The sequence below is a fragment of the Humulus lupulus genome, chromosome X (genome assembly GCF_963169125.1).
Source record: "Humulus lupulus chromosome X, drHumLupu1.1, whole genome shotgun sequence".
Classification (NCBI taxonomy): Eukaryota; Viridiplantae; Streptophyta; class Magnoliopsida; order Rosales; family Cannabaceae; genus Humulus; species Humulus lupulus.
In genome coordinates, this window is record NC_084802.1 from 203,297,121 (window position 1) to 203,369,209 (window position 72,089).

General features: G+C 36.9%; 1 protein-coding gene across 5 annotated transcripts; it reads right to left on the reverse strand.

Annotated features, from left to right (window-relative positions):
* Positions 1 to 28,535: 28,535 nt before the first annotated feature.
* On the reverse strand, positions 28,536 to 32,947 carry LOC133807044 (putative E3 ubiquitin-protein ligase RF298). 5 transcript variants are annotated; one of them, XM_062245178.1, is made up of 5 exons: positions 32,694 to 32,825; positions 32,414 to 32,570; positions 32,232 to 32,284; positions 29,670 to 31,831; positions 28,536 to 29,425 (listed from the first exon to the last, which is right to left on the reverse strand). In XM_062245178.1, exons 3-5 carry the CDS (start codon positions 32,245 to 32,247, stop codon positions 28,883 to 28,885), a joined length of 2,721 nt encoding a protein of 906 aa, XP_062101162.1. In that variant the 5' UTR covers positions 32,248 to 32,284; positions 32,414 to 32,570; positions 32,694 to 32,825; the 3' UTR covers positions 28,536 to 28,882. The 5 variants fall into 5 exon arrangements, with proteins under 5 accessions (XP_062101162.1, XP_062101164.1, XP_062101163.1 ...); XM_062245180.1 differs by lacking the exon at positions 32,232 to 32,284 and having other exon boundaries at positions 32,285 to 32,570; XM_062245179.1 differs by lacking the exon at positions 32,414 to 32,570 and having other exon boundaries at positions 32,694 to 32,820.
* Positions 32,948 to 72,089: the final 39,142 nt, after the last annotated feature.

Below are 72,089 nucleotides of genomic sequence, written 5' to 3' on the forward strand. Positions count from 1 at the left end.
CAGCATGTCATCAACGTACACTTCCATGTTCTTCCCAATCTTGTTGGCAAACATCCTGTTTACCAATCTCTGGTATGTAGCTCCGGCATTCTTCAGCTCGAACGGCATGACCTTGTAACAATAAACGTTAGTTGGGGTCATGAAGCTAGTGTGCTCCTGGTCTGCTGGATTCATGGCGATCTGATTATAGCCCGAGTACGCATCCATAAAGGACATGAGCTCGTGCCCCGCCGTGGCGTCTACCAATTGGTCGATCCTTGGCAAGGGGAAACAGTCTTTCGGACAAGCTTTGTTCAGGTCGGAGAAGTCGATGCAGGTCCGCCATTTCCCGTTGGGCTTTGTGACCAACACAGGATTGGCGACCCAGATCGAGAACTTAGCTTCGCGGATAAAGCCGCACTTTAATAGCCGGGCTACTTCCTCTTCTAGGGCTTCAGCTCGGGTTGTTCCTAGGCGCTTCTGCCTCTGGGATTTCGCAGGCACACTTTTATCCAAATGGAGGGTGTGCATGATGACGCTCGGACTGATCCCCACCATGTCCTCATGAGACCATGCGAACACATCCAGGTTTTCCTGCAGGAACTTAATCAGCTCCGCCTTCCTCTTGCCACATAGATTTTTCCCGAGCCTTAACATCCGCGAGGGATTCTGTGGATCAATATTTACCTCCTTGAGCTCTTCAATAGCTTGGAGCTCGGATTTATCCTTGCCTATTCTGGGGTCGATATCATCCCCTAAGATGATATTTTCCCCTTCGGCGCTCTGAGGTTTTTCACTCTCAGGACTAGGCACGAGTTCCTGAGATTCCTCATTTCCACCTTGGACGGTCATCGTTAAATGCCCGGGTTTTAATTTTCCCTTCATATAAATGTTGTAGCATTCCCTGGCAGCAAGTTGATTGCCACGGACCGTGCATATTCCCGTGGAAGAGGGGAATTTTAGTGCGAGGTGGCGGATGGAGGTAATGGCTTCAAACACTATTAGTGTAGGTCGACCCAAAATGGCATTGTACGCGGCGGGACAATCGATGACCACAAACTCGAGGAGTTTTGAGACTGTCCGAGGTCCCTCTCCCAAGGTGATCACTAGCTCAATCGTTCCTATTGCAGCCGATCCTTCTCCAAAGAATCTGTAAAGCATCATGGAGGTGGCTTTCAGCTCGGTGACAGACAAACCCATCTTTTCCAGCGTGGACCAGAACAGTAGGTTTACCAAGCTCCCATTGTCGACTAGCACTCTCCTAACCCTCCGATTAGCGAGCTGCACGGCTACGACCAGAGGGTCATTATGAGGGAACTGGACATGGCTTGCATCTTCTTCAGTAAATATGATTGGTTTCCTCTCCAATCGTTGCTGCTTTGGGAGATGCTGCTCAGGGACGAACTCCACTCCATTATGAGCCTTAAGTTCGTTGACGTATCTCTTTTGGGCACCTCTGCTCGTGCCAGCCAGATGGGGACCTCCAAAGATCGTGGAGATCTCTCCTCCTATCACGGGAGGAGGGACGTCCTAATCTATCCGAGACCCGGGCTGACTGATCGGGACTTCTAGAGCTGGATGGCCTGCGGGAACTCTATTCCGCGCATACTGAGCCAAGGGTCCGGCTCTGATGAGAGTTTCAATCTCATCCTTTAGGGGTCTACAATCATCGGTATTGTGGCCAATGTCGTTGTGGATCCGAAAAAACTTGGAAGGGTCTCGCTTACCCTTCTGGTGCTTTAACGGTTCCGGCTTCTTCCAGGGGAGGCGAGCAGAATTTTCTAGGAAGATGTTCTCCCTAGAGTGGGTGAGCTCGGTATAAGTCGCATAGACCGGCTTAAATTTTTCTACGGACTTGTTCTTCTTTGGGCCGTGCTGGTTGCCCTCGCTGCTCCCCTTTCTCTTGCCTCCACCAAACTGGTTATTTTGTGTAACGGTCTGGGTCGCCGTCACGACTTCCATTCCCACTCCAGCGGGCTGTTTAGGGGCCTGGTTGGTTCCTGCGGCTGAGGCTTGCGCCTCCTCCAGGTTGATCCACCCCTGGGCCCTATTTAGGAATTCATTTACGGTGCTGACTCCCTTCCTTTGTATCTCTTTCCAGAGTCCCCCTCCGATGAGGATCCCAGTTCTCAAAGCCATAAGCTTGGAGCTGTCATCTGCATCTCTGGCCTGAGCAGTGATGTTTGCGAACCTGCTCAGGTAAGCCTTCAGAGGCTCGTCGGGTTGCTGCCTAACGTTTGCCAGGGTGTCGGCCTTGACGCGGGCAGCTTGGGAAGCTCGGAATGCTCTCTTGAAGTCGGCAGAGAAGGTTTTCCACGAGCTGATTGACTGCTTCTTATTCTGTTTGAACCACTGTCTGGCCGGCCCAGTCAAGGTGGAAGGAAATATTAAACACCTCAGCTCGAGGCCAATGTTGTGGGCCATCATCAAGGTATTGAACATGCCCAGATGATCTGACGGGTCCCCGTCTCCGTTGAACTTGGACAAGTGAGGCATACGGAAACTAGGTGGGTACGCCGTTGCTGCTATGCTGGGGGCGAAGAGCTCGAGTTCGTCCCCTGAATCATATTCATCTTTCTCTTTTTCTGATAGGAGCTTCCTCATCAGCTCCTCCATCTGAGCCAAACGCTCAAGGGTTTTGTCCTGATTTCCTTGGTTGTTCCGGGGCTGTTCAACAGCTTCGGATCCATTGTACGCATTTGGTGGGTTATTGTCCCACCTATCTTGAGATAGGTTATACGGGACGTTCCCACTGTCGCGTACTTCGGACAAGTCTTCCCTTTGGCGAGCATGGCTGCCGTTTCCAACTGGGTCTCCCCTTCGAGAGTTTAGGCAATCTTGGAGGTCGTCCCTAGGGGCGGCCTGGGGACTTTGTGCCGAGCTCAAGCGCTGGAGCAGGTCTCCGCCGGATAAATCACTTCGGCAGCTTCCATTTGAGAAGCTCGGGGCTCACCGCTGAGGACGAGGATCCGGGACTTCTCTAGGCGCCCGGCTACGATGGGAAGGTCCGGCGGAGGGTGGATTTCTCCTACTGCTCCCATGAGTCGGAATGTCTCGGACTGGCCGGGGAGGAGACGGGTATCTTATCGGTGAAGGAGGATGCTTGACCAGGGATGCAATCCTAGTCCCGTCAGGGCGAATCAAGTTAGGTCGGGGCCGCTCCGCTCTACCATCCTCCGAGTCCTGTGCTCGGCGGTCTGAGCGGGGTGCAGGATGGCTGGCCAGGGCGGGCTGTCACTGTGAGCCCTCCCCGGATCTCCTTCGCGAACTCCCTTGAGCTCTCCTGGGCACGCTCGAGGGTGGAAGTGAGCTGGGAGTTAAGGTCCGGACCGATCGGCTGTATTGCTTGGCCCTAGGTGGTTCCTCAAAAGTGGTTTCCCGGTGGTGCGATGTGGGAGTAGAGTTTGATGTCGGGGGTCTGACCGACCGGCTGGGCCTGGACCGATTACCCCGGCGGGACTTATGAGTCTCGCCTTGCCTCTTTTCGACGTTAGCGTCGATTGTAAGAGGGGGTAGTCGGGCCAAAACCTCTTGAATCAGCTGGTTAGCTTTCACCAGTTGACTTCTCAGCTGAGCATTTTCCATTTCTACAGCCGTGTAGAAATTTGGGTTCAGATTAGCTGGCCGAGGGGCCGAACTTCCAGTGTCGTCTTGGCCTATTGGCTGCTTGCCCGGCCGCTGTTGAACCTCAGGGTTCTGATCATCAGAAATGGCAGCATGATGGGCCTCCTGCCCATCACGTTGGTCCGCCTCGTTACCATGTCTTGAGCGAGTGACTACCATGGTTGGGTATTTGCGATAGCACCAATATGACAACCTCTCAATGAAAGCACCAAACTATTGACGCGGTTCTTCGGCAACAGATAATTAATAGAATAAAGAGTGGGATTAGTGCTAAATAATGAACCGTAACAGATGAATGATCTCAAAGTGAAATGGTGACACGAATACTTTTTTAGGTGGTTCAAAGGTTAAAATCCTTCTAGTCCACCAGCCAATATTATTGCTATCTTTCTAATATTCTTTTACAGGGTCTTTCTTTACAAAATAGAATCCAACCCTTTGCAACTCCTAGGGTCTCCATATTTATAGGGAGAGGGCACCTGGGGGTTGGCAAGGGGGGTCATCCCGTGACCTTCTTATCCATCATGTCACTTCTGTGACGTTCATGATTAATTCCTAAAACCTGACACTGAAGTGTGGTCTAATCAATAGGTAAGAGGGATAATGGGTCGCACGGCCCAACCCAGTCGTGGGTGCCTGAACACGCACGTTTATGCTGCGTGTCCGAGAATTCAGAGATGGATCAGACACGTGATGTCTGATATATGCACGTTTACATTGCATGGTTGACTTTATAAGGGGTCAGAGGAGCCAACCCAGGCTCGCATCTCGAGCTGGATGTACTCTTCAGATCGCGATGTCCATACTTCGGACCTGACTCAGTAATCTCATTAAGCCTTTGGCTACCTCGAGATAAAGAGGTAGGACCTGGTAACGGCAGCTCCGGGCACGTGGCATCCGCGTGGCTGATATAATTATGCCATTTCTCAGCTCGCTAATAGCCCGTGGATATTTAGGGCGTACAGATCCCATTGTGACTTTCCCACTAGCTTGCTTCCTAGGAATGTCTCGTGTTGAGCAACCCCAGCATAACTAAATAATAATGAAGTACTACACCCATACCACATATATGCCAAATATACCCAAAACGGGCCAAATTATGAAAATTGCCCAATTAAACAGAAATGGGCTCACATGCATATTTAATACACCTAAACATGCATATCAAGTCATATTATAATATAACTCGCATAATGATACACATAAATATCATATAATCACATTATTCCATAATTTTCCATCCTGGCCCCCTAATCAAGGCCCTAAGCCTTATTAGGAAATTTGGGTCGTTACAACCACGACAAAAGTTTCTCAGAGGAACTAGGATGAAACCCTATTTTTGCCGCTTAGATTGGAGGATTGTAACTTTTGAGTTGTAATTAACCTTTTGGAAGTATAAAAAACTTTGTAAACATTTATTATGGGATCCTATGTACAACTTAACGTTTTGACGAAATAACCATTCCTTGTGAGCGAAATTTTTAACCCTGCACCATTAATTACATTTTGTTGCACGTTTATGGAAAAATGACTCGTTTAACGAGTTTGGCACTATTTAAAATACATAGTGTAATGGTCTGGGCTAACCAAAGTGTAATGACCCAACTATTTCTAAAACCTTGGACCATTAAAACTACTACACATAGCTACTATTTTGGGAAACATACATAAGAAATAACATAACTTTATTTAAAACTCCAAAATAAATATTGTGCAAAATACAAGGTAAAATATGAAATATAAAATATGGTATGGGTACCCATTGTTTAATACATAAAAACAAACTTAAATTAATTAAATATTAATTGCGGAAATACATCAAAACATAATTCAAAAGACCTAAAAATAACGTCATCCTCAATCGTTCACGCAGTCCATCCAATCCATTCATCCTTAACACACAAGCCAAGATACCATGAATCTTTCCGCCTTCCTTATTCATTTCCTGCATCAAGCTAAAAATAAAGGAATGAGCCTAATGCCCAGCAAGGAAAATCTACTAACATATATCATAAATCATAAACATAAAATTATATCATATACATATATTATAAAACATATGACTATAAAAACATATAACATATAGGACTACAATATTAATGGCCATTAACTCATTAACATGACATGTGATAAAAAAACCTAGGTCCTCTGTCTACTAATCAAGGTAGGTTAGATCGCATGGTAGTATATGATAACCCATCTAGGTCCTCTGTCTACTAATCGAGGTAGGGTAAATCATAACTCTAAACCATGAGAATGATAAAAATTCTTGGGGCTTGCTATCTAAGCAAGTCATATGCCCAAGGACTACAAAGCATAATTATGCATATACATATTATATCATAAAACATATCATAACATAAACATATAAACACATATAATCTATCATATTTTCCTTACCAAAAACCAGGATATGGAGGTAAGAACGGGATTTGGAACACTCCTAAAACCAACAGTAAGAATGGTGAGTTTCTAAATAAAAGAAAACTAAACCATCCAAGAAGAAACTTACCGAAAAGAACCTTAAGTTTCGAGAAACTTAAATACATAATCAAGAATCATAAACAAGAGTTAGGATCTGAAAGAAAATAAAAGAAACTAAAGAACTATGAAAATCTGAACTTAAGGATAATAATACCTTGAATGATCTTATGAATTGATCTAAACCTCGATACCGAAATCTCACTATATCTCACTTCCCAAGTGTTTAGAAAAACTTAGAATGATAAAGCTTTTAACCCAAAAACCCAAGTGTTTCTCTCTATAGTAACCTTAGCAACTTGGAGTCTTTGAAGACTGCTTGAAGAATGAAGAAAATGGCTGAGTATTAGGTCCGATTTATAGATTTCAAGGAGTGAAACTAACCCCTTTTAATTTGAATAAATAAATGAATATAAAATGAAAAAGATTTGAATTTTCGTTCAACAGACACCCAGAACTCGGTCAAAATCGTTCAAAGACAGGTCTAAGTGGTTAAGACTGTTTTTAAATTTAAAAATCCTCAAGATTAAAAAATGATGCACTAGGGGCGATATATCACCTAGACCATTTTCCCAAGCCCCGTTCAATCGTTCGAGCGAAGTCAACGTGTCTTCCGTATCTCCCGTAGGTGATATATCGGCCCCTATAGCTGCGATATATCGACATACGTTAATATATGAAACACGTATTTACACTTTTTTAGCATATTTTGAATTGAATAAACAACTTTGACTGAGTCAAAATGTGATCCTAATAGCTGTTGGAAGGTTCTAGAGCTTCTAGATCTTTCTTTTAATTAAACTATTCATCAAAAATACTTAAATCCTTAATAAACATGATTATGACAAGTGTCACATTCTTAATAGTTCTATCTAAACCTTAGGTTATAATAAATAATATTTCTAGGACCAGTAATATTAATCAAACCTTATGTTATAATTAATATTTCTAAACTATAGGTTAAACTTATAAAATCCATAACTGCTGTTATGAGTTTCCGACTAAGTCCCGGCTTGAACCAAAATCCATGGAAACTAACCTACTACAAACTATGCTAGCTACTACTACTATCTAGCTAAGTAAATTTTAGGGATACTACACAGAGCGTTACATGTATGTTCGTGTAGAAGATGGGAATTGACCAGCATTCCTTATAATCATGTTGTGGCTGCGATTTGGCAAAAAAGGCAAGATCCAGAGATCTATGTCAACAAATGGTATACAAAAGAGTACTACATGAAGGCTTGCTCAGTGCAGATTTTTCCAATTAGGAATTAAGATGAGTGGCCTATAAGTGGAAAGCTTGGAATGGTCGGTCCAATTAACAAAAAATAGCCTGGTAGGCTAAAGAAAAGCAGGACTTTGTAACTTGATTAAGTAGCTACGGGAAAGAAGTTGAAAAGAAGATACATTAGCATTAGATGTTCTGGTTGTGGTGCAAAGGGACACAGCTTCAGAACATGTTCAAGAAACAAAAAAAATCGGTATGTAGAAATTGCCATTTTAATTTTGATGTTGGGTATGTTTTACTACTTTTAATGGTTAATAACTTGGCTGAATATTCTTCCCTAGGCAAATAAAACTCCACCACAAGATCCTTCTACTTATGGAAGGAATAACGATCCTTTACCTCACAGTTCTGTGAGCTCTTCTTCACAACAGGCTGCTTCAGAAGTCACGAATCAGGTAGTTCAATCTAAAATCAATGTTGTTATGTGGTTATAAATTGTTATTCTAATCTGCTAAAATCTATTATGTAATCTCTGAAAGAAAAGAGGCATGTTATATTTTATTGGTCATAATAGACAAGCATAAAAGGCAAGTTTTTCTATTTTATTGTTTTTTGCTACTGAAATAAGAGTGATGCAGGTTGTTATATTTTATTGGTGTTTGCTACTGAAATATAGACCAATATTGTTATATTTTATTGGTTTTTTCTACTGAAATAAAGTGAGGCAGGTGATTATAATGCTGGATAGTTTGTGTTGTTCATATATTCTGCTTAATCCTTTGGCTAACCATGTTGTTTGAACATTGCATTAGAAAAGGCCAAGGTATAAGGAACTGGCACGAAGGAGGAGTACCAAACTTGCCCAAGGAGGAGCCTAAACATGATAGAACTCCTTTTTACTTGGACATAGGATGCTTGGACTCATTTTCGATGTGGCTGCTTTGTTTAGTGTTTTTTTGTGTCTGTTAATTATCATCTATTTTATGAACAACAAAATAACATTTTGATATGTTAGTGTCCTGTACATCATCTCAGTAGGATCAAATGTAATTTTGGTCAGTTATTTTGATAAATTACTTCCATAGCAGTAGGAAAAAAATACATTTGATGGCAAGAACAGTTGCCTTTTTTTTTTATCTACACTCAGATTGTAAGCATGATTCATATTCAATGAAAATATCAGATCTGAGATAATTTTATTGTGTGTAATTCTTCTTATGTTACTTCAGATTTATCGTAAAAACTATCCAATTCAAATTCCATTTCTCATAAAACAACACAACACAATTTCATTCATTAATTCCAAATGACCAATACATCTTGATTCAACAGGATTTGACAAGATGTTCCATTTGTTTTACTTGAAAATAAGATAGTAAGAAATAAACAAATATTGATTTCTTAATAAACAACTATTGATTCAGTAAGTCTAAAAGTTACATTAGATTTTTCAACAACTATTGCTTAATTAGTTAACCAACTCCCAATTAAGAAATAAACAACACAACTAAGATATACAAAAGACACGAAAATATTCCAACACAAAAACAAACACCAAATTTTAAATCTCTTAACAACTTCAATATTCTGCCAAGTTCTTTTTCTCATTTTTCAGCGATAATCTGCAATTGCTTAACATTAGCTTCCATCCCCTCTAACCTTTTCAAGAACCCTCCTCTTTCCTCCTTAAATCTTTCACTATGTACAGGGAATGATGGAGGGTCTGCCCATCTGTTAAATCCGCACCCATCAACCTCATTCTTCTGGAAAAAAAAATTCAGAACCAATAATCCAAATTAAAGAAAACTCATAAATTTACAAACCTTATATCTTAGGTAGCCATAGAACATTCTAGTTGAATTGTTCAATGTCCAAGTAGTGCGTAGTATAGAATGAAGCCCACAATCACAATTGGGTTTACTCCATTCTTCTTCAAACCTTCGACCACCATCCATTGAGAAATAGGCAACAACAACTTCTCTTCAACGTTGGAAGAAAGGGGGAAAATTGAAACTAGGGTTCTAAGTTTATTGTAAAAGTCAGTTTATAAACAAATTATTCTTATTTTTTTTTTGTTATTTTCTCTCAAATATCCAACTCACATTTTTAGAGTCCTATGTGTCATCCTAAATCATGTAAAAAAAAAGGCCACACCATCCTCCCGTTACAAAAAATGAACGGAATTGGACGGAAGTCCTAATTTACATGACTGAAAAGATCAGAGGGATTTTTTAACGACCTGAAAAAATTGGGGGGCACGATTATGCATGTGTAATAGTTCGAGGGCCAAAAATCCTAAATAGCCTATAATATATTTACTATTGTTTATCGACTAAGTATATATGGCACCTTTTGATAGTTGATTGAGAATTATTAAATGAAAAATATACATATATATATATATATGTATTCACTTTGATTATTTTAATTAATGTAGGAACCTTTGTCGGCAAAGTATATAGCATGTACGCAGTGGGACTGGAGAAGATGACATGGTCAGAAATAAAATAGGGTGATGATAGTGTAGACGAAAGGGAAGGATGAGGTGGGTGAGTTTGTACTTCTTGTGGCTAGAAAATCTTTGTCTCCCATCAAGCTCAAAAGTTGTGATTTCAAATTCTGGAAACTCCACCTTCTCTAACCATCCAATAACCTCCTCCAACCTCTCCCTTTCTATAGACTTCTTCACCTAACCATCCTCACTGCCACACATTCACAAATGAAACTTCTCAGAGTCTTAATGACCCAACACCTAAACCAGTCAAAACCAGTGGTCTTTGTCTAGAGCACATCAACATGGCAAGAAAACCACGATCTCTAGTTGGAGCAGATCAACGCAAAATGATGGAGAAAACAACTTTGATGGGTTCGCAGTGGAGAAGATAAATCATGGATGCATTCAGAAACAAAAAGGTCCTCCCAAAATGCAATGGAGAAATGGAAAAGTGGCCATTATGAGTGTCTGACCAAGATGAGTGGTGTTCGATACTCTTCATATTTGTTTCAAATGTGAGCTGAAATTTTCGCTCGTCATTCTACAGCTGGCACTCACGGTTGCCGACGTAAACAAGCTCAGACGCTCCCCATCGTCGCGGTCTATAAAGCTCCGATAATCAATGGACCATTAAGAAAATTTGAGGTGTTGCCGGAGAAGTAAACACCGTAAAAACGAAAAAAGAGAACTTGAATCGTATAAATGAAAAAAGTTCTGTGTGACTGTATTTTTGTTATTTTTTTACTTAATACAATTCTCTGTGTAAATTTTCCTAAATTACATAAGCTCATTGGAATGGGGAGTTTCTTCTACACTCTTGTCCTCTTTAACTTACTTTTATTTCTATTGTAGTTGTAGACAAGAAATTACTATCTCAGATAGATCGAAGCTTGAGGAGATGGTTTGAATTTTCTTTTATCTTGTTTGGATTTTTTTAAATGAAGAGATGATTCATTAAGAGACGACTAAAGTGTCAAAGTTCATACATGAAACAAAACATTAAGGCCATAAAATACATAAAAAATAACAAAATTAAATATAGGGTAGATAATCATTTGATGCCTTGTGTTTTATCAAAATACAGATTTGGGACCCAATATTTTCAATAATGCTCATTTGGTACCCCTATAATTTGAAATCGTACATATTTGGTATCCTGGACCCAAATTTGATCAATTAAATTTTATCAATATAGTTAAACTGTCATCAGTTATATTTAATTAAGTAATTAAATTTGAATTCGAAACCCATATAATTGAGGGAAATTTAGTCATATTGATAAAATTTGAGTCCAGGGTACCAATTATGTACGATTTCAAATTATAGACTACCAAATGTGCATTATTGAAAACATAGGGCACCAAGTCTATACTTTGATAAAAACATAGGGTACCAAATGAACATTTACCCTTGAAATTATTAGAATTTGAAATATATATATATTTCTCTACTCTTTTTCCTCGCAAAATTTTCCATTCTTAAAATACAAAGTCGTAGTTAAGCTATATCTCTCTAGTGAGTGTCTTCAACATTGTTGAAAAGACTTTTTTTTTTTTTTGACAAAAACATTGTGGAAAAGACTATTAAATAAATAATCATTTGGTACCCTATGTTTTATCAAAATACACACTTGGTACCGTATGTTTATAATAATGATCATTCAGTACCATCTATTTATAATTCGTACCAGTTTGGTACCTTCTACTACAATCTGGTCAACTCATATTTCAAATATGGCCATATTACCCCTCTTTTTTAATGATTAATTTGATTTGATTTTTGTTTTTGTTATTTTAAAATGTTTTAAAAATACTTTCTGAATTAATAAAACAAAAAAAACGTATAATTAAAACTTTGAAATAATTTAAATAAATTGTTGACGCCATTTTTCGTCAACTTAAATTTGAAGAGCACTAAACAAAGATTTAGAAAAGAAGAAAAGAACAATAGGATTTTTACATGGTTCAGCAGTTAAAATCAGTCTAGTCCATGAGTCAATATTATTTATTCGTAATTCTCTTTCAAAGCTTTCTCAGAGCAATTCAATAGAGTATTCTCAATACAAGATTGTGTGTGTCTACAAATGAAAAATATCAGGCTATTTATAGACCTGGTTGGAAGAATATCTTCCCTTGATTCAGGGAAGTTACAACCAATTATTCAAATTTGAAATAAATGTAAATAAATACATAATATCCCATGATAATTGTGATTTAATTATCAGATAACAACGAATCCCTAAAGAATAGGGATCTCCTAACAGTTGTTGTATGCAAAATGTGTTACCGACGTCAAATGCAAGGTCAACGGGCTTTCAAGATCGATATAAATTCGAGCTTGTTATTTCGGTCAGCCTCCTCCTCAGCTGGTGATTTCATCGAACTCAATCGTCGGAGACCAGTGACCTCGAGCCTGAAACTAAGGCTCGAATAATACACATATGCCCCGACGAAGATTCTTTCTTTCGAGCTTGAAACCTAAGCTGTGCTAGATCGTCGACAGGTCAGTGATCATGCATATTCATACAAGTGTTCAACAACTGCTTGTTATTTTCGAGCTTACACTTTATGAGCCTACATTTTGAGGCTCATTTATTCATCCTCGAAATTTGGGTGTAACATTTTTCCCCCTCAAAAGTGTTGGTTCGAATCCTCTGAGAAGGAAACTTTTGAACTAAACTTTTTGAAAAATGTGCCACCTACCACACTCAAGTGTGGACACGCGTCACTTGGGGATTGCACACAAGGAGTACTCAAGTACTCTCTTTTTCCGCACACGTCCTTTCATATGACCTTTTTGTCGCCAATGTTAGAATTAAACCCTATCCATCAGATCTTCTTTGAACCCAAACCAAGGCCCCATATCCACTCAATCCTTCCCATTCCTTTTTGACGTATATATAAACCCTCTCTTCTTCTCCATTAATCACTTTTACCTTTCTGAAAATTATACACCAGAGACAACCAGAGCAAACAATTTCTCTTTTCCTTCACATGTTCTCAAAGCCCAAAAAACAAAGCAATCTTTCAACCTTTGGTTTAGTGAGATCGTTTATGTTGCCTCTCCTACAATTGATGATATCATCGTATCCTCAATCCAATTTTCGTAAGTTCTCTGATCTTCCTATGGTTTTTTTTCTTTAACGTGTTTCATCTGTTCGTGAGGATGCCTCTGGTTTTTACCAAATTTTTATGGCTCCTCTCTTGCATTAGGCAAGTTTTTCTAATTTGAGTTGTTTTGGCATGCTTAGAATCACGATTTAGACCAAAAAATTTCTGATAGATACATGTAAAAATGGAGTTTTTCTGGTTATGGGGTTTTAGGGTTTTAATGCACGAATCCCGAAAACATCGTCTTTTAGGGTAACCGCCAAATTTTTCCCTAGAAATTCGAGATTCTTTTAAACTTGTAATAACCACCCCACTCTTGCATGGGTGTACGCTCGATGCCTGAACTTTACAATAGTTCGGGATACACATATGAGTCAATCTCGCCTTTTCCAGCCTTTAGGCTCAATTAGGGTAATCTCGTTATCTTGAGCTTTCAAGCTCGAGTTATCAAAATTTTAACCCCTTCCTCTTATTGTTCTTTATATAATGGGCCCTCATATTTTTCTTCCTTGCTAGATGTTGCAGTACTCTGAGAATCGGTGGGGACCCAAGTTTGCTACCCTTTACCACCCATCAACTCCCAGTCTTGAGTCATCTTTCACTCGAAACCAGCAATTGATTCGCAAGCACAAAGAACAGTGTGAGCAAGAGGATATACGAGACCATTTTCGACGTCAGATTGACGAGGTCGAAGAGAGAAAGAAGAAGAGACTCCGAGTGGCCGCCTATCTCGACCCAGACCCCGAGATCAGGTTTATTCCACTAGACCCCAAACTCAAGGTTACTGTAGCCTTTTCACCGGGTGAGCTCATATTCATTCCGATGGAGGGTCCTTCTAACCAACCACTTAAAGCTCCCAAACCCCTTTCTATCCCAGTCTCGGAGAGTTCTTTCTTCGAGGTCAAACACTATCAAAGTTCCATAACCTCGACCCGACAAATTTCTGAGCTCCTCTCTTGCCATGGGTTGAAGCTCTCTGGAAAGTTAGTTTTTCACCCTGCCAGCTCTGAGAGGAGCTGCTTTGCACCTAGGGAAGACAACCCAGATAGAAAGGTTGAGCTCGTGGCCTGGAGCCGTGAGCACTTACGAGCTAGGGCCTTGCCACCCCTAAAGGAGTACTTCTGGAGCTTTCTAGACTATGCCGGTATAGCTCCGTTTTAACTCCAGGCGAACTCGTACAGGGTTATGTCCACATTGAAGTCACTGTACAAGGAGATGAAGTGGGAGGATCCCATAGCGCACGAGATCTTGTATCTCTTTTGCCTCAAAAGCAACCCTTCCTGAGCCTATGGCGAGGATGGGTTCTACTATCTGTCCAACTACCCAAAAGAGAAATGACTATTCAAGGACATTCCAAACCACCCTCCAAACTTCAAAACTGCCTTCTTCTGGATAGACGGTCTCGCTTCCTCTCGATTCTACTCCTTTCGGAGAATTCATAAGTTCCTTGTATTTTTTGGCTAAATTTTCTTTTAATTTGCCAGCCGACTGATTTACTTAAATATTTTATATATCCACCTACCATCGTCCCCAACCTACGGATGCCATGAGGGAACATAGGGAAGCTATCCTCAAGCTTCCCTATGGTCGATGATCCCTCTCTTATTTTCTCCACGAGGACAAGCTTCGGCTGGGCAACCTTCTAGAAGAAGGCGAGACCACTAACGAATCCAGCAAGCATAAGTATGTGAGATGGGAGGACGTGCCCATGCCTACCACCAAGCTCCCTATGAGAGGCAAACTCAAGGGTCAAAGTTCTCAAGCTCATAGACATTGCCCCTTCGAACCCTCAGGCTCGGGAAATGAGGCACAAGACAAGGCCTCAACAAGCTCTTCGGGAGGTAAAGTCATGCTCAATTCATCCATGTGGTCTCCATCAATACTTAAGCACGAGCCTGACGTAATGATCCTCTTTGAGGACCCCATGGATAACTTCTTAGCATGGTCGAGGGTAGACCTTAGAGTCTGTAGGTTTTATAGTTGGCTAGGTAAATACCAAACCATGTATAGCCTAAATGAGGTTTGGGATAGGGTAGCAGTGCAAAACGGCACAAACGACTATCAGGACCTCTCGAGGGTGAACCCCACCTTTAGGGAGGGGACTCCCATAGCCTCATTAGAAGACAGGGGAATTTCTTGGTCCCCAAGTTCGAGCTCTAGTGAGTCTTCCTGTTAGGTTCTTGACACTTAGTCATTTTTACTTATAGAAATATATATGACTTTTTTCTTTCTCGGCTTCACCAATATACCAATTGCTTTTTCAAGTGATATGAAGTTAGATCTGGACAACCTCTTGGGACAGCCCCCCAAGCCCCGTGGAACCAAGCGAGGTCGCGTAACCTCGAAGAAAGGGGCCGCCTCGAAGTCAGCCAAGATCGCTGAGGGTTCCACTCCTTCGATGCCTGCCTCATCCGAGCCCAATGCCTAGGCTCCGGGACCTACAGTAGTGGTTTTGGACACCGCCCTCATGACCTCATCAGTTGCCACCACCAAACCCCCAGAGGTTATGCCACCTCCCTAACCTACAGGAGACAAAGGCAAACAGGTCATGCCTTCTTCACCTCCCAAGCCTACGGGTGCCCCAACAATGGTCCACAAATTTATGGCATCATCCCACGTACGGGAGTACCCTTTGGAGAACATGGCAAGGACCTTAGGAGCTGACCTGTGCTCGAACATGTTGTCTCGGGCAGGCCAAGATTGTAGCAGCCTTGATGCCAATGTGTGGCAATTTTTTAGGACGGTGGAGCTCTCGATTTCGGTAAGCCTATTTCTCATCTTCTACTTTCGTTGGTCATCTGTTTATTTTCTAACCCTTCTTGGTGTTCTTCGCCAGAGTTCAGTGTTCTCCTCGAAGATGGCGACGGCGGAGACCCTGGTTTATGAAGCAAACCAAGCTCGCATTCAAGCTAAAGGCTACTACCAACAGCTTGAAGGCGGAACTCAACTCCAAGGCAGCGGAATTCAACATTGCCAGGGTCGAGATCGATCGCCTAAAGACAGAGACAAGTTCTGCCAAGGCCAAGGCTAAACACTTGAAGGAAGAGAAAGATTCCGCCTTCGGAATTCTTGAGGATGAGAAGAAGCGCCTCACTGAGGAGTTCAAGACCAAGAAAGATTGGGCTATAGACCAAGCTATGTATATGATATGGTCTTTGAACCCCGACATTGACACTTCATTCCTTCAAGATAAAGAAGAGGAGTTCATCTCTAAATGGAAGGCTCGGTTGGCCGAAGAGGAGGTCACAGCAAAACCCAGGATGGCGGGAATGGGGAGGACAAAGGCGAGGAGGCCGAGTCTGGTTCAGTCGACCAACACTAAGTTGTTTCAAATAGGGCTGCATCCCTTAGAATTTTTGTAATTATATTTTTTGTCCCCTTGGGGCAAAGAAGATTTACAACTCAAGTCTAAGCTATTTTAATTATCTTATGACTTTATATTTTAATAGTAGTTTTTATATTTTCTAGCTCGAAAACTTTTTTGCACATTGTCTTCCTTTAGCTTTTTGCCTTAATATTATACATCATATTTCTGGATCAAAATATTTCGAGCATGTTATTATTAAGGACCCACTTTTATACTTGTTTATTCGTAATAATATATGTTGGGTTTAAGTTTGAATTTCAATACATTCATGCATGGTTTATTCTAAATGCCCATGTTCGACTTCGTTATTGTCAAAGTCGAACTTTACTTTTACCACGTATTTAAAAAATACTCAAATGGTATGTAACCTCGCTAGTCTATATTTTGTTTTTCCAATTACTTTTCCTCGTCCCGAATATGAGAGGTCAAAACTCATTTGCAAAAACTTCCATCCCTAGTTTCAACTTATGATTTTTAGTTGGTTTATCTAGAATTCCAACTTTTGACTATGTAGACTAGGTTTTGCTGGTTTGTTCTAGACTTGTTTAGTTCACGTGTTTGGTTAATGATCCATACACACTGTTTTCTTCATGTTGGGTTAATAATAAAAACAATGCTATTAGAGTAATTTTTATTTATGTTTTATTTTTTTGAGCCTATAGTATGATTGTATACCACTTATGCCCCCTTAATATCCTATGATTGTGATCTTAGGTTATTGAATTTTAAGGGCTTGCAAAAAAGTATAACAATAAAAATACAACATTTGAATGAAATTTAGTACTTTATTAAAAAAAAAAGTAAAAATCAAATACACGCTTGGTTAAAACGAATAAACATCATTCCTATATTATTGATAATAAGGTCGTAGATGTTCACCATTCCAAGCTCGCGGAACCAATCCTCTATTCAGCCTCGCTAGTTTATAAATTACAGGTCGAATAATGGACTCAATCTGATAGGGTCCCTCCCAATTAGGCCCAAGCACCCCAGTAGATGGGTCTCGTATGGCCAGAAACACGTGCCTTAACACCAATTCTCCCAATCTGAATTTTCTATCTCAGACCCTTTTGTTAAAATATCTTATAGCCCTTTGCTGGTATGCAACATTTTTCAACTAAGCTTTGTCTTGTCTTTCTTCGATGAGGTCCAAACTTTCTTTGAGCTGGGATTGGTTCGAGGTTTGGTCGTATGCGTCGCACCTTATAGTTAGGATTTTGACCTCGATAGGCAACATGGCCTCACATCCGTAAGCTAGGGAGAAGGGTTATGCCCCGTCGAGGTTCTCGTCGTTGTTCTATATGCCCACAGGACTTGAGGTAGCTCCTCTGGCCATTTCTCCTTAGCCTCTTCTAGTCTTTTCTTCATAGAACTCTTTAAAGTCTTATTTACTGCTTCGACTTGGCCATTTGCCTGGGAATGGGCCACGAAGGAAAAGCTTTTAACTATCCTATTTTTTTCACAGAAGTGTGTGAACAAATCATTGTCAAATTGGGTCACATTATTCGACACAATCTTCATGGGCATCCCGTATCTACAAATGATGTTCTTTACTATGAAATCTAGGACTTTCTTCGAGGTGATAGTTGCTAATGGTTCGGCTTCGGTCCACTTTGTAAAATAGTCAACAGCGACTATAGCGTATTTTACTCCACCTTTTTCGGTTAGCAAGGAGCCTATGAGGTTGATTCCCCATATCGCGAATGGCCATGAGGAGCTCATCATGGTAATCTCGGTGGGTGGAGCTCGTGGTATCGACACGAACCATTGACACTTATCACAATGCTTGACATACTCGAATGAGTTTGTCTTGATCGTTGGCCAGAAATATCCTTGCCTAATCACCTTTTTTGACAGGCTATGCCCCCCGGTGTGGTCTCCGCAAAATCTTTCATGGATTTCTTCTAAAATCTTCTTTGCCTCGGGGGGAGTCACACACCGAAGTAGTGGCATGGAGTATCCTCCTCTATACAATTTTCCTTCAAAGATGGTGTACCTTGGTATTTTGTACATAAGCTTTCTAGCCTCGTTTCGGTCTGCTGGGAGACCCCCAGTTTCGAGGTAGTCAACTATCGGGGTCATCCAGGTGGGTTGCGAGTCAATCATGTTTACATCTTCTTCCTCAGGCTCAGTTATGCTCGGAACCGGTAGGAATTCTATTGGAACCACGTTAAGTGTGTCAACTTCGTTGGTCGTGGTGAGCCTGGCCAATGCATTTGCATTCGAATTTTGTTCCTGGGAAACTTTTTCTATAGCGTAGAACTCAAACTCCCCAAATGTTGCCTTAACTTTCTTCAGGTAGGCTGCCATTTTTATGCCACGAGCTTGATATTCACCCAAGTCCTAGTTAACGACCAATTGGGAGTCACTGTAGCAGTGGATGGCCTTTGCTTTGAGCTCGGTGGCTTTCCGTACTCAGCCTTGTTATTCGATGCCTCAAAGCCAAATCGTAGCGCCGAATGGAAGTAGTTTCCTGCCGGGGAGATCAAAATGATTCCTGCCCCCGACCCATTTTCATTAGAGGACCCATCGACGTAAATTCTCCACAACTCGCGGGTTGGGGTTACGACTTCCTCGTTGGAGATCCTTGTACATTCGACAATGAAGTTTGCCAAGGCTTATCCTTTGATCTTTGTTCTAGGATGATAGGTGATCTTGAACTATCCGAGCTTGACAACCCACTTCAACAATCTCCCGGATGCTTCAGGCTTAGATAATACTTGCCTTAACGGCTGATCAGTTAACACATGGATAGGATGTGCTTGGAAATAGGGTCGAAACATTCAAGATGTGTGCATTAGGCTCAAAGCCAGTTTCTCCATTAATGGGTATCTCGAATCTGCCCTCAGTAACCTTTTCCTGACATAGTATACAAGATTTTTTACTTTCTTATCCTCCCGGATAAGTGCTGCACTAATCGCATGATCGATTGTGGCGAGGTATAAGTATAAGACTTCCCTTACAATTGGTTTAGACAAGATTGGTCGCTCAGTGAGGTGTTTCTTAAGGTTCTAACGCGAGTTCACACTCGTCCGACCATTCAAACTTCTTGTCCCCTCTTAGAAGATTAAAGAATGGAAGACACTGATCTGTAGATTTCGAGATAAACCTACTTAAGGCCACCATTCGTCCAGTTAGGCTCTGAACATCTTTATGTTTTTGAGGTGAGGTCATGTCAATTAACGCTTTAATCTTGTCGGGATTAGCCTCTATACCCTGAGCATTCACTATAAATCCAAGAAACTTTCTCGAGGATACTCCGAATGAGCATTTTTGTGGGTTGAGTCTCATATTGTATTTTCGGAGCACATCAAAACATTCACTGAGATCGTCCACATGGTTACAATTATGTTTAGACTTGACTAACATATTGTCCACATAAACTTCCATGTTATTCCCTATCTGCTCAGCGAACATCCTATTCACCAATCTTTGGTATGTGGCTCCTGCATTCTTGAGACCGAAAGGCATTACATTGTAGCAGTACAAGCCCTTATCAGTCACGAAGCTCATATGTTCTTGGTCAGGTGCATGCAGGGCTATCTGGTTATATCCATAATAAGAGTCCATGAATGACATGATGTCGTGTCCTGCAATGGCATCTACGAGTTGGTCGATTCGAGGAAAGGGGAAGAAATCCTTGGGACATGCCTTGTTGAGGTCTGAATAATCGATGCAGGTTTGCCACTTGCCATTGGGTTTCAGAACCAGCATAGGATTGGCTATCCAATCAGGGTAGAAAGCATCTCGGATAAACCAATTTGCCTTTAGCCTTTCGACCTCCTCTTTCAAGGCTTTCTTTATATCTTCGTCCAGGAGCCTCCTTTTTTGTTGCTTTAGAGGGACGCTATTATCTATGTTGAGTGCATGGCTCATGATACTTAGACTGATCCCTACCATATTTGAATGTGACCATGCAAACACATCCTGGTTTTCTCTCAAAAAGCAAGTTAATTGCTATTTTTCATTTTCAGAAAGATTTTTTCCTATTTTTACCGCCCTCGTGGTATCTTTATCATCGAGCTTCACTTCTTAAGCTCCTCCATTGGTTCGAGATCGACCCTTTCTTCAACCCTAGGGTTGATCTCTTCTTCTATTTCGTAGACAGAGCTGTTCATCTCCCGAATAACTACAAGTACCTGTGCAATTGTTTGGTTCTTCCCTTTAATGGAAATGATATATCATTCCTGTGCGGTGAGCTGGTCTCCCTTTAGCCTCCCAATGCCACTAGACGTTGGGAACTTGATGGCCAAATGCCTAACAGACGACATTGCCCCCAGCCCAATCAGGGCTGGACTCCCGAGCAGTATGCTGTAGGCCGACGGGGTGTCCACCACTATGAACTCCATCATCTTGGTTATCGAGAATGGATAGTCTCCCAATGTTATGGGGAGCTCGATGGATCCTGTGCTGGCAATCCCTTCTCCTGAAAATCCATACAACATTGTTGCACAGGCTTTCAAATCTCGAAGCGAGAGTCCCATCTTTTCTAGAGTGGCCTTATAAAGGATATTGACTGAGCTCCCGTTATCTATCAGGACTCTGCACACTCTTTTGTTGGCAAGCTGAATGTGATGAACAGAGGGTTGTTATGGGGAAATTGAACATGCGAAGCATCTTCTTCAGTAAAAGTAATGGGTTAAGATTCAACCCTTTCTTTGGAGCTCGTGGTTCAGGCTCATAGGGAGAACTATCTCCAGTTTTGAGCTCGTTCACATATCTCTTATGGGCATTTCTACTCGATCCGGCAAGGTGCGGTCCTCCAGAGATGGTTACCACATCCTCCCCATCTATTGGGGGAGGTCGATCATCCTCCCTTGCTCGGGAAGTGTTATTCTATTTGGCAGGTTGCGCAGAAGCTGCCCTTTATCCAGACGATGCTTGATTAGTATATATGTTTCTTATATACTATTTGAAATATCCTCTCGATATCAGGCCTTCGATCTCGTCTTTTAGTTGTCGGCACTCATCAGTGGTATGCCCGACGTCCCTGTGAAACCTGCAGTATTTTTTGGTGTCTCTCTTTGACTTCTGATTTTGCATTGGGTCAGGTCGCCTAAATGGGACTTGATTCTCATTTGTGAGGAAGATATTATTTTGAGTTTCATTGAGCTCGGTGTAAACCGTATAAATGGAGAAATACTTATCTCTCTTCTTCTTTTTTCCCCCCGTCTGCCTCTGAGCTATTCCCTTCATATTTCTTTCTTTTTGAAGGGTTATCTCCTGAGGGTCGAGACGTTTATGGGGTAGCCGAGTTCGAGGCTGAGTTAACATTCGTCATTGAAGTTATAATGGGCTGGAGGGTCAATTTTAATGCTGACCTCGCCTCCTCTACACTGACGAATCTCTGAGCCCTTTTGTTGAATTCAATTATTGTTCTTATTGGTTTTCTCTGCATATCATCCCATAGAGGACTTTCTGGCAATATACCAGCTCGAACAGCCATAAGATGACCACTGTCATCAACATTACGGGCTCCTGCCAGCTCTATGTTAAACCTCGCCAGGTAACTTTGTAATGGTTCTCCTGGCTGTTGTTTGACATTGGTCAAGGTCGAGGCCTCGGGCCTGGCGCCTACCATGGCTTTGAATTGTTTTTTAAATTCCTTCGCCAATTGATCCCAAGACTAGATCGAATGTCTTTTGAATTTTTCGAACCAGTCTTTCACTGGTCCTACCAAAGTAGTTGGAAATAACATGCACCTGAGCTCGTAGCCAACATTGCTGGCTCGCATGATGGTATTAAATGTGCTCAGGTGGCTGTATGGTTCTGAGTTCCCGTCAAATGGAGCTACATGTGGTATCTTGAACCCATGAGGGAATGGCGAGTTTGAAATATGTGGAGCGAAAGGCTCGAGCTCCTCATCAGAGTCGTCATCCTTGTCCCTGTTCCTTTCATCCTGAAGAAGCCTGAACGCTCTTTCGAGCTGATTAATTCTCTCCTGGACCAAGTCCACTAGAGGCTAAGCTTGTGCTTGGGGTAGCTAGTTATTGTTTATAAAAGCTCCAACTCCCTGTCCCAGCATAGAGTTATATTGGTTCCCATATACTGGTTGCACAGGTTCATTTCGGTTGTTCAAATGATTGCGTAAATCGGGGTTCGAGGGATTGGTCTGCCCTCAGTTCTGGTTCAGATGATCTTGAAGATCAGGATTATTGCCATAATTCCCAGTATTCATGGGTTCAATATTATATACACTTACAGACCTAGTGAGGTCTAAGCTCCCACTCATAAAACTGACGTTTCGATTTGGTTAAGGGGCTCGATGGTTACGAGGTGGATCTTCCACTGACTCTCTTGCTCCAGTTGTTTGTGATCTCGACATGTGGCTCCCTGCTGGCTGGGAGACCCTATGTCTTCGGGTTGCCTCTCGCTCACCCCCCGTGTCCAGGTCGAGTTCGACGGTTCCTGTCTCGGCTGCCACTTTGAGATGGCCTTTGTGGTGCATGCTCCCCTGCCCAGTTCCTATTAGGAGCTGGCTGGGGTGCCTCTCGGAGTGGTGAGGGGTGTCTTATAGGAGACGGTGGATGTCTTATAGGCGATGGTGGTGACCTCCCATTGTTGGGCCTGGAAGGTCCAAAATTTGCCTGGACTGGTTCTGGGTTATTTCTGGCAGGTTCAGGGTTAGTGCTCCGAGCTGCTGGGGGAGCTCGGTTATTCCCTGTTCACGCAATTACCTCCATCATCGAATTTCCAACAGTATTGGCTTGAGTATTCCTTCCAAGGCGACTGTCGCCATTGTTTGCCCTGGGTCGTGGATGGGTCTGTTGGGCCCCTTGTTCAGCCCTCCTGGCAGACATGCTCCCGCGGGGACGCCCTCTAGGCCTCCGGGGTGGCGCCTGGACCTCGACGACCTACCTAACCAATTTTTCATTGCGCCTTGTGGCTTCTGCCAATTGCTGAAGCAGGTTGCGATTTTCCAGTTCCACAATGGGAATGTACCTCTCAGGATTATAATAGAGGTCCTCGTCGGGTCTGGGAGCAGGCGGCCCCTTGGATTCAGATGATGCACTCCCCTCATCTGGGCCATTATTTGTCATTGGTTGTTTCCCAAGCCTCCGGGGATAATTCTCAGTGTGAGGAGTTTGCTCCTCAGGTATTTGGGGCAATGGTTGCCCACCAGCTCCTGGGTTGTTCGCAGCGGCCATTGGCAATGCAGGAGGTTTCTGATTAAACAATCCACATATTTGCTAAATGCTCTCAATGAAAGCACCAAACTGTTGACGCTGTTTTTCGTTAACTTAAATTTGACGAGCACTAAACAAAGATTCAGAAAAGAAGAAAGAACAATAGGATTTTTACATGGTTCAGCAGTTAAAATCTGCCTAGTCCACGAGTCAATATTGTTGATTCGTAATACTCTCTCAAAGCTTTCTCAGAGTAATTCAACAGAATATTCTCAGTACAAGATTGTGCGTGTCTACAAATAAAAAATACTAGGCTATTTATAGACCTGGTTGGGAGAATATCTTCCCTTGAATCAAGGAAGTTACAACCAATTATTCAAATTTGAAATAAATGTAAATAAATACATTAAATACATAATATCCCATGATAATTGAGATTTAATTATCAGATAACAATGAATCCCTAAATAATAGGGATCTCCTAACAGCTGTTGTATGCAAAACGTGTTGTTGACCTCGAATGCAAGGGCAACGCGCTTTCGACATCGACATAAATTCAAGCTTGTTATTCCGGTCAGTCTCCTCCTCAGCTGGTGATTTCATCTAACTCAATCCTTGGAGACCAATGCCTTCGAGCCTGAAACTAAGGCTCGAATAATACCCATATGCCTCAGAGAAGATTCTTTCTTTCGAGCTTGAAACTTAAGCTCGAGCCTTTAATCTTGTGCTAGATCGCCAACAGGTCAAGGATACATATTCATACAAGTGTTCAACCACTGCTTGTTATTTTCGAGCTTCCACTTTATGAGCCTACATTTCGAGTCTCATTTATTCATCCTCGAAATTTGGGTGTAACATAAACAAAAATAAAAAATTAAATCTAACCCCTAAACTTAAACGAAAAAATTAAAATCAAGACCCTAAACTTAAAAGCAAAAATTTTAAATAAATTCAAACAAAAATAGTTTGATTAAAACTTAAAAAATTTATTAGGTTTTCAGTTTAGTTAATTTAAAAATATTAGTTTTAGTTTTTTTTTAATTTATATTTCAAATTAAACATATTTATGTTTATTTAATTAATTAAAATAGTTTTATTAAATATTTTTATTTTAAAATTAATTTATATTATTTTTTTATTTAAAAATTTACATTTAATTGATTCATTTTAAAAAACAATTTTTATTTTATTAATTTAAAAAAATATTTTGAATCATTTTAAAATGACAAAAACAAAAGAAAATCATTAAAAAAGAGGGGCAATATGGTCGTATTTGAAATATGGGTTGACCACATTTTAGCGGAGGGTACTAAATTGGTACGAATTGCAAACAGAGGGTACCAAATGATCATTATTAAAAACATATGGTACCAAGTGTGTATTTCGATAAAACACAGGGTGGGTATTTACCCTTTTAAAATAACAAAAACAAAAGAAAATTAAATAAATCATTTAAAAGATATGCAATGTGATCATATTTAAAATATGAGTTGACCACATTTCAGCGGAGGTTATCAAATTGGTACGAATTGCAAACAGAGGGTATCAAATGATCATTATTATAAACATAAGATATCAAGTGTGTATTTCGATAAAACACAAGGGTACCAAATGAGTATTTATCCTATATTTTTTTTTAAACATATTAAAAATGACCAATAAAGACCACAAAAAAACACTTGAAAAATCTCGTTGCAACAACTAATGAGTAAGATACCATCTCTTCTAACAACTCAAAATTAACAACTTTTTACTTAACCAACTAAATTACTCAAAATTTTCCTTGTTTCATCCTCGAGCACTCCCAATGGATAAGGTAAAATGCCTTATTATCTAAAATATAAAGAAAAAAAGTGGTAAAAGTAATCTTCCAATGAGTGAGGTAAACTTGAGCTAGTTTACATTTTTTTTTTTTACCTTAATGAATAATGTTTCTCCACATGTAGAGAAGCACTATTCATTAAGCTATAAATATTTTATTATTATTTTTTTATAAACTTTTGTATATACATGTGTGTGATACTATTATATTTAATTATTTTATTTTTAAAATGAATAAAATATATTAAAAAATAATATTTAAATGATGTAGAGAAAGAATAAAGAAGTTGATGTATGGTGAAAGTTTGAGATAAAATAGAAAAAATATTATTTTAGTGATGTATTTTAAAGTATAGAGTAGAACACCAATTGGAAGTGCTGAAGAGGGTTTATCTATATCAATTTTATCTTAAAAAAATGGTCAATTATCAAGAAAATTCAAAACCATAACTCTAGACATGTAAATTCAATTCCAATTTTTATTTCACTATGTCTGGTAGAATAAATAGAGAACATGAATAATGAAGAGTAGGAAAGAAAACAGAGATGAATAATAATCTTTCTAAATTATTTGATAAAGGATGGAGAGATAGAAAGATACATTACTATTTTTTTTTACTCTATTATCCTTTTATTTTTATTTTAATATAATTTTCTTATGAGTAGGATGTACATGGGACGAAGGGAGTCGGGGATTTTTGGAGTTGTCCATGTTTTCACCGATTGACATGTGGCTCATTTTAAGAGGAATTAAGATTCCACGTAAGTTGATTAAGTCTCTCGGAGCCTACTTTGGGCTCCACGGGAGATAAGCCCATCCTTCAACCACAGTTTGCCACCACCTGAGGAGTACATCCTCCTAGAAGCGTCACTTCTTGAGGACCATGTTCAAAGATGGTGCTGCAAGTCTCACTACAAGACCGTCTCCTCCATTCACTTCCTCTAGGTCTACGAGGACCTTCCTCCGACCTAGGAGAAGGGTAGCCAGGTGTCAAACACAGTGACCCTGGACCACAGCCAACTTTATGACATCCATTGTCACATGGATTGTGGTGTCGACTCTGTACAGGCGGCAAAATGATTATCCCACATCGCCGCCTGACATGGGAAAACGTGCGGCTACCACTCTAACAGTGTCAAAGACGTTTCCCCCCAAAAAAATAGTGGATTGACATTCCTCACAATGGACCCACCAAGATATGTTTGAGCCCACCGACTTATTTACTAAGAGAATGTTCATTTATCATGTAATAAATTCTCATTAAGGGAGAATAATTGTAATCAGCTCCAATTAATGAGCTTAATTGCCACAACAACCTATAAATAGGGCTAGGGCACACACTGTAAAAGATATGAATTCTTATTTTAAGAGTGAACCTATACGCTGCCTGAAACCCAAGAGAACTTGAGCTGTGCAAGTTCTTAGCATCCTTATACAAGTGAGTCGTGGACTAGGGTTGATTCACAACCTGAACCACGTAAAAATCAGTGTTTCAATCTTCTTTTCTTTAAGCTTTAGTTTAATTAGTTGTTAGCAATAAAGCTAGTCAACACTTGGCGAAGACAAGGTGGAGAATTCCATCGTGGTAAAAAAAAATCAAAGGTTTATATAATATACATTAAATAATATAGATACATAAATATTTACGATAATTTTTACTGTGCTTCGCTATATTTAGAAATTGACATGCATTTGAAAAATGAAAAGTTTACAATATTATATTTTCATAATAAAAATATTTTTTTTATCAGGTAACCCTTCTAAAAATTTGAAAAAATCAAAATTTATTTTAAAAAATATTAATTAACAACTATAAATATGGATCATTAATTTAATCTAATAATTAATATTAAAGTAACTATATATATTATATAAATAGATACTAGGATCAAGCGGAGCTCTTGCTCTAACCCTACTTTCCTTATCCCTACCTATTTTATGATTAGGTGGGTAATTCCAACCTTATTTGGGATAGGGCCTCTTGGAGACTGACTCGATAGAAAAATGTACAACTCTACTTATGAGAGTATAAATATAATTCTACATAAATTAAAGAGAAGAGGATAAATTCTTCAACTAATGAAAGAATTCTAAATGTTGTGCGGAAACATTTCTGTTTCTTTTTTCATCCCCTAGTTTCTCTTGCTATATAAGATAATTTTTCTACTAATGTTCCACAATTTGTTTGCTTTTGTTTTTGTTTTAATATATTTTTTTCCTAGTTTGTTTATGTAAATAATGGTATTTTATCACCTTGTTCACTGTGGACATTGGCTTGTTGATCTTTCTACTAGTGCAATTCACACTTAAATGGTGTCATCGATTTAGTTTGGAACACCATCCTTTGATTGCAATATCTTTAAAAATACGAACCATTGTTTTATGTATTTGTGTGGAGGCTTTGATCATTTTTTCTGTTTTTGTGTCAGTGTCTATCATTGTTGGGATATCTAAATTATTGGGTTTATTTGCCCTACAAATGCATATGATTTAATTAGCTTTATTTGGTCATCTCATTTGTGAGATTTGTGTAGCTCTTTGTGCATCACCTAACTTGTAAAATTGTGCCTTCTTTAACCATTCAATGATAATTCATTTCTCTTTTTAAAAAAATATTTAAAATTGCAAACGAAGCATTTGTACTAAATACTGCGTTAAAACTGTCGTGTTCAATTTCTCCATTTCCCATATTAGCCATATCTCCATCTTTCCAAATTCTATTAATATTGCACAAAATTTGGCTTAAAGGGAAACCTAAAGACTTTCTTTGTGCTTCGTGAAACTTTATAAAATGTTTTATTATATCTTTTTGAGTAATTGGTGAAAATCGCTTATATTTTAAAATCATTTTGTACTTTGACCTAGTTTTGATATTTTTATGCAAAACGTCATCTGTCTAAAATTTCAATTAGCTGTCTGTATTTTTCGACCACCTGTCTGAAAAATTTCAATCACCTGTCTCGAGATTGTGCAAAAAATTATCAAAGCTAGGCCAAAATGCAAAATGATTTCAAAAAATAGATCAAGTACCCTATGTTTTTTAGTAGACATTTGGTTTTATATTCTCGTTTCCCGGACATAAGTAAATTTTGTGTAACATTATATAAAGTTGGTTGGTTGGTTGTGCAGGAGGATTCATGTTATGCATTTTAATAGAAAACAAATGTTAACTTGAAAATATTTTCTATAACAAAAACTTGCCACAATTCAGGTCATAGAATGTATAAGGATGCTACTAGATTGACTGACCACTGAGGAAAAACTTTTACAATCATAGTAGGGAGTCTCTCAAACAGAAAGTATACTAAACTGTATCATGATATCTTTCATTACTTCTCTCTTTTACTCAGTTACAAACTTGCAACATTATTTTTTCGACTCGTTTAAAATGAGTCAACAAAATTGTTTTTATAGGCACTTCAACTTCAACATAATATGATATGAACGAGACCAAGAAGAATACAGTATAATCGAAAGGCTGGCAGCAAAGCTCATAATGAAGCATAAACATTTGCAAAGGGAGATAAGTCGCTGGTCTGAAACCCCTCAGAAGTATAACTCAATTATCCAATTCATAGGAGTCCCACAATCTTTTATTCAAAACCACTCAAATCAAATTCTAGAAATTAAAAAAAATGAAAAAATAATTAAGAGCGAGCATAACGTACCGAAATACGCCGCTGTATGGGGCTCCTACAAGAAGGACAGTCTTTCATACCTTGTTTCTCATGGAGCTCATTGCACGAAGTGCAAACCACTTGATGAGCACATGGTAGGAATACTACCGACATCTCCTCTGAGAGGCACATAACACACTCTCTTTCACGTTTTACACCGCCAGTCTCCGAGTAGTCATTGATCTTTGCATTTGCTTCAGATGTATAAGGTGCCCTTGACTGATTTCGATCCTGGTCACTTTTGACATCAGTCAGCTTGCTAGCATAGCTTCCATCGATGCCCCTCCGAAGCGCAGCAATTTTTGGAGACTCAGTTTTCAGTCTCAATTGAGAGATTTCTTTTTCGAGCTTCTGAATATCATCTTTGTACTTCTGTAGATTTTTTTCTGCTTTTAATTTAATCATGTCCTCCTTTGATTTTGTTGAAACCTCTATTTGTTCTCTATCTTTTCTCATTGAACTTGTCTGCATAAGTAGTTCCTCCTTTGCTTTATCCTCTTGCTGCCATCTAGCCTGCGATATTTTTCTTTTGAATGAGAAAAGAGCTCAAAACAATAACTTATGATTACTAGAAGGACCAAGTATGTCTGAAAATTTGAAAGGACAAGTTTGTAAGATCAATTAAAAGAGCTAAAGCAGGCAGCTATTCCAAAACAAAAATGAGAACACTGGTTGGAAAAGAGAGAGAGAGAGAGAGAGTTTGCAGGGGGGGGGGGGGGGGTGGGGGGGATTCGAGTTGACTTTTTCTCACGCATACCTCAAGTTGTTCATGTATAACCTTTGCCTGCTCTAGTTCCTGGATCAGCTTCGATAGCTTGCGCTTCTCCGTTGTGAATTCTTCCAGCAAAAAGGCCTTATGTTTTTCCCATGACTGAAACTCCATTGACGTTTTCTTCTCCCTCTTTGATACTTCCTGACAGCTTGCAGCAGACTCTGCAGCACGTAATTTTGCAGCCTCCATTTCCTGCCTCAGTACTGCATTCTCTACCTCAAGCCTCCGAACAGCAGAATTAGCTCGTTCAACTTGCCCACTAGCTTTGCTCAAAGCATACTCCATCTCAGAGAGCTTCTTCATGGTGTTTTCCTCTAGAGTTTGCTTCTCTTTCTTTAGGCGCTCTACTTCTTCTTTCTCTTGCCTTAGGGTCTTAAGTTCCTCCTTTTCCTTACCCAACCTACGGGCAGCTTGCATAACCTTTTGATTGGCCCATTCTGTCCACTCTTGCATCTGATTTTGCAGTTCCCTTACCCTTGGTACCAACTTCAGAACCATTTCATCCTTTTTATCTCGGGGAGCCCATTGACCCAGAGACTTATCATACGGTATTCCAGCATAACTAGAATTCGGTGCCTCGGCAGTACAATAGATTGGAACTGCAGCAGAGTTACTCTTGGTAGAAAGTGTGAGAGAAAGCTCAGTATCGGCAGCTGATAATGCATGATGAGTATCTGATGCAGGTAATGACGTTGCTGCGTCGACTACAGGTACTGCTGTTGCACTATTGACTGCAGGTAATGTTGACTGACTATTATTCGTCTTAGGGACAGAAATTGGATTTGTATTATCGGCATCCAGGCTTGATGCTACTGGAAAAGAGGGTACAGTATTGGCAGAAGTATTATGGTTCCCATGATCTTGAGGTACATCAACTCCCATAGCCTTGCTTATCTTTAAGGAAGCATGCTTTAAATTTATAGCATTAGAATCTGACACGGATTTTAGTTTCTTATCCAAGATTAAACCACCCAAACCACTTAACTTCCCTGACCTTGAAGACCCTTTTCCATAAGTCCTGAAACCTTTATCCAAGTGAAGCGACTTCTGCCGAAGCATGTATTCTCTCTTGCTACTTACAGAATGGACCCTTCTACTGCTTCCAAGCTTCTCCTCTGACGCAGTAGATTGAGATGTTCCAGTAGCACTAAAAGATTTATCCATATATTCAGAAGCAGAAGTTTTCCCCTCCTTTGCAACCGATCTACCACGTCCAAGGGAAGCCTTTGGTTTTGTTATGCTGGGTACTGAAGCTACAACAGGTGCCTTAGATTGACAACTATGAGAACAATGATGCAATTCTGAACTTTTACATTCCACTTTAAGTTGAAGTTGGTTTAAAGTAGATGAACTGCCATTTGGAGAATCATCATTACCGAAAGTACTTGAGGGATCACCATCCATTGCACAAGCATGAGACACATTCATATCGCAGATTAACAAGCACCACATTGCATCCCCAGTGCTGAAAAAAGGCCTAACCTCTCGAAGAACACAGACCAATTCTGCCAATAAATACATCTCCAGCTGCTGTAGATTGTCAAAACAATGCTCCCTTGAAGGATCAATCTCTTGTCCACTTCCAAGAAATGCTAAAGTATTATCCACTATATTTGAGACCGTGTCTTTACTCCCGTAAAGAAGGCCAGACCTTAAGATTGCCTTTCTAGCAACTTCCTCAGTGTATCCGCAAGACATAATTTTTAATATTGCAGTCTTAAAAATAGAGTCCAAATTACTTAAAACAAGTTCTTCAAGCTGGGCTTCCGTAAGATCATTCCAATCAGCATCTTGAAATTCATCTGCCTCTAGTTCCTCATTAGGTTGGCTAAGCCCAACTTCAGATGAGCTAACGACACTAGACAAGCCAAGGTCAAGTTTTAAATTATCAGAATGCTCTAGATTGACACTACAATAGTCACAGACACTGGATTGCCCACGACCTGGTGCGATTTCAAATTTGTCAGCAGAGAATTCATAAGCTGAACATTCACTTTGAGGTAAAGAGACAATCTTATGTGTGTCACCAAAAGGTGGATCAGCCCGAAATTTCCTCTTATTCCTACTTCCATTTTCTTGAACAGTTACTGATGAAGATACTTGAGCGCTACAACTACCTGCCTTAGCAACCATTGAAGTCATTTCAGCTGCAAAACACAATCCACTTTTAAGACATTCATCAAAGTCCCTTTTATCAGTCCATAATGCAACACTAAGAAGTAGAAAAAGAATAGCTCTATCAGAACAAAAGGGTGCGAAAATATTATAATCAAATTTGATAATCCTTGTGCATTAACCCGCTCAAGAAAATAATACTAATATTGAACACAAAATCAACCAAATAACACCAAAGTATTGGATTGTTATGACAAAAAATAAATAAAGAATTGCATTGAAGAAGAAGAAGAAGACCACGTATCTTTACATATTATAATCAAAACCAATGACAATGAAATATATTCATACAGCAACTAAACAGAAATTACATTAATAAATAAATAAACTACCCAGAAGCCAAATAAAACACGCAATGCACTTGCCACATACCCAGTTGACAAAACATAAGAATTTCAAGCTATCTTGCCGATATCAATACAGACCTGTAATTAAAATGAGCCCATAGATCAAGAACACACCAAGAAAAAAAAATCCAATAGTTCGTGCAATCTATAGATTCTGAAAACAGATGCTTAAGGTACTTGATCAGCACTCAAACAATCGAGACGCACCCGATTCAAGCTATGGTTTTAGCAATCAAATATACAGGCCAGTCTCAGAACATCATCGGAGAATTATACACAGACATGTAGGGAAGACAATCTCATCAGCTCGCAAGGCGAAATCATCCTATTACGATTCTTGGACATAAATTTTCCAAAAAGCAAGCTATAAAGTATTATTTGACCAAATTTAATTCAATTTATTTATTTTGTTTTTATTGATATATAAATAAACAAACTCAAGAAAAATGATTTACAGGGAAATCAGAGTAATGCAAAAGTTGATTACTATGAAGACAAGAATCCGCAGTAGATGAAGGAAGAGATGTAGCTGCAGTGGAGGAGGTAGCCTCGGCGACGGGCGGCGACCGAGCCTGGGTACTGCGTTGAGGAAGGGATGTAGGAGTGAGTTTGGGACTCATGTGGGTGTGAAATTGTGATGCTTCTTTTTTTTCCATCTTTATTTTCTTGCTCTTTTTCTTTTCTTTTCTTTTTTTGTCTCTAGTTCTCCACAAATATTTGGTAAGTGGGAAAAAGAAAAGAAAAAAAAAATTATATGTATGTTTTACAGTTTTAGAAGGGAAGTAAATTATTTATTTGGTGATAGGATCAAATTAATTTTCTTGAAAAAAGAAGTAAATTAAGAGTCCCCTATAGAGAAAAGTAAAATAAAAATTACTCTTACAAATCCCCTACCAACACTATGACATTCTTTTCTCTCACCTATTTTTTAATTTCTATATTAAAAAAAAAATCATACCCTTTTTTATTTTGTAAATTAGTTAAAAAAAAATTGTCTTTTTTTTTTTATCCCTGCACTTTATTATTCATTCATTAATTTTATTATATAATCACGTGTAGAAAAATCACAATTTTCACTTCATGTTCATATATTTTTTTTCTCACTCATGCTTATATAAATATATATATTTTAATTTATTACATGTAACACTCTCAAATGTATAGATTATAACTCAGTATATGTTAATGAATGATCACATTCTATTTACCTAAACAATTTCCAATTCGACACAATTTATTAGTGGAAATATTTGACGACTGTACAATTTCTTTGTAAATCTAAAATTGACAACACATTATTGATATTACTTGATAGAAAAGAGAGTCGAAACCTCTTCACAATAAAGAGGAGGTAGTGATTTTTATACAGAGACACGTAAATATGATAATATAACAATTAGAGTGCTTACGCGTAGCGGAACAATGATTATACACTTTGGATTCCCTAACTTTTTGTCCTTGTTGAATACTAGGTATTGCAAGGAATCCAAACCACTTTGAAACAAGACCACAGTCTTCCAAGCATTTCTCTGAAACAACATAATGTTTGTGTGGAACCTAATGTTTGTGTGGACAAGTCTCAACACATGAGAAGAGAATTCCTAGAGAGAGAACTAAGAGAGAGTGGGCGGCTATAGAATATTAGTAGTGAATTGTTACATTGTCAAATTCATTTGACCTAATCAATTCTATAATATTAATATATATATATATATATGCAATTAGCTAGGACATAAAATAAGTTTTAGTTACCCATTTTATTTTAATTATTTAATAATTATAATTAATTAAATACTTGTCAAAATTATCCAATTATAATTTTGATCTTTATTTAATTCATTTTATTAATATTACTACCAATTTATCAATATTAACAAAATTATCCCACTTGGCTATAATACTATCTTTTTTAGACTTTGCAATAAAAACCTCAAATTTTCTTCTATTTCTTTTCCCACAAAATATCAATAAATAATTTAACATTATTTTTTTTCATTGACCTAGTCAATATGCTATTTTTATAATTAATAATTAAATTAATTATTCAAGACTACTAGGTTCATTTTTATAAGAGATGACATGGTGGACCATGAATCCATGAACTCAAGCTCCAATAAATTACCATGATATTATATATAAAAAATAATCTCGCTACCTTATTAATTCTTCGTGACTCCACTATAGACTCAGAATTAGACTCTTGAACTCATAGAACGTTTTACACCAAATTTAAATATGTTATACATTGTTATAACCATAATTCATCATTCAATCATCTATAGATGATCTACTAATGAGACGTGAAAGAGTTCTGTTTAGCTTGAACTTTTGGTGAGAAAGAAATAGAGAAAATGCAGAGTGAAGAAGAAAAGACGATGATGAAAAATGTGATGGCTCAACTAACTGTTGATAGCCATGAGAACTTGTATATATGGCCAAGGATTACAGAAAAGATTGTAACAGAAAAAAATGACAGCTATACAAAACCAAACCGAAATATGTTATGGAAACAGTTACAAAATAGACAACATATTCTAACTGTCTAACTGTTTTTCTATATGCCTAACATCTCCCCTCAAGTGACACAGGGGAAACTGAAGTGTCAACTTGTCTGCCAGCAATTGAAACTGAGGAATAGGCAAAGGTTTGGTTAAAATGCCCGCTATTTGATTGCTGGAGTCCACATATCTGATATCAAGCTGCTGAGCAATGACTCTATCTCTGAGAAAATGGAGATCAATCTCAATGTGTTTTGTGCGGGCATGATAAACCGGATTGGAGGCCAAGGAACTTGCACCAAGATTGTCACACCAAATGATAGGGCAGTAGGAAAGAGAGACTTGTAATTCACTGAGTAAGGACTGCAGCCATATGAGTTCAGTTGTTGCCAAAGCTAAGGATCGATACTCGGATTCCGTGCTTGATCGAGCTACAATACATTGCTTCTTGGAACACCAGCTGAGAAGATTGCCTCCAAGATATATACAATATCCTGATGTGGACTTGCGATCATCTAAACAGCCAGCCCAATCAGCATCACTGAATCCATGAAGCTCAAACCGAGTAACAGGAGTGAAATGAAGACCAAGACTAGTGGTTCCAGCTAAATAACGAAGTACCCTTTTGCAGGCAGCCCAATGATGTGTTCTGGGAGCTTTGAAAAACTGGCTAAGTCGATTTACAGAGAAGGCAATGTCAGGCCTTGTAAGCGTAAGATATTGCAAACTCCAAGTACACTCCTGTATAGTTTGGGATCTTCAAGAGGTGTTCCCGCAATAAGAGTTAGTCTGGCACTGGAACACATAGGTGTAGGTTGTGGCTTAGCATCAAGAAGATTGGTTTTGACCAATAAATCATTAGTATATTTGCTTTGTGTTAAGTAGAAGCCAGTAGAATCTCGAAACACTTTAAACCCCAGAAAATAATGCACCGAGCCTAACTGTTTCAAAGCAAACTGATGATGAAGATCAGAGATGACTTTGGAAATCTGAGCTTGGTCTTCACCTGTAATTAGTATATCATCGACATATACCAGTAGTAAAATGAGTTTGCCACTTTTCTTGGTGAAAAATAAACTAGTGTCAGCCTTTGAGTTTTGAAATCCCCACTGAACAAGAGCAGATTTTAGCTTGTCAAACCAGGCACGGGGGGCCTGTTTGAGACCATAAATTTCCTTGTTTAACTTGCATACATGGTTGGGAAAATCAGGATGAATGTAACCTTGTGGTTGAGTCATATAGACAGTTTTCATGGAGATCCCCATTTAAAAAAGCATTATTGATATCAACTTGTTGTATATCCCAATCATGTGTTGTAGCAAGAGTAAAAATAACCCTTATAGTACAAGGTTTAACAACTGGACTATAGGTTTCAAAGTAGTCCAAACCTGGAGTTTGCTGGAAGCCTTTTGCTACCAGTCGGGCCTTGTATTTGTCCATAGTCCCATCTGAGTTGTACTTGACTCTATAAACCCATTTGTTGGTGATCAAACACATGCCATCGAAATAGGGAACCAATGACCAGATCTTGTTCTTTGTAAGAGCATCAAACTTAGTGTCCATAGCACCTTTCCATTTAGGAGAGGCAAGAGCTTGTTTGATTGTAGATGGTTCTAACTCAGTGACAGATTGGGCAATATAGGCTTTGGGTTTATGAATACCTGCTTTTGACCTGGTGACCATAGGATGAGTATTGTGGACAAGAGAAGACTGTGATGAGACAGGAGGTAACTCAGGAGGCAGCAAATTTGGTGAATTAGGGTCGTGAGAGGAAGTAGCAACGGGAATGACTGAAGACAGAGAAGTGTCAGGACTATGTGAGGAAGAAGCATTGTTGGGGCTGATATTCGGTGGACTAGTTTGATGATTTTGAGACAGTGGAGAAGGTGGAAAACCAGTAGAAATAGGTTGTGGGAGACAATATTCATTGATATCAATGACAGAGATAGGGTGGGAATTAGATGAAGAAACAGAAGGAAAGAGACTGTTGTAGTGAAATTCTTCCTCATTGAAGGTAATACTTCTAGCAACATAAATCCTACCACTGGGGTGTAAGCATCTGTAACCTTTTTGAGATATACTATAACCTATGAAGACACATTTAGCTGATCTAAAAGACACCTTATGGTCTGAGTAAGGGAAAGCAAGAACAACCAAACACTTTCATCATATTGTAATCTGGTTTGAGGTGAAACAATTTCTCAAAAGGGGACAAAAATTTAAGAGTGGGGGTAGGAAGCCGATTGATGAGATAGGCAGCTGAGGCAAAGGCTTCCCACCAGAATTTTAAAGGCATATTGGCCTGAGCAAGTAAAGTAAGACCAATATCTACCACATGTCTGTGTTTCCTCTCCACTCTCCCTTGTTATTGATGAGTGTGGGGACAGGAATTTCTTCTAGAAATACCTAACTATGTGAACAGATTATAGAGAGGGAGATATTCTTTGCCAAGATCTAATTGAATACTTTTAATTTTCACCTCAAACACTCTTTCAACATAGTCATTATATTGTTTAAAAATGGTGGTTACCTCAGACTTTGTTTGCATTGGATAGATCCACACAAATTTGGTAAAATCATCAACAAAGCTAACATAGTATTTATAGCCATCTAGAGAAACATGAAATGAGGGACCCCAAACATCAGAGTATATCAATTGAAAGGGGGCAGTGGTTTTATTTTCAGCTGATTTAAAGGCAAATTGATGAAGTTTACCATATTGACATGAATCACAAAAGGCTACATTATTACATTTGACATCAGGACAAACAGTGGCAAGCACTTTGCCTAAAACAGATTTGGATAGATGACCAAGCTTGCAATGCCAAACAGAGGCTGCTTTGGTCTTATTAAAAACTGGATTGCTAGTGGTAGTACAGTTGAAACTCCTAGGATTACAGAGACTGGTAAGAACAGGGAATTGAGAAGAGTTGACACTTTGGCTGTAGTTGTGTGGATTAAGAAGCTGCAACTAGTATAGTCCATCACAGAGGGTACCCCGAAGAAGTACTTGGCTGGTCTTCTTGTCCTTAATAAGACAACAAGTATCATCAAATTCAAGCACAACATGAATGTCTTTGGTGAATTGGGAAATACTAACTAGATTTTTGGTCATATTAGGAACATGCAGGATGTCTTTTAAAACTAAAGGATGATTAGAAAGTTTTGTATGCACTGAGTTAGAACCAATATGCAAAATGGGAATAGAGTGACCATTACCAACTGTTACTTTGGCCTTCCCTTTGTAGTCTTGCTTGTGATCAAGATTTGGGTCATTCGAAGTCATGTGGTGAGTTGCTCCTGTGTCAAGATACCAGGCAGTGGAGAGATCTTCGGTGGGATGGGTGGTGGACAGGAGAGCTTGAGGATTCTCAGTGTTATTGGAGGTTGAAGCTCCATTGGAGGGAGGAGGTCCTTGAAAAGAAATATCAAACCGATGATAACATTTCTGTGCAGTGTGTCCACTTCGTCCACATAGCTGGCAAATAGATCGATTACCACGGCCTGAACGACCACCTCCTCTGTAAGATTGGGCACCTCTATGAGATCCTCGATATCCACGGCCAGTGAAGGATGAACCACCATTGAAAGACTGACCACCACGTCCAGCACCACCACGGAGAGATAAGCCAGCAAAGTTTGCCTGTATATTGTCGAGAGTGGCACTAGTCTGTTGACTTATTCTCATTTCTTGGCTGTGTAACATGAATTGAACTTCTTGAAGAGAGAGAAGTTCAGTTCTTGAGGTTAAATTGACCACAATAGCTTCATATTCTGGTCCGAGACTACCAAGGATATATAAAGCAAGATCATCATCGGAGATAGGTTGACCAGCAGCAGCTAGAGAATCAGCAAGCTGCTTCATCTTCAAGAAGTATTCGGCAATGCTCATAGAGCCTTTCTTGGTCGATTGGAGTAGGCCACGAACTTGAAGAAGTCTCGCTCTGGATCTAGTGGCAAAGAGTTGAGCAAAGACATTCCAGATCTCCGACGATGTTCGACAGTTGATCACATAGCCAAGCATTGGTTTAGCAATGGAATTCATCAGCCAGTGCATTATGAATTGATCAAATCGAATCCAATTTTGATAAGCTGGATTGAGAATGTTACCTGCAAGGAACTGAGCTGGAATTGGAAATGTTCCAAGAATGTATCCATCGAGATTGTATGCATGAACTACTGCAAGAACTAAGGATCGCCAAAATGAGTAGTTTGATCGATCCAAACGAAGGTTTAGAGGCAGCAGATTGTTGTTAGGTAGTCCTATTTGAACTGGTTCTGGAATGGGGAGTTGAGCTTGCACTGAAGCAATTGGTGGATCGGCATTGTCTTCATTGTGAACTTGAGGATTGATTCGAGCTCCAGTGACATTTCCCGTTGGTGTGGAGTTGGCTGTGGACTCCATGGGGCTCTTGATACCATGAAAGAGTTCAAAATAGCTTGAACTTTTGGTGAGAAAGAAACAGAGAAAATGCAGAGTGAAGAAGAAAAGACGATGATGAAAAATGTGATGGCTCAACTAACTGTTGATAGCCATGAGAACTTGTATATATGGCCAAGGATTACAGAAAAGATTGTAACAGAAAAAAATGACAGCTATACAAAACCAAACCGAAATCTGTTATAGAAACAGTTACAAAACAGACAACATATTCTAACTGTCTAACTGTTTTTCTATATGCCTAACAAGATGGGTGCAAATTACCGTTTTACCCATCATTGGTATTTTATCCTTAACTCCCACTAAGTTCCTTGTAAATGGTATTTCTGTAAATTTAATTACAGAATTGAGTACTCTATTATTTAACACTTGAACCAAGCTATAAAAAAATCATCGTTTCACTTCTTAAACAGAAGCTATAAATTTTATATCTATGATAAATACTCCCACTCAATTATGCTACAAAATCTTCAATATGTAAGTATGAGCTAGTCCGTAGGGTAAGTTAGTAACGAACAAATCAAAAGACTTAAATAATACAATTAGCATAATATTAATCACTCAGAATTAAGATTGAATTGACCTATGGTCAACGTTGTGATATGATTAGATTAGATAATAACAATACTTACTTATCTTATCAATAATCAATATCGGTTCAGTCCAATATAACAAAATGCATATGATCTTATCTACTTGGTCAATGTCCTGGATATGACATCACACTAGATGTGTAAGTAGATCTTATCGTAGATTACCTAATCAGTAAAAATCCAGTGTACTGATTTAATCTTAGGACAAAATGCTTTTTAACATATAATTACAATTCTAATCCACAATGACCGAGTCACTATAATTGTAACTATACATATGTTAGAGATTTTATAAACGTCTGTATTAATAATAATTAATCATGTAATAAATACATGTAAACAACGCAATTTGATTGAACAAAATGATTTTTACTACTTTATTGATAATAAATGAATTACATAAAAAATGTGATTTTATAAGGACATAAAACCTAACAATTACAACACGTCGACACACATGAACTAAAGATACACCTAGAAAGACAGATAACAAAGTGTCTAAAATCCCTTAGAATATAACCCCATTGACAACGAGGAGAAAGAGTTTGCATCACTCTCAAGTAAAGAAATAAAAAATGTTAACTCTTGAACCCATTAGAGACTGAAGAGAATCGCCAAAGCTTCTGTCTCTTTCACAAGCCCTGGATCTTTTAGTAAAACTAGCCAAAGAGAAACTATCATCAGCTCTAATGATAGCACTAGCAATATTGATAAAAGCCTCATTAGAGGCAAGGCAAGAGTTGCATCAATATTTATCTTCAAGTGAGTGTTAGATACTCCAAGATTTGGTAATCCATGCTTTGCTTTATTCATTCGCCACATATACTCCAAGTGAGTGTTAGATACTCGAAGATGTCAATAATAGATCATGTGTTGAAATCTTGGCCAAAACATGCGGTGGAAAGCTATCAAAAACCCTACGGATAGCTCCACATTTCTTTCTAAATATCCCTTTACAAATTTTAAAAAATTTCGTACAACTTGTAACTTTTTTCAGTACATGATTGCCCATCAGTAATTAAATTTTTTATTGAATTATTTTTCACCTTTACAATTTACTATTTAAAAAACTTAAGGCAATTTAGCACTCACGATTGAACATAACAATTTTTTTTTTTAAAAAAAAACTTAGTCACTATATTTTTATTTATTTTTTCACTCAAAAGAACATATATAAACATAAATAATTTAAAATTTAAAATTTGTTTCATTAGAATCAAAATCATTATTAAAATCACAATATTCAATTTTCTTGCTTTTAAAAAATAATGTATAAAAGATTCTTGAAAATGAAAACCTAATTAATATATAAATAATATTCAGTAAGGATAATAATATTAATTTATCAAAACTATATATTTATTAACTACAAAGGGTGAATAGAAAGGGGAAAAAAGTTGTGAATAATCACACCCTTCATTATTTAATAAGAGAGGATTGATAGTATATAAAAATGACTGGAATGCCTTTGGTACAAAAACTAAAAAAAAGTAAAAAGAAAAAAAATATTTTTTGTTTACATTTACAGGGTAGGTAACCATTTGATATCTTGTCTTTTTGTAAAGTATCATTTTGGTACTTTGTGTTTACAGTAATGCTAATTTAGTACAATGTATTTTAAAATCGTACATAGTTGATACTCTATATTTTAAAATTATACATATTTGGTAACCTAAACACAAATTTAATTGATAAAATTTTACCAATTTAATCAAACTACTTTCAATTATATGAGTTCCAAATTTAAATTTTATCACTTAATTATATACAACTGGTGGCAGTTTGGTCATATTGACAAAATTTTATCTATCAAATCCGAGTCTAGGTTACCAAATTGGTATGATTTTAAAATACATGGTATCATATGATCATTATCCAAAATAGAGGGTACCAAAACGATACTTTACAAAAATGCAGGGAATCAAATGAGTATATTCCTTACAATATATTGTTTATAATCTATATCTATATATATATATATATACTAGTAAATGTGCCTAAAAGTGCAACAACATAAAATATGCGAAAAAAAAAACAAAGTATATACACGGATATACGGGGTCAAGAACAGATACTTACACAATACAGATGGTGGAAACAAAGAAATCGAAGACCGAAGGATTGGTTGCAAGAACGATTTCACAAAGTCGAACAGACCAGCGGTATTTTGCTTCCTTGGCTTGGAGAACATGCAAGGACTGGAGTTTTTGAGTTCTGGTTTTCTTAGTTCTTCTCTCTTTTTTGAAAACTCGAAAACGTAAAGGTAAAATGAGGAAGACGATAGCATATTTATAGGCCCCAAAGGATTCCAATCGACGAAATAATCTGGACAATTGGCCAATTTCGATACCTGATCAAATGGCCAGGGACAAACAGAAGAGTGGCGCCATAAAGTTGGCAGACGAATGGACATGCGTGTGGTGTAAAAGACACTCAAGTACTCTGACCATCCAATACCTGGCTGACGCGTGTCCACACCCGAGTACAAATTATGGTACAGTTTCCAAGAAGGGCAGTTCAAAAGTTTCCTTCTCATGGGATTCGAACTGATACTTTTGAGGGGGCAAAATGTTACACCCAGATTTCGAGATGAGAAGTTATGACCTCGAAAACTGGACTCGTCAGGTGTGAGCTCGAAATACATACGGTTACCATATGACCCAACCGTCGAACCTCTGTAAAGTAAACGACGACTTCGAGGATGTGTAGCCTCGAGTACGCTCTGAGCTTGCAATGGCATAACACTTGAATATATTTTTCGCCGATTGCCTTCAAGCGAGGTAGCTCGAGCTCGGGAAGTGCAAGCTCGGATGCGATAGCCTCGTCAACATCTATTTGTCCCGAGCATAGTGCGAAGTTGGGTGATTGACTCATAGTCTCGACAGACTCAATGTCAATTGCTGATCTCGAAGATTTGATGAATCATCTGGGATAACCCATTACGTGTGAACATATTTATTGTTGTTCAATCCCAATATATAAGGGATATCATTTAATCTGTTATCCGTTCCCGATCTTCATGGGACGTTTCCGTGTGTGTAGGAGATAATGCATTTAATATCATTAATTCTATTGATTTACAAAATATCTTCCTGAAATATGTAGGAATGAATTCTGCAACATTCTCTATAAATAGAGGAGGAATCACCATTTGTAGAGGACCTTTTTTTTATTTATGGAGAGAACACTCTGGGCAACTTATCTCTAAAAAGTTTCCAGAAAACTCTCAAGTCTTAATAATATAGACTCGTGGATTAGGCAGAGTTAACTGCTGAACCACGTAAAAACTCTGTTGGTTTCTTCTTTATCCATTTGCTCTAAATTTTTATTGTTTAATTGCTCTACTATTTAAGTTTACGAAAAACGGCGTCAACAATAATGAATTGTGCACATTTTTCATATAATAATATTTAAAAAAATCATATAATAATATTTATATAAGAGTTTTATTTTTTATATAACGGAAAGAGTGAATGGATACAAGAAAAAAAGAAATACATGGCACATATATAATAAGTAGAAGAATAGAATTTTAAAAAAATAGACATGTAAATTTGTATTTAAAAAATAAGATATAAATACTTAAATCTCTAAAAACTTTACATTGAATAGATTCAGCCAAATAAACAAGCAAACATTGAATAATAAAATTATAATAAGGGATGCAAAAGGACAAAAAATTATAAGGAATCTTTCTACTAATAAGGAATATTTCTAACTTATTTAATCATCACCGCTTCTATATATTAGATCTATTTCCATTTCTCGTTGTAAAAAATTTGTTATAGTCAAAACATTAATAAGTGAAGTGCAAGTGTGCATGCTTGACACCTTCTCATTTACTTTATTATTTTCATAAACGAATATTTTAATAATTTATTATAACAAATATATAACTATATACATACATATTATAAAATAAGAAAAGTATATGTTTGTATGTTATAAAGTATATAATTATTATTAAAGCAACTAATTAAATTATTTTGAAACATATCATTGGCATTTGTATTATTATGTAATTATTTTAAAACAATAGAGCAACGAACCATATATAATAGTTATATTTTGTATTTAAATATATACAAAGAATATTCTAAGCTATATTGAATATCACCGTATATACGTATCCGTTCATTAAAAAAATATTTTTTTTATTAATTTTTGTTAGTTATTATACTTTAACATTTTTGTGAAAGATTATTTCATTTTTATTTGTTTAAACTATTTTAAGTCAATTTTTGAAAATGAAATTATAACAAATAAAATGAATAATTATCTAAATAAATAATTCAATTTGTACACTTTTTTCATGTATTATTATTGTTGATTTTATTTATTTATCCATCTATTATTATTACTACATTACTTATACTAATTACGAAATATATTTTACAAAATGTATATATCTCGGTGTATAAAGAAATAAAATGCCTCAGATGGATTTTTACCTAACTTCAAAATCTTTTATGCCCTATAAAAATTATAATAAACAAATTTAAACCTAGAATATAATGGATAATAAGTGTGTAGTTTGTTTGATAATATATATTGTTAATAACTGAGGGTGTAGATTAAAAATTTGAGAATGAAAGAGATGATAAGTAATATCTAATCTTTGATTTCCTTCTAGTTTATTAAGAAAATAAGAATCATTTATTATATAGTAAATTAACATGTGAAAAAGTTGATAAAAGAAAAAAAGGAAAAAGATAAACAAAGAAGATCCTTATTAACAAAAAATATAATTAAATAGAAAGAAAAAAAATACAACAGAAGTCGTTGAGAAATATCATCAATTAAAAAAATGAGAAAAAAATAATTTAAATATTTGTTTAAGAAAGTTATATATTTAATTGCTTACACTGTTCTAAAAAGTATAATGAATTGTGTATATTTTTAAAATTAGAATTTAAAAAATATAAACATGTAAATCTTTATTTAAAAAATAAAATTATAAACACTTAAGTGGAAAAAAACACATTAAATAGAAATGCAAAATCACTATTTAAAAAAATAGAAATTCAAATGGATAAAATGACAAAATGACATAAGGAATCTTTATATGAATAAGGAATATTCTTAAACTTTAATTATGTATGATTTTATATATTACTATAGATATATATATATATATAAATGAGCTATTTATCTATCTATCTATCTAAAGGAGAGTTAAAGGGCAATAAGGTGGCATCCTATATTTGAATGATTCTACATTATCAAATTTTTTTTTTTCAAAACTTTTTATTCATTTTTCAGTCTTATCTCATCAAAATGTGATAGTAAAGTAATAGTGTAATGTGTAACAGCTCTAAAAAAAAGTTATCATCACATTATTAACAACAATATAATTAATAATTCTAATGTATAAATTCTATAATATATACAGTTTAATTTAGACGAATAAAATGAAAATATATATATCAACTATTATCAATATTAATACAATTTATAAGGGAAATTTCACTATTAGTACTTAATAATGCCTAATATTACCAAAAAATCCTAGCACTAATAATTTTTTCAATTTAATGCTAAATATTCATCTCATACCCAAAATACTCCCTCCCATTATATCTTCAAATCTTGAAATCTTCTATTCCTCTGTCTTCTCTCTCCCTCTTTTATTCTCACGAAATCCTCCATAAAACCTACAGTTTTCATGTCGAAATCGTTGTAAGTCATCTCCATTGTCTCTGTGAAGTCGCCAATATCAAAGGCAACATCCATTTTGAGTGTTTTTGGAGGAGAAAAACCATGGGTAATAAGATTGTTTATTTTATTTGTTGGGTATTATTTGTTTACATTTTTTTTGGCTATTTTGAATAGATTTGAACCTATATTGGTGTGTTTTTTTGGATTTTTTAGTGAGATTCCGCGATCTGCGTTTTTTTGGATTTTCTGCAACTTTTTTGCTCGATAAGAGCTCGATAACGGTTCGATAGGAGCTCGATGGTATGTAGAAGAAGATTCTTTTATGAGCTCGATGTTGCTCGATATAGTTTGATTATAGCTCGATAATTTTAGGTTTTGTTGCTCGATTGTGCTTGATGACAACTTGATAAGGGTTTGATTGGACCCTAGAATATTTAGTGTAGTTGTTTTCTCGATATGTGCTCGATAGAGTTCGGTGAAGGTTTTAGTTAGGTTTAAGAAATGGTAGCTCGATACTAACTCGATAAGAGCTTGATTATGGGCTCGATGGTAACTCAATAGCGTTCGATTATAGCTTGATAATGTTCTTTTTTCATGAATTTATGAAAAATTGACTGTTTTCTTAACAATTTCAATGTTTTTTTTCCAACACAGGTTCCATTGTCTACTTTTTTGTATCCTACAATGGTGTTTGGGAATTACAAGGGAATAAGTGGATTTTTAAGGACCCCCAATGCATGGTGATACCGATGGAGGATATTGTAACGTACTTGCAACTTCTTGACATATTGCACAAGGAACTTAAAGTTGATAAACAGTTGTATGTGTTGAAATTGGAGGTTCCTTACACATGCAGCGACCATTTGTTTACACTCGTTCATGTTGAAAGTGATATTGGTGTTCATGCAGTCTTAGGAGTAACATCTACAGAAAGGTTGGCCTTGTGTGTCACTCCTGTTAAAAAGATTGTCATTGCAGATCCATATACCACTCCCGGACCTGAGGGAGCAGCCAGTACTTTACGATATCCTATTGGTGACCTGAGGGACAACAAGTATGAGTACAACCCCTATGTGAATGACGATCAGTAGCTGAACATAATGAGGACTTAGGATAAAATTCAGTGAATGACGATCCAGTAGCTAAACATTTGCAAGTAGAACAAGCACAAGAACAACCAATACGCCCACTTGCACGGGCGAATCCACCAAGTCAAGGACGTCGAACACCTGGCACCAGCTCTAGTCGTCCTGGTGGAACATAATATAATTATACAGGGAACGTTCCAATATGTTCAACAGAAGATCACAGAAAATGGAGTGCACCCATGCTTACAAAAGAAGATATCATGGGTTCTAGTCGTTCTGAATCACCCTCATCCAGTGTACCGTTGGGAGAATTACACCTTGGGAAGACTTTTGAGAACAAGATGGAATTGAAAACCAAAGCAGCTCTCTTCGGAATGAAAATTAATTTTGAGTTTATGGTTAAGAAGTCTGGTACTGATGTGTTGTATATCACCTGCAAGGATCCTGCTTGTGGTTGGAGAATAAGAGGGAAAAAAGTAGCGCGATTGGAGATGTTTAAGATCATTGTTTATAATAGTGTACATACTTGCTCACTAGAATTACGATAGAAAGACCACCGTCAAGCAACACCTTCAATCATTGTGCACCTTATTAAGAACAAATATGTTACTGATTACACTAGTTACCCAGCAAACAACATAAAGGAGGATATGAAGAATCATTTTGGAATCGATATGAGTTATATGAAAGTTTGGAGATGCAGAGAGAAGGCACTCGGTTATGTCAGGGGGCACCTGAAGAATCGTACTCCAAGTTACCTTCTTACTTGTACATGCTGCAACAAAAGAATCCAGGTACAATAATTGATTTTGTCACAGATGACGGTCGCTTTCTTTACTGTTTCTTGTCACTAGGAGTTTGTAGAAGAGGATTTACATCATGTCGTCCTGTTATATGTGTGGATGACACTTTCTTGAAGTCAAGGTACGGTGGCCACATATTGCGTGCTGTCGCATTGGATGCGAATAACCACATTTATCCAATTGCGTTTGCGATTGATGACAGTGAGAATCATGCTTCTTGGAAGTATTTCATAATGAAATTGAAGGAAGCCATTGGAGTTGTTGATAATCTGTCTTTTGTATCAGACAGGCATGCTAGCATTATTCATGCTCTTGAGTTGGTCTTCCCTGATGCCTACCACAGCGCATGCTACCATCACATAAGTATAAATGTAATCGCTAAGTTCAAGACTGATCATTGTCACAAGGAGATGTGGAATGCGGCATATGCATTTCAGAAGTCAAAATTTCACAGGTGCTTCAATAATATAAAGCAAATGGATCCTGCCATAGCTCAATATCTTGAGGGTATTGGCTTCGATATGTGGACTCGTGCTTACTTTTCTAGGAATTGATACAATGTAATGACAAGCAACTACGTTGAAAGTTTCAACGACAAAACCAAAGATGCAAGAACCTTCCCAGTCACTACTTTTGTGGAATTCATTCATTTCACAATTCAGTCATGGTTTGCTGAGCGTCATGAGGAGGTAGATAAGTGCACATCCAAATTAGCAACAATATATGAGAAAGATGTCTCAGGTATTGTAGATGATGCAAGGTACTTGAAAGTCCATCCTCTTGGACAGTTCGAATTTCATGTGGTAGATCTAGAAGGTGATTGTGAGGTGAATTTGATGACCAAATCATGCTCATGTGGCCAGTTTCAAATAATGGGTTACCCTTGTATTCATGGTGTGACTGCAGCCATCCTGCGCGGTGTCAACATTTACTCACTGTGTTCACCATATTACACTACCGAGATGTGGATAGAGTCTTAAAAAGAAACAATTTACCCAACTGGCAACGAGGATGATTGGGAAGTTCCCGAGAACATAGAGAAAATGGAAGTTGGGGTTTCCGTTGAAAAACAACCAGTTGGTCGACCGAAGAAGAATAAGGTGGGAAGAAGAAAGACAAACTGCTATCCATCGAGTGGTGAAATCATTCACAAAGAGCGCAAGTGTAGCATGTGTGGTGGTCTTGGCCATAACAGGGCTACATGCAAAGCTAGGCTATAAACTCTTTTTTCCCATTTGGACTTGTTGTATTAATAACCTAGCTTGTTTTCCCTTCTTTTTTATTTGATTTTTCTTAAAAGTTATGTTAAGCTCGATGTAAACTCGATGAGCTCGATTTTAGCTCGACGTGAGCTCGATGGGCTCGATATGAACTCGATAATATGTATGTTAGCTTCTAAACTGACTTCAAATTGTAGCTCGATAATGGTTCAAGAGTAGCTCGATATAACTCGATAGTAGTTCGATAATGGTTCGATATAGCTCGATATTAGTTCAATAACAACTATAATGGATATGAAAATGATATTGCTCGATTGAAGCTCAATAACAGTTCGATATAACTCGATAGTAATTCGATAATGGTTTGATATGGCTCGATATTAGTTCGATAACAGCTATATAATGGATATGAAAATGATATTGCTCGATTGAAGGTCGATAACAGTTCAATATAGCTTGATATTAGTTCGATAATGTTCGATATAGCTTGATAACAACCTATGAAAGTTATAAAAAAATGTGCACAAAAAACTGTACATGTAAAGACCCTGTATATATACAATCATCAAGGTAACAAATTTTGATACCACAAGTCTGTGCTCCACTTGTTCCTAAATACCTCTATATTTTCATTGCAGATGGTTTCCAATGGAAGGTCAGCCATGAGATGCTCAATATGCTTGACATCATACACACCACAATCCCCACTGTAAAAAAAAATGTAAACATTAAGTGTACAATACAATAATTTTAGTTAGAAACAAATATAGTATGAAGATGATGTTTGTTACCTTCTCTTTGACTGGGTGAGCTCGAGATTCTGTTTGCGATGCCATGTGAACTGATGCGGCCTCTTTCCTACTGCAGGAATCTTCAGCATCAAGCTATCAGTGAACATTTTACTCTGCATCAATAGAGAAGGAGGCAAAAATCACCATGGATTCATAATTTCCTCCAGCTTTGCGTCACTAATCATCGAGTTGTCTGAATCATAAACAGTGAGAGTCCAACTAGAAATAGAAGCCTCAATGGCAAACCAGTGTTGTTGTTCTTAGTTTTGGCACCAATATACATCCTCAAATCCTCCCCAAGATGCCAGGAACTGCTGCTCGATGCCGGTCAACATGGACATAACGTCAAAATCCCACGTGAACTTTGTTTTGTCGACAATTTTCTTGTACTGATCATATCGGGCAGGTATCACTTGTGAGAAATAAATGTTCATCACAACTGCATTCTGTCGATATGTATTGGGAAAATACTTTCGACGCATACGAAGCATGTGTTCTGCCGCATCAATATGCTACAAAGAGAGTACGATATAAAAAGTTAGCAAAGACCATCATAAATGGCTAAAAAATGATTCATAAACGAATAAATTGAGTTCTCATCGAGGACTATCGAGCTTATATCGAACTAAACATCGAGCTCATCGAGTCTATATCAAGCCCCATCGAGCTCATATCGAGCTATTCTCAAACGGTAAACAACACCCCTATCGATCTACTATCGAGCTCCATCGAGCTAATTTCAAGTAGTAAATAACAACTCTAGTTCAACACCCCTATCAATCTACTATCGAGCTACATCGAGCTTACATCGAGCTAGTCTTAAGCAGTAAACAACATAACTTGTGTAGCCTATCGAGCTAATCTCAAACAGTAAACAAACAACTCTAGTTCAACACCCCTATTGATCTACTATCCATTCAGCTCACATCGAGTTAATCTCAAATAGTAAACAACAGAGCTTATGTAGCCTATCGAGCTCATATCAATCCAGGCAACCCCCCATCGACCTCCTATCGAGCTCATATCGAGTCAATAAAAATAGGACTTGTAAAATTGAAAACAAAATTTCTACCACTATCGAGTCATTAGGTATAAATGGCTTACCACGTCATTGAGCCACGGCTAGGATGTCTTCCATGTCAGAAACCACATTGGACCTTGATTCCCAGTCTTTACATCCCTCGGGGTCTTGTTGGGGATGTCTCCAAGCAGCCACTTGAACATTGTCCTATACTGTTTGTGATCTGGCTTCTTGAGAGGGTCCAACACTTGTGCAGCCTCTTCTTATGGTGCAGTTGCATCAGTGCGAGGTCATTTCCTCGTGGGATCGGTGTAGTCCTCAAACCAATCTGTCTTGCATCTTTGGCATCTAGTCCTCTGAAACCGAACCCCAGCAACATCCTCAAGGTTGACAATAACGACTCCCGGAGTCGTTGCATTAGGTGTCACAATGATGGTAGGAGGCATGGTTGGATCATCAACATAATCCAGAGGAATATCCAGTGACTCTGAGTCTGAATCTTCCTTAGAGCCCTTCGGTTTCTCCTTAATAAACGTCAGGATCTGACTGACTGCATCCAGGATCACTGACTGGTTCTTCAATAGGGTCTCCTGTCGACCCTCAACTTTGTCCAACCGCTCAATCGAGTCGGAAAGTTCATGGGCTGAGGTTGGGGCTGGGGCAACAGGCGGGGTGGGACCTGTAACCTCCTCCTCCGGGGTAGCATCATCAAATTTCTTGGCTGCCTCGGCTGCCTGAGAAACTATCTCCGCGACTTTTTCAAAAGTCGCATCCTCCTCTTCATCAGCATCCGAAGGATCCTGGCCAAGCCCAGGATAAAGGGGAAGATCTCCCTCTGTCAATGACAAATAATAGTCTTTTTCTACTGGTTGAGGCTTCAACATCGGAAGGACGATCAACTGCAAACAACATAAAACATTTGGTTAACTCAAATAATCATAAAAGATAATCATATAGATAAAAAATAATTGTTTAATGTCAATCAAATATAACTTACATTCTTCTTCGATAACATCAATGAGATGACGGACTTGGTGAAATCCTTGTTCCTCCGATGCGACGAACTAAGCATCCTCGAGGACATGTTTCCCGAGCTCACAACAAACTCCGTCGCAAGCTACTGGATAACCTCATATGCCCAGTACTGTAAGGTCGGGGCATAACCATACATACTGTACTTAGACTCTTGCTGCACCTTGGCATCCTTCTTGTTTTCATAGTTGGCATTTTGCTTCACCATGTCCTTCTTACAAGACTGCAATAGCCTCCTATAAGAGTACTTCCCCCATGGACTGCTGGAGAAGTACTCTACGTCCTCAACAATTTTCAGAATATCTCAACATATGTGCAACTTGCCCTCTATGGCATTCAGAACCCCCTCGACCAACAAACATAGACTAAGCTTGTACGCTTCTTCCACAATAGTACAAGTCTTGAAAGCATGGTCCAACTGTGAGAGCTTTACTTTCTCAACGTCGTTGAAATACTCCTTTATCAGCCAGTCGCTGAGATTACGCTCTTCCAACTCTTCTGGTGATGGGAAGGTACTGAAATTCAACCCCGTCACCAGGGCAAACTCTCCCATGCTGAATCTACAAGACTTCGACACCAAGAAGAAATGCACCTCATCTTCATTGTTGCTGGCAATTTTCCTCAACAACAGTTGATGCACCAAGACTCCGGAGAAATTAAACTCTGAAGCCAAAAAGAACTGCTTGAAAGGGGATTCCTTAGCCCTTTCAAGCAGCCCGAGCTCCACAAATTTTTTTCTTAATATCCTTGAAAGTGCTACCACCCCTATATGTGACTCGACCAGAAAAATGATCTTCAAACGGAACAAGCAACCTCGGCATCTGCATCGACACATGAAAAAAATTGGTAAGAAAACATAATGTTAAATAGAATCGGACAAAAATTCAAAAGAAAACTGAAGTAAACACTGTCATCGAGATGCTATCAAGCCATATCGAGCCTAATCGAGCTCTACATCGAGCTTCTATCGAACTGCCTTCAAGACACTACTATAACTAATCTTTTTAGGTCACCATCGATCTGCTATCAAGCCATTATCGAGCATATCGAGCCTAACTATATCAACCCCATCGAGAATTCATCATTGACTCATATCGAACTCATATCAAGCTATCAAGCCCAACTTTATCAACCCCATAGAGAATTCATCAATTACTACTATCAAGCTCATATCGAGCTATCGAGCTAATGTCTACTTAGGTAACCATCGAGCTCATATTGAGCTATCAAGCCAAACTATATAAGCCCATCGAGAATTGACTCTTATCAAGCTCATCTCGAGCTTCTATCGAACTCCATCGAGTTCAGTTGATCGAGCCCTATCGAGCGGTATCATCTCGAGCCCTATCGAGCTCTATCGATCTCTAATCAAACTGAATGTAAGCCTAAAATGTACATCTAATCGAGCTCTTATTGAGCTTACATCGAACCCATCGAGCAAAATTGACAAAACCAGAGAAAAACCCAGACCTTCGAATCTCCATACCCATTCCACAGATCTCGAACACACATGATTTTAACTACAAAAATGGACGAGGGTTCATGCTTTTACCTTAAAATCGAATGTGAGGTGGTTCAATTGAGGCTCTTTATTTGATTCAACGCCGTGGGTCTCGGTTTTCCCGCTTGACGGAGGAGCTCTACAAGTGGGTTGACGGAGAGATGGGAGAGATGAGTCGACAGGGGTTGGGCTCGACGGGGGTGGGGGCTCGACAGATTTTGGGGTTTTTTGTGTGAGAGAGAGAGAGAGAGAGAGAGAGAGAGAGAGAGAAACCGAGAGTGTAGAGAGAGAAGTGAGAGGTTCAATTTTTTGGGTGTGGAAAAATGAAAGGGGTATTTTGGGTAGATAGTGAATGTTTAGCATCAAAATGAAAGAGTAAATAGTTGTTGTATTTTTTAGTAATTAGATAGATTACTATGTATAAAAAGTGAAATTTATCATTTATAATTGCACTTTATTCTTGAAAGTTGTACTGGGGTTGTAGACTCTTAACAACACCAATGAAGACACCAAAATATGCATTTATGGCTCACTAGAAAATTGAATAAATGAGTGCTATGTTGATCTTATATATCTGTTTTGGCGTTAGAGAAGACCATAGAACCCCTAAAATGAGAATATAATCAGCAGCTCATAATGCTACATTGCTTTGGTAATCATTCATTCTCTAGATCAACCAAGAACCATTTCCATTGCTGTTTCGAAAGCATTCGAGTGGAGAAATCAAGAATTTAGCCTTAGCTTCATGCAGCCTCTTACATGCTTTTGGAACTAATATGGAAGAAGCTCATCACCTACAAATATTCAAGAAATATGTTATTTCTCTTTATAAAAGAAGATACTAGTATATATGTATAAATATATATTCTATATATCATTACTCTTTTATCAATGTCTAATTATTTATATATACATTTTACTATACAAGATCTATACTTATGATTATTACTATTATTGCTTTTTTTTTAAAATAAAAAAAATCATAGTATTGATATTGTTTGTGTTTTTTTGCAGATGGTTGAACAAACGCTAATTAAAGGCAGTTGTGTGACCTTTGTTTGTTTGTTTCATATTTAATTTTAAAAGTTTAATTATTGCATTATATAGTAATCAATTGATATATATATATATATATATATGAGTGCATTCTTAATGGTTACTATCTATGGATAGTTACTTTAATATTAATCATTGGATTAAGGTCAATGATCCATATTTATAGTTGTTAATTGATATTTCTAAAAATAAATTTTGATTTTTCAAATTTTTGAAAGGTTTAAAAGTGTATTTATTATAAAAATATAATATTGTAAACTTTTCATTTTTCAAACACATGTAAATTTTTAAATATAGTTAGTGTCTCTCATTGGTTGGACACAACATTAATTAGACACAATATTAATTATGCCAAAAGAAAAATAACTCAATTCGAAATTAATGTAGAAAAAAAAAATTTACATGTTGGTGACTTGCTATACCAAGTTACTATGTTATCAAATCATCATAATTATTAGTACCCATTTATGGGTAGTAACCATTGAAAAATTTTCTTTCCTTAAAGATCTGTCTTGCTCGCTCAATCATTCTTCATGGGATTTTGTTACAATTTTGGCTTTGCTTGCACAAATTATTTTGGTTCAACAGACAATATGTAATATATGCTCAACTTTGTTTAGGTAATATTTGCTCAATTTTTTAAAATTAATTTTGTTTCACTACTACTACTACTACTATTATTATTATTATTATTTGGAAGAGTCATTTAGAATGGACCTTTCATTTCATCTATCACTATTATTCTCTCTAACCATTACATTTAGAAAATATTTTTATGCACGTATTTATATTCCCCAGATTTGTGTTTCTATAGGAAGTCATGTAATAAGAGCTATAACCACATTTTTATGCTATCTTCTCGATATAATTTTCCTTAATACTGGTCAAATTTGTTAGAAGTTTTGATTGAGGTGGTGGACAATCTATAGGATAATGAACAGCTTCTAGATCATGTATCTGTGCACATGGGAAGTATGTACTTTGGGGAAGTACATCAAAGGGGCATTGATACTATGGAGAAAAAATAGTGTCTTATTTCTTTTTTTTTTTTCTCTCTCTCTTTATTTTTTATTTTAAAAATATTTTTAATGTGCTATCGTTTACTTTTTAGTAGTAGTTATGTGGTAACTTTAGATTTAGATTTGCCATACATATTTGGTGGTTTAATGTGGTTATATGACGATTTCGTTAATTAATATTTATAATATTACTTAAAAAAATGGATTACAAACCATATATATTTATACTAGGTGCAAGGCATGCTTGCTTAGTTTATTAGACATTTTTTTTTTATGATTATCATATAAATTTTAAACAAATAAATAAACAATATTATATATAAAATATGACATGAACATATTAAAAGAAAAATTAAACCAAAACATTGTTTATGGTTTTTGTTTTCCGTATTTTCACCAACTGACACGTGACAATCATTAGAGAGTAATTGAGCTCCACGAAAGCTAAGGAAGTCCTGGTGAGCTCGACCAGAGCTCCTCGGAAGGTAAGCCCATCTCCTTTTTTGATCTAGCCCTCTGGGTTTGGAGAGTTGTCCTTGGGGCTTGGAATAAAGTGTCAGGTGTCATGCACAAGGACCCTGGACCACAAACAGCCGTATGACATGTTATTGTTCCCACAAGTCGTGATGTTGAGTCCGTAGAAGTGACAAGCAGTATGTCTCACTACATCGTCTGACATGGGAAAACGTGCAGCTACCCTCTCACACTGTCAGGGACGTGTTATCCCAAAAAGTTACGGGTTGTAACCTCGTAAATGGGCCCCGTGTGATATGCACGGGCCCACCACCTCCTTAATTACGAGAATGTGTATTTATTAGCTTTTATGTCCTAATTAAGTGGGAATGTTTTGTCATAAATCCTCATTAAGAGAGTTAATTGTCATCAACCTCTATAAATAGGGCTAGGATACACATTGTAAAGGATCGACACTTTTGTATTCATAACATTGTCAAGAGCTGCGTGAACTCTATAGAAGCTTGAAACCCTCAAGCTTCCTCAAATCCTAATACAATAGACTCGTAGACTAGGGTTAATTAAGAACTTGAACCATGTGAAATATGTGTCTTTTTCTTGCATTTTGTTTAAGTTTATTTTAATTAGTTGATAGTGAAAAAGGCAGTCAATAGTTTTTTTTTATTTTAAAAAAATAATACGATAACATTTTAGATCACAAACTACTCTATTTAAGGTACAAAATATTTATGATATTATTCAAAAATCATACCTCAATAATTGGAGAAGAAACTTCTTTATTTTTGATAAAAGATAAATGTTATTCTAATTTCTTATTTAGTTACACAGTTATACTATTTGTACACACAGGATACTTATATATAATGTATTGATTATGTATTATATATTATTGTAATAATAATATTTTATAACATGTGAATTTATATTAATATAGTTATTAAATATATAGTTTTGTATTAAATATTATTATAATATTTGAATTTATATTAATATAATTACTAAATATTTATTCTAGCAAAATTTTATAAAAATTAAGATTAAATATTATATGTTATATATTATTATAATAGTAATATTTTATAACATTTGAATTTATATAGATATAATAAATAAATATCTAGTTTAGTATTAAATATTATTATAATAATAATATTTTATTACATTTGAATTTATAATATCTAATGATATTTTATAATATTTGAATTTAATAATGATATTTTATAACATTTGAATTTATATTAGTATAATTAATAGATATATAATGATATTCTATAATATTTAAATTTATATTAATGTAATTAATAAATAATTATTTTTAATTAATTTTAAAAGTATATTCTGATAAATATTTAAAATATTCTGTTAAATATACAAATGAAACAGTTAAAACAAAAAAAAATTATTATCTACACATTTTTTATATAAAAGAGATATTCATTCTTTGGGCGTAAATAGTAATTGTATTAACTTAAATAATAATTACAATTCGAACTTAATGGTCCCATTTCACAACTATTTTTCTCCACCACAATCTGAAACTCCTCTGTATTCACCTACTGACTAATATAATTCATATTCATTTAATAAGAAATATTGACGTTTTTTTTATTATTATTAATTATAATAACGTATTTATTTATTTATTTTATATATTAATCACGTATATATATTCTCCTTTTGAACTTAAATAATAATAGTATACCACTAACAATTTTTTAAAATTTTATTCTCCATTCTCACAATTGTTAGTCCAATTCCAATCATAACAATTTTTTTTTTTACAGATGATGCATGTGTTTCATTAATATATAGTCTACCCAAGTTGATTGTACAAACATATCATTAAAGAAAATAGTAATTTGCGGTGAAAATACATTAATTTATCACTTTATTGCAGTTTTAATACCTAAGTTGTTTTTACCTATTATTAAGAAATATTTTGTTATTAATATAATTTGTAATTAATTCTAATTTCATGTATAGTTATTATGGGAGAGAGTCTTGGGGCACAAGATTAGGGGTGATCTTTTGGTTTCCCATTTTTGATGATATAATTTGTATATATTAGGGGAATACATTTTGAATAGGAAAAACACAGAATTGATATCAAATTTATCATGGTATCAAGAGCCTAAGGTTTGAGGAAATGTTTATTTTTTACCAAGAGTTTGGTGCGATGATTCATTTTTGTGACATGGTCGATGATGCAGCTGCCATAACCAAAAGCTCCAACGGTGAGAAAAAGATAAATGTTTTTTTACTTGGATCAAATGACAATCCATGTAATCTCATCACCCCGGTGCAACTGAAATGAGATAATTATGATGAATGGGCAAGAGCTATTTGTACGGATTGACGGGGCGGTCTTGATTCCCAAAGATGAAGAGAAACTTGATGATTGGTATACTATGCATTCCGATGAACACTATTGATCCTTCACTCCAATCCACTCTCTTGTACTATGAGGATGCGTGAGAATTATGGAAGGTCTTGAAGGGACGATTTTACGTAGTGAATGGGACACGGATCTATCAACTCAAAGCATCTCTCACCGAGTGCAAGCAAGGGAAGACAGAGACCATCACTTCATAATTTCGACGACTTAGTAAGATTTTGGATGAATTATCCAATTATATTACTCTACCAACTTGTACTTGTGATGACTGTAAGTGCAATCTTGCTGCACAATATACAAAGTTATTGCACGATGAAAGGCTCCTATGGTTTCTCATTGATTTGGACAACGCCTTGTCTCAACACACTCACAACTTTTGACTCAAGACCCGCTGCCTTCACTAGATAAGGCATACCTGACTTTGATATAAGAGGAACGCTTGCGTGGCGACGATTTTCATCCTAAGAAGGTCGACCATAACAGTATCATGGTTTTTAAGCTTCAGATGGATTTTCAAGGTAAATCCCACTTTGTTGATAATTATGGCAAGTTTTTGTTAGGATTAATGCCCTAAAAGCATGTAAAGATATTTTATTGGTTTTAAATAAAAAGTACAATTTTATTATATTTGAATGTTATAATTATTGTTTGAATTCATTATATAATAATATCAAGAAAATTCCTTATTCATTCATGAGAATATGATATTGTATTAGTACGAGAGAATTAAGAACATATATAATGAATAAAATAGTCAGTAACATATTAAAGTATGGAATCTTTAATGAATGGTTACAATACAGTTTGCTAAGCATACGAGATGCGAGTAATCTAGATTCAAATTACTGATGTGGATAGACATCTTAGTAAATGTGTTGTATGTAATAGAGATTATATATGACAGGATCGATGTGAATTAATTATCTTTATAAACTTGTCGTTTGACATAAAGATTTAATTCTTATCATAATAGATGATCATTTGTAGATCAGTCTCAATCCTGAGTATTCATGAACTCCTGTTGGTGTTTATTGGATCTTTTGATTCACTCGCTAAGGTCTCTTAGAATAATGAGGCTAATGACTTTTGTTTTGGAGATTCAATATCATGGATTGATAGGAACATGAATTACAATATTGGAATCCATGATTTCCTAACAGATCAAATATTGGTTCCCTTAAGGGTTAATTCTGGAACTGAATAATTATTGAGCTCAAATCTATAATTAGATTATAGATTAATTATTCACTAGTGAGTTAATGGTACTTAAGGATCAAGAGGTAATTAGAAGGGTAAAACGATAATTTTGACCAGCTCTAATTAACGAAATAATAATGGATGACATAATTACATATATTGATTATATCAATGGACTACAAGAGAAAACTCTGTAAATATAATTCTATAAATACTTAGAGTGCAATTCCATATTTATAGTGGAGTAATCATGGAATTAATAAATAAGATTATTACATTAAAGAGTTTGATTAATAATCTGGTTTATTGGAGCTTTGTATTATAGGTCCATGGTCCCTAGATCATCTTTATCCTACATTGTCAAGGGTAATGATGTCAAAAGAAAGATTTGTAGAGAGAATGGCTAAATTGCAAATTAAATAATTTTCCAAGGCAAGGAAATAATTATGGGTAATTGATTAATTGTGAATTAATTAATTATTTGACTATATAGTTTTTATTTTGAAAAAATATAGGTTAAAATTAATATTAATCTTGTTTGGATTAATATAAAGAGAGAGAATAATAAATATCTTATTTGGAATATGATATTTATTTATTTAATTTAAAATTGATAATTTAAGATAAAGTTAATTTTGAATTAACTGATATTTATGCTGGGATAAATATATTGTCTTAAAAGTTGATTAAACAAACAAATGAGAAAATTAGGGAAACCCTAATAGGGTTGGGTGACACACACTGTACAACACAGTATGTGGCGCCTAACTCATGGATTTTTATGCCTGAGATTTGAATTTTGAATTTCAAATAAATTTGTTTAATCAGTTATTTAATTATTCTTTTTAAATATGATTTAAATAAATAATTAAATATAAATATCATATCAGTTTTAATTTAATATTTATTTTTAATAAAATAAATATTATTTAATTAGATTAAATATTTTTATATAAGTCTGACAGTACGTAACTTTCAGAAGAAAGCTTTCATTATTTTTTTTATGAGATTAAAAATATAGACTCTCTCTCAAAAGCGATAGTTTTATCAAAACCTGAAAACTATTCTAAACCTTTTATCTCAGTCAAACATCTCTAGGTCTCATGTGTTGAGTACATCTAGAAAGTTACATAAATCCACCTTTTGAATCCTACGTGCCTACACATGTCCTTGTGTATTTGAGGATTGGTCTGGAAGATCAAGGTGTGAGCTTTCAGATTACTGGATAAGAAGATCGTTGATTTTATACAAAAAGATTCAATGACACTTAATAGGCTACAAAGGTAATCCATGATCTGTTTTGTATGTGATTTAATGTTTATATATGTATATGATCATGACTTGTATTAATATTTATTAAAATAGGTCTACATATTCCGCTGCACACTTTTGATTTGATCATTTAATACCAACAATTGGTACCAAAGCAGTCTATACATATATATATATATATTAAATACTGTGTGAGTTTCTTGCATTTGTTATATGTATGTTGATATGTATATTGAATTGATGGATATATTTTTTGATTGTATGGTTGAATGTTGGATCGTTAATTATATGGTGCTATTGGGTTAGGAATTTTAATTTTCTAGATCTTGTGTAAGCCATAAAGGGGATAGGATTTTTGTAATTTTATTTCTTGAAATTTAAATTGAAAATATGTACACAAAGAAAATTGGAAGAACCCGAGCCTAGGGTTCGACCTTAGCCGCACGCACCAACCCCGTGGCCGCCTCACCCCCGCGTGCGCCCAGCCCGAGCCCCTGCTCCCTCACGTGTGCCTCTGTGCCTCCCACAGCAGCGCCATGCGCACCTGGCACCTACCGAGAAGCCCCGCACCCCTTCGCCCTTCGTGCCATGTTCGTGCGCCGAGCCCTTGCTGCAGCTGCGCCTGGCCGATAACCACTTGTGCCCATGACACCTTGTGCCGCCAGCCCTATGGTTTGGTGCCCAAACCTTAGATCCTATATTTGTGTAATATCTTTTATTTAATTAATTTTAAATTATTTGAATTTAAAAGTTTAATTATCTTATTTTATTTTATTATAAAATAAAATATCTTTTAATTGATTAAGATCTTTTAATATCTTAAGTTTAAATAATTATTTAAATTTGATTATTTAATTATTTAAATTCAACTAAATTAAAAAGATGACAAAAATAGTTATTTAATTAAAAGTTAGTTTTAATTAAATAAATTAATTAGAAAGTTTGTTTCTAATTAATAGGATGGACACAACAAAGTTCCTAAAGATTAGCAAGAAAGCCTAAAGGAGAGGAGAATCATTCTTGGAGAGTCTTGAAAGCTACATAGGCTTAGATTGCAATTTTATTTCTAATTTTTCCAAGGGTTGTAAATTTTAAAAATACCCGATAGTACTCGGTTCATCATTTATTGTTTATTTATTTATTGTATTTATTTCAAAATGTTCATTGATGTTTGATTGATAACATGATCATGCATTAGTCAATTACATGTCATTCATGAAACCCCACTCAGTTTCTCATTAATCATGCATCTTTTAGAAACATGATTATTTAGGATTGTCCTATTTGTTTATATGAATTTTTTTTTTTGGAGAAATCAATTGCATGTAAACTACTAAGTATTAAATTAGTTAAAACTTGGTAAGTCACACCATAATAAAGGCAATAGATTTTATAGGCCTTTAAGATGGCCAACTTTATGTAATGTTAGGAAAATTATGTAATTGCCTCAACGGAAACGGTAAGATAATATAACTCTATGCAATATATTACAAATAAATAATAATTGATTAAAAAGAGTGTTACAACTCTATAACTGAAAATACAAACAAACAAAGAAAGGAAGAGGAAGAAGGAGAAGAAGAGAATGGAGAAAGATACAACTCTAAATAAAAGATTACAAGTAAAGGAAATGTGTTTGAAACAAAAGAAAAGAAGATTACAACTCTAAACAAAAGTTACAAGTAAATAGAAAATGAAAATAAGAAGAAAAGCAATAGAGAAAAAAATGCAAGAACAAAACAATAGTAAACTCTCACTTACACAACCTAAGTGAAAAGGGTTGGGGATCACCAACTTGAACAAGGTTTAAAACCTTTGTCCAAAAGCTTATTTCCCCCTAACTCAAGCACTAAGGGATCTCTCACAGGTTTTGGAAATGCTTTCTGGAATAATCAAGCCTCAAGGTGCATTTTCCAGCCAAGTGCTTTGTGGATGGAAAATTGTGTGTCTTACAAGTGAGCATTAGGCTCCTATTTATAGAGTTTGAGATACGCCTTTGAATTTCAAATTCCACCAACCCCCATGGCTATTACCAATGTTTAATTGGATGTTTATGGAATTAAAATGGATATTTGAGAGTTATTTGGGATGTTAGAACCGTTCAATTTGGAAAAAAACTGAAAATCTAAATAGGCTGTCTGCCTCACTGGCCGCGGCCACTGGCCTCTGTCCCCCAGGCCACGGCCAGGGAAAGACAGTGGCCGCAGCCACAGCCTAGTTTCAGCACAAAAATTTTCATTTTCCAAAACGTCCCAAATCCTTTCCCACATGATTTTGTAACCTCCAAACACCTATTGGGAGTTAAAAACATGTCTCCAACAACCATATTTCATTATGGCTTTATGAAATCCAATCTCAAATGTGTAACATATAATATACACATTATTGAGTAATATTTGGGAGTAACAAATTTGTAATTGATTTTGTAACTCCAAAATATGTCGCATTTGGGCACACACATGTGTCCAATTTTTTGACTCTCAATAATATGTTACAAGGTGTGACAAATCACATTTGTGTGAGAAATCACATTTTGTCACATTATTTGATCTAATATTATATTATATGAAATAATATAACATGTAAAAAGCGTTTTAGTAAAGTTAGATGAATGTAATGGGTATCTAGATCACATTAATTATAGAAACATGTTCTTTTATAATTATAAATGTATTTTGTAATTAATTACATTCATAGGGTTATTAATAAACTAGTAATTAATTTAGAATTAATTGATTAGTTTAATAAAACACATTTAATCCAAAATAGTAAGTGGGAGAAGGTGAACATCTCAATGTGACCTATGGTCTCCATTATTAGTACAACACCGCGAGAAATGAATAGGGCGTCGAGGCAACTTTGTTTTTGTCCTCCTAAGGAAGATTTCTAGACATATTAATACCAAGGTTGGCTTCTTACGAAGATAGGAAGGAGTGATATATTTTAGGCTTGACCGATCCTAAGGCGTCACTCTCTAAGTTAAGTCATGAATTCCGAAATAATGGTTACACTTACAAATATACAATTAAGCTTTTGCGGTGGATAATTGCATCTTGACCAAACCAGCGGTACATTATATTTAAAAGAGAAAATAAAGAGTTATTTTAAGTTTTGATTATAAAGATAAGATTGTCTTATAAGTTATCTGAATTTAACTTGACTGACCCTAAGATGATACTTTATTTGTTGGGTAGTTTTATCGTAGAAAAGTAAATGTTAATTTATGTGTTTTAATTGTTGCATTCATGAATCATGTTTACTTTCCAGAACATTGATATTTTTTTCAAAATGATAAAATTATTGTATTTTATTTTCAGTCATAAAATGTTGTCACCCAATTTTTTTCCTATTATGTGCCTGGTAATGCATCAAATGATTGATGATCATATAAGTAAAGTAAAAGTGACCAAAGAGGATAAAGGAGGATGGGAAAATTCAATTTTGTTCGTCTTTTTGGCCAAAAAGCTTAAACATATCTATAATGATAGAAGGTCTCCTCATATACCATCATGGGATGCAAGGAAAGAGGAACATGAGAAATATGCTGATTGGATGAGATCAAATCACATGGCAATATTTTACTTTCTTAGTACAATGGAAGAGAAGCTAAGACAAAAGTTCGAACACATTGAATATGCTTGTGACTTGTGGGACGCTGTCTATGAGGATATACAAACAAGAACACAATCACGAAAATGGTAGATATGATTTACCTTTACCTTAGACTTAAAAGTGGATTATGATATATAACGTTCTGAATATTTGATTTAGAAACCACTAATCATATTTTTATTCCTCTTTACCGATACTTGAGCAATCAAGAGAAACTTGCAGATGGAGACAAAAAGATGAAAAGGAAGAGAGATAAAACGTCTAGTTCAAGAAAGCGTTAAAGAAAGTCCATTTATTTAAAAATCTTTAGTTTTATTTAAAAGAAAACTTTATTGTTAAAGACATAAAAAAAAGATCACAGGCACGTTTTTGTTTCTCTCTTTTCCATGGCGAAGAAGAAGAAGTCGATTCGGAAGCCGATGACTCGATCAGTTGCTAGGGGTTCTCCGTCAATTCACGATGCGAATGAACAAGAAGGCTCTGATGCTGGTGATGTGATCCTTGAAGTTGATGTTCCGATTGAGGGTCTGAACCTAATTGCTAAAGTGATTCATTCGAAGGAAAATGTCGAAAGTGAAGTGCAGGTTGATGTGAATTAGGTTACTGGTATGGCAACTCCTTCTTTGAATCCTCATAGCTGGGCGGATAAGGTGGAGGAAGGAGGTTATCAGGCCTCGACTCATAATCAATGGAAATAGTTCACGACAGGTAAGCTCTCATTCTGTGAACAAAAACTAGAGTTTGTTGAACCATTGATCAAAGATGGTAATAAAATTGCTCAGGTGGATGTTGAAGAGGTCAAATGCCAATCGACTAATTGGAGCTCTACAGTTATCTATATGGTTATTGGTGCTAATCCCCCAATGGATGTATTCGAAAGGTTCATCAAAAGAGTTTGGGGTCATCTAGGGATTGCTCAAATAGCTAGAATGACTATGGGACTGACTATGGTCAAGTTTAATGATGATGCCACTCAAGATCATGTGCTTGAAAATGGAATGCTTCAATTTGATAGGAAACCAGTTATCATCTGTCCTTGGACTACAGATCTCAATGCGGTTAGACTAATTCGATCAGTACCTCTGTGGATTCGACTACATGATTTAGGCCTTCAGTATTGGGGATGCAAATGCCTTAGTGCTCTTGTGAGCATGATAGGAAAAATGATTATGGTGGACAAATTTACTCGAGAGCGATCTAGAGTTCAATTTTCTAGGGTTCTTGTGGAGATGGATATAACAGATAATCCTCCTCGGATTATACAGTACCTTAATGAGTCTGGTCAGCTTGTTGAACATGGGGTGGATTATGAATGGCTTCCTATTAAGTGCAAGACTTACTCTGGATATGGTCATCCCATGGAAGACTGTAGGAAGGGGATGAAGACTCAGTGGGTCAAGAAGGAAGTTCAGCACAAAATTACTACTGAGGAGGGTAGTGACAAGGGAAACCAACTCACGGTTGATGCTCCTGATTCGATTAAGGGATCTATTAGTGCCACTAATGCTTCTGATGGAAAAAAAATCAATGGAGATACTTGGAAAATCCCAAAGATTGTGGTTCTTCATTCCAAACTGGGACAAAATGATACTGATAATATTTCGGCTGCCAAGTTTCAAAATGGACAAGGACAGAACAACAAAAATACATTTGAAGTGCTTCAAGGGCAAGTGGAGGGCGAGACAGAAGGTAATATTGCTACCAACTCTTCTTATGGTTAATTGCAACATTTTAAGTTTGAATGTGAGGGGTTGAATGGTACTAATAAACGGGCTACTGTTTTAGATATTTGTAGAAGTAATAAAGTGGGTGTTGGTGCTCTGTTGGAAACAAAAATGAGGGGGAATAAAGTCACTGAGCTGATGAATCATAAACTTACTAACTGGGATTTTTATTCCAGTCCTATTACTGAAGGAAGAATATTGATCATTTGGAGAAAGATCTTTGTGAAGGTTATTGTTATAGAGGAGACCAATCAGTACATTCAATGTTTTGTTAAAATGGCTGGTCAGAGACATGCTTTCTGTGCTACATTTGTGTATGGGCTTAATACAGTGGAGGAACGGAAGAGTTTATGGCAGGGCTTAACCAGACTTAACTTCCCTGCAAAGCCTTGGGCAGTTCTGGGAGATTTTAATGCCATTTTTAATGTGAAGGATAAAAGTGGTGGTAAATCTGTGTCCACTTCGGAATTGATGGACTCTTCTCAATGGATTGCTCTGAATCAAGTGGATTCGCTTAAAATTACAGGCTCGTTTTTTACTTGGACAAATAACCAAGATGGTCAAGCCCGCATATACTCTAAGATCGATCATGTCTTTACTGATGAGGAATGGCTTGATTTTTGTCCAAATTCTACAGCTATTTTTCGTTGGGGAATAGTTTCTGACCATTGTTCTTGTATTATTTCTTCCACATCTTTTGAGAATATGGGTATTGAACTGTTTCGGTTCTAAAATTTTTGGACAGATCATAAAGAATTCAAAAAGGTGGTGCTGGACAGCTGGAGGAAGCCGATTAGTGGTACTGGTTTGAAGGCTATTTACTTGAAGACCATGAGACTTAAACACAACTTGAAGAAGTTTAACAGGGATAATATTGGGGATATAGGTGTGAACTATCAGAAAGCTAAGGATCGTTACCGGGAAGCTTAACTCCAAGTTCAAAAACATCCCAGGGACTCTGTTTTCCGAGAGATTGAAGCGGCTGTTGCTGTAGCTTTCAATGTTCAGGAGCAAATGTATCACAATTTTTTGGCTCAAAGAAGTAAAATTACTTGGTTAAGGAAGGGAGATTCGAACACCTCATATTTTCATGCTTGCTTGAAAAAGCGTAAATAAGAGAATAGAATAGCCACTTATCTAAATGAGCAAGGTAAATTAATCGATAGTTTTCCTGATGTTGTGGCTCATTTCTTGGATCACTTTAGAAGTTTTATGGGCAGCCCTAGCTTCGCCACTACACAAATCAACTTACAGTGTATTGAGATGGGTGACAAACTCTCAGTTGATCAGCAACTTTCTCTCTTGAAACCGTTCTCTTATAAGGAAATCAAAATTGCGTTTTTTAGTATTCCCATCAACAAGTCTCCGGGACTTGATGGGTTTGGTTATGCTTTCTTCAAGGTTTTATGGTTGGACATTGGAGGAGATATATGTAGAGTAGTTGGTCATTTCTTTGAAACAGGGAAATTTCCAACCGAGCTTCATAATACAACCATTTCATTGGTCCCTAAAACAGATAACCCTGCTCGGGCAATAGACTACAAGCCTATTGCTTGTTGTTCCACAATATACAAGTGTATTTCTAAGATTTTGTGTTCCCATTTGGCCAAGGCCCTTCCTGGTTTAGTTCAACAGAACCAAGGTGCCTTTATTCAAGGTAGATCGATTGCTCATAATATCTTGATATTCCAAGATTTAATCAAGAATTATGGAAGGAAAACTACCATTCCTAGATGTGCCATCAAGATTGACCTAAGAAAAGCTTATGACACTGTTGATTGGTGGTTCCTTGAAGACCTATTGAAGTCCTTATGTTTCCCTATGAGGTTTATAAGTTGGATTATGACCTGTCTAAAAAACACAACTTACTCCTTGCTTATGAATGGACGAGTTCAAGGTAGCTTTAAAGGTGAGAAAGGGCTGCGACAAGGAGATCCTATCTCTCCTCTTCTATTTGTACTAATAATGGAGTATCCTACTTGGAGACTTCAACTGGCAGCTCAAAGGTCTACATTCAGATATCACCCTATGTGCAAAAGCCTTAAACTTCTAAGTCTGTGCTTTGCTGATGACTTGATTTTACTTTGCAAAGGGACTCAATCTTCTGTTAGGGTGCTTAAAGTAGCTCTAGAGGAGTTTAGTTCAGCTACAGGGCTCCATGTTATTACTAGCAAGTCTCACGTTTATTTTGGGGGAGTGACTGCAGCGGATAGAAAGACCATAGCTCATGAGCTTCAACTTACTGAAGGGTCCTTTCCTCTCAAGTACTTTGGAGTTCCTATGCGGCCTACTAAGTGGAAACCTGAGGATTGTGGCATTATTATCCAAAAGATCAAACTGAAGTTACATACCTGGGCGAGTAGGCATCTCTTTTTTGCGGGCAGAATTCAACTTATTCATTCAGTGTTGTTTGGTCTTCGAAATTACTGAATGAGCATATTTGTTCTTCCCCAAAGTGTTGTTAAGGAAGTTGAGAAGCTTTGTCGTGGCTTTCTTTGGGGTCTCAATGGTAAAAGAAGTAAGATTCACATAGCTTCTTGGAAGAAAGTTTGTCTCCCTAAGGCTTATGGTGGTCTCGGTTTCAGGGATGGTTCCAATTGGAACCGTGCTATTTTAGCGAAATATATTTGGGCCATTTTAGAGAAGCATGATCTGCTATGGGTCAAGTGGATTAACTCTGTTTATTTAAAAGACTCCAACTTCTGGGATTACAAGCTGAAATTAGATTCGAGTTGGTATTGGAGAAAACTTTGTCACTTGAGGGGAAAATTTAGCCAATTTGAAGTGAGAGCAGCTGGTTTAACAGGGATGTTTAGAGCTTCTAAAATCTGTAACAGTTCTCTTTGCCAACAACAGGTTGATTATCATCAAGCAGTTTGGTGCAAGATGTCTCTCCCTAAGCACAGATTTTTACTTTGGTGTGAAAGCTCACCTACTTACTAGAGATCTCATGATCAGGTTTTGTATCTCACTGGATTCATTATTATGTCTTGTTTGTGGTCTCTATAATGAAAGTCACACTCATCTCTTCTTTGAGTGTTATCTTTCGCAGAAGGTGACAGATTTAATCTTCAATTGGATGGGGTTTAGAGCTTGGCCTTTTGAGTTTACTGGGTAGACTAATTGGCTTGCTAGTAGAAGAATAGGGATCATACCTTCTACCACCTATATAATTCTTGCTGCTGTTATTTATAATCTCTAGAGGAACCGAAATAGATGCATTTTTTATGGTTATTCCTGGAATGCTGATTGTATAGTTAATGATGTAAAGAGTATAGTTCATTACAGGTTATTCATTGTAAATAATAGGAAGATGACCTTACAGGAACAAAGATTTATAGACAAACTTAATATGTAATTAGGTTGGGTGGGGAGCTAGTGTTCCTTTTGGTTGTATAGTTTCGGTCTGGTTGTATTAATTGGTTGTTTAATGAAGTTCATTTCCTTCTTGATAAAAAAAAAAAAAACTTTATTGTTGTTTGAACAATGTTTAGTTTAATTTTCTTTTTAGTTATTTTTTAATTTTGTTGCATTTAATGACTTTAGAATATTTTATTTATAATTTGATTATTATTAATTTTTTCTTTAGACATGCAATTGAACGTTTTGGACTTTAACGCTTTCATTGAAATGAATGAACACTTAATAATTCAGAATTATTTAAAGTAGCAAAACCGCAGGGTAACAAAACTGCAAGGTAACAAAAGACAAAAAGTTTCAAACGAGGATGACACATATCTTTGGCATCTTAGACTTGGCTATATAGGTCTAGATAAGATAAACCGGTTAACAAAATATGGATCTTTGAGAGAACTAAGAGTTGGAACTCTTTCAGTTTGTGAATCTTGTTTAGAAGGGAAAATGATCAAACGTCATTTCTCATCGAAAGGCAATAGAGCCAAAGAACCTTTGGAGCTTGCACACAGCAATGTCTGTGGTCCAATCAATGTACAAGAAAGAGGCGGGTATGAGTATTTCGTCACTTTTATTGACGATTACTCAAGATATGGTCATACTTACTTAATGCTTAGGAAATCTGAAACCTTTGGTAAGTTTCAAGAATTCAAAGCTGAGGCTGAGAAGCAGTTAGGTAAGACTCTTAAGACACTTCATTCTGATTGAGGTGGAGAATAATTGGATTTAGAATTCAAAGATTTCTTGTTGGAGAATGGTATTCTATCCCAACTCACAACACCAGGAACACCACAACAAAATGGTGTTTCTGAAAGAAGAAACATGACCTTGTTGGATATGGTCAGGTCAATGTTAAGTTACTTTTCACTTCCTCTCTCATTCTGGGCTTATCCACTTCAAATGACGACTTACATTTTGAATGTCTAAGACCATAAGCAAAACACCACTTGTTGACCTGTGAAATTGGCCAACGGCCGTAGGTACAATATACGACAGCTTTTGAACGAAATAAATAGAATAAATGACAGAGTATGATTATCTTAAATAAACATACAGGAATTTTATAGTGGTTCAGCCCTGTTCTGATGAATAGTAATAACCTAATCCACTTAGCTTTTAGTATTGAATCTCTTGATAATTTCATTGTTGAACCAAAGTATTCACTCTTTCTCACTTGCCCAAGATTTCTCCCCAAATGTTCTTTAGATCTCCAAAATTCCAGAAAAAGAGATCTTTTGAAATGAAGCCTTGGGTCCTTTATTTATAGTACCCATGGGCTGTTACATGACCAGTAATACTGAGATCATGGTTTGGTACACGATTATCAGGTAGTGGAGGTACTTGTCCACCACTCCATGATTATGAAATTGTGGGTCTTATTGTTGTTTCTCTAGATCGTGGTGGATAATGCATGATAGAAACCTTTGGGAAGATGTTAAGTCTCTGTTGGTATGTGAGACTTAGGTGCTAGGCCCGATGACCCGAGCTTGGGTGCTAGGCCTGTGACCTTCTGGGTGATGGACCTGTTGATCATTTGGGTGCTGTAATGCCCCGACTATTTCTAAGACCTCAGACCATTAAAAACTACTATGACATAAATACTATCTTGAAATACATTCATATGAAATAACATAACTTTATTTAAAACCCAAAATATTGTACGAAATACAAAATGTAATGCCCAGCTAATTAAGGTCTGTTACCAGGTGTGTTTAAAACCAGTGCTGGACTTGCTAAACAAGTCATTTAGACTAAACATGTGATTAAGCTACAAAAGATTTGGGTATTTAAAATTTTGGTCAAGTCATAACCCTTTCATTAAACCCAAAAACATGAGCTTTACACGGGATCCCAAAAACATTAGTTTAAAAACTAGTTACAACATCCAAATTACACAACAAGCCGACCTAGGCGGCAAAAGGTGGGTACAACCCTAGCTTCCTTAAGAATCTCGGTCGTGGTGGTCGAGCTAACTGCATATGTACATGTCACTGCTATCGCCCTTCGACTCATGGCTGGTTGAGCTTCTCATTACCCTTACCTACACCACAAAGCACCCGTGAGCCAAAAGACTCAGCAAGAAAACATATTAAACTATTCACATAGTAATATATCTGCCAAACAGTAATAATTGAATCTGGTGTATTCATTATACAAATCAAAAACCATAGAGTCGCACAAGTACGTCACACAAGTGCATGTCGCACTTCCTTTCAATTTGTTGGCATTCGAGCTAGTCAAGTGCGTGTTGCACTCCCAGGGTGGCCCAGCCATGGTGGCCTGCACTCCACGTGCATAATGCCAATCTCAACTTATAAGCTGAGTCCTACTGATCCTCGACTCATAAGTCGAGCCTCACAAGCCCCTGACTTATAAGTCCAAGCTTTAAGACCCTCGGCTTATAAGACGAGTCTCTCAGAATTCAATGAACCTTCGACTAATAAGTCGATCTCCAACTAACATCCTAATAATCCCCTGGTTTATAAACCGAGCTTTCTAGTCACAACAGAAAATCACATATTTCATTTAACATACATACCTACAGATACAATGCATTATAATACACTCAAACAACAATCATAGACATAATCATAATCGTGCGCATTCAAGTGTACTTAACTAGATATTCACAAACATAATTATAATCATACTCATTAACAAGGAAAAAGCCTTAATAATGTATATATTTAACCAGTGGGCTAAGCCCTAATCACACATTCACATACTGGGTGCAGTTTTCTTACCTTCGGTCCAAATGCAAGTTACTAGCGACGCCCCTTGAGTACGATCCCTAATCCGAGCCCTTAGCGTTGACCTAGTCACAACCATAATAAGGAATTCCATCAACAACGAGTGAATAAAATCTTTCAGGCCGAGTCCTAGCCTCTGGGACGTCGAATCCCACCCAGCACAGTAGTAGAATCGATCCCGAGCCCAATAGGTTAGGTTCCCGAACTCAAAACCTTATAAGGGCCAAAAATCCCCTTAAGGGCTGCGGCCCCATGCTCCTATGCCGCGACCCTCCTCTAATCAGAGCCTCAGCGTCCCCAACCATTTGACACGTGCCGCGGCTT

Bases quoted from the DNA above. Each gene is read 5' to 3' on its own strand.
- LOC133807044 (XM_062245177.1), bottom strand. From the start codon at position 32,862: ATGGAAAAAAAAGAAGCATCACAATTTCACACCCACATGAGTCCCAAA. The intron at 31,832-32,693 runs GTAATCAACTTT...TGTGTTTTGCAG, and splicing joins TGCGGATTCTTGTCTTCATA to CTGAAATGACTTCAATGGTT. The intron at 29,426-29,669 runs GTATGCGTGAGA...AAAATATCGCAG, and splicing joins TTATACATGAACAACTTGAG to GCTAGATGGCAGCAAGAGGA.